We start from the raw sequence: 72,089 nt of genomic DNA on the forward strand, positions 1-72,089 counted from the left end.
CAAGACGCAGGGACTCACTCAGCAAAGAGGCTGGACATGGTGGGAAAACAAACTGCAGCGGAGGATCACTTGGTCGGATTTCTGGAAGGCAGGCTTCTACCGCATCAGATTCCTGGTCCAAGCAGTTTACGATACCCTGCCAAGCCCAACAAACTTCCACACATGGGGCAAGGCTGGCACCACAACCGGGTGCTCAAGGCAGTTGCAAATGTGCTCACCACGGCATTGCAATCCAACAAAGGAGGCCCATGAGAGGAAGCTTGCCAAATACCAGGAGCTTGAGGAGCTGTGCAGAAGCCAAGGCTGGCGGGCCAGCTGCGACCCAATTCAAGTGGGCTGCCGGGGTTTTACAAGACACTGACTCTGTTAAGCTCTGACTGGGCTCGGAATCACTAGTGTTGCAAAGAGGGGGTGAAGATGTTTCTTTATTTCATTATTTAATTATTTCAGTGTTTCACTGTTTCACTATTTCATTGTTTCATGATTACATGATTTCATTATTTAATGGGTTCATTATTCAGTTGTTTCATTATTTCATTTTATTATTATTTCATGATTTCCTTGTTCCATTATTTTATTATTTCACTGTTTTGTTGTTTCATGTCAACAACATTCATAAAAAGCCCTCTGTTGTCTGTCAGTGTTTGTATGTGTTTAGTACCAAAGTGCGACGCATCTCTAACCGAGTTTATTTGTGGAGCAGAAAACAGGATACATAACATCTTTTTATAAATCGGACATTTCTTTTGAAATAAAAGAGCTTTGAAGTAAAGTATTAAGAATTAGTCATTTCAAAATGATTTTGAGATGCTGGAAAAATATTTCTGAAATATTATTATTCATTATATATATTATACAAATAGTATAGGTCTAAATTGTTGAGAAAGCAGCCACTAATGTCAGGATATCGTTTATCTTTTACTATTGTCATATTCTCAATATGAATTAAGCTTATGTTCCTTGGAGCATAAGCTTATTCACAGATATGTTGCTGTTGATCAAGGCTCTTATGTCATAAATTCACCTTCATGGAAACTAATTTTCTCTACAATGCCACTGTCTGCAGAATATCCTTCATGGGAATATGCTCAAATTCGTGGGTCCAGATAAAAAATGAATAGACTATTTACTGACCTGGACACACTAATCTCTCTGAATATGTTACCAGTCTTTTGTATTAATTGAGAAAACTGGAAATTACTACTTCTACTATAAATTGAAAATTCTTTCTATGTCTCTTGACTATGATGCTTCCAATTAGCTTTTCATAACTAATTTTAATAAAGGAACATGTCACCCAGTGCAACAGTGTGGCTCATCGACGTGTTTTTAATAGTTTTTGGACAACAATGGAGCTCTGTGGCACAGAGGAATTAGAGGATATCAGGCCCTGATACACACACAATGCGTGTTGGTACAGTCACTGTTGGTTTGGCTCTACACATGTCACCGGACTGATCCTTTAAAGAATGAACTTGTGAAGGTCCTGGGTATCATTTGTCTGGTACGTAATTTGTTGTGTTTCATATTGTACCTGTGTCGGTGTATGTATGTTTGTTGTTATTTGTCACTGTGTAACGGAGAGGGTGATTTCAGTCACAGAGGAGGGCAGGGGTAGGTCTATAGTTACAGACATTACCATCATTTTTGTAACAAACCATCATTTTCACCTTGCCATAAACATTGCCACTATGTTTCCAGCCCATTTCCGTCACCACCACCATGTGACAGTTTCTGCTTTTCCACTGAAGGATGTGTATTTCTGATTTTCTAAGATGTCATTTATTCGTTCATTTATTCGTTCCTGCAGTAGTTAATTACTTCATTCATTAGTGGGTGTCAAACCAACTGTCAAGCATGTACAGTACACACAGGTAGGTGTGCATGCATGCAGACACATACTGCACGGTGAATCATAGATGCTTCAGTGCTAAAGGACCTTAACAAACTGAGATGCAGCCAATTGAGAGCAGTAATTGGAGAAGCTTTCTGACACCTACATTAATGATGTAGATGGTCGCCTCTTGACCTTGTTGGAATGAAATGTAGACATTACTTTAGACACACCACCTATCAGTATGCAACACGTTGGTTTTGGTCTTTATTCCCATGACCCTTTGCCCCCTCCCGCCCCCACCGCCCACACTCCCAATCAAACTGAGATATAACTATTACAAAAGTAATTGGATGAGCCATTTGACAGCTATATTAATGTTGAAGCTGATCACCTGATGACCATACACCTATTAGATATAGATATCTCTCTTTAGGCATGGATCTGACATGAGGTAACACATTGATTAAGGAGCGTTTACCCATGTGGTGTTTTCTTTCACAGGTATGAGAGTTGTATCTTCATAAGTGGATTTGACTTGACTTTTCCAATCTAATCACCTTATTTCTGCTCGCCTTATGAATGAGCTGTTGTGTTTTTTAGAAGAAAAAAAATCAGTGTGTATATCATAAGAACACACAGTGCACATATAAGAATAATGGCAGCATGCTCAAGTGTTGAATGGTGTAGTCACATTTGATGATTCTAAATGAAAGTTGATGTACATGAAGGAATGTATCAAGTTGATAAAAGACAATAAATATTAAGAGTCTAAATCAAATTCGGTGTTTTACTTGTTACACTGTGATGAAAAGTATGAAGGAGGGTAAACTGAATTTATAACTGTCTCCAGAAATTATTCCCAATCTGTACAAAAGGTAGAAAACATTATTAGATGTCAATTGATTAGAAAAAAGAACTGGTTATCAGCACCCCAACATGTACTGCAATTCCCTGATCCCAGTTTAATTAAGTTGAAGTTTAATGGGTGCGATATCTTCATACAAATAACTTGGAATTCTCAGGTCCTACTTTATTGTACTGTATGTGAAGGTTGTGAATAAAATGTATGATTCCTATGTGACTGTGTGTTAACTATATAGCTTTACCGAGTCTTTCTTGTAAAAGAGGTACTGTATTTTAAGTGATATCCTGGTTAAAGGATCTGTCTGGTTAGTCGATCATTCTATTCTTTACTTATCATCAACAAATCCCATGAAAGGGATTTGTTTATGTTGAAGTTTTCATGTGCTTTTTATTCGTTTTTGGCAAACAGTGGAGCTCTATGGCTCAGAGGATTAAGATATATCAGGCTCTGACACACACGCAATACTTGTTAGTAGGAGACAGTCACTGTTGGTTTAGCTTTGCACATGGACATGATTTGTTGACAATGAAGAAAATATTGAATATTTCCTCCTTTGCATGGTGAGGGACCATGCAGCTGCACCAGCAACACCCACTGGTTGGATAGTCTGCCTGTGGAGAGATTATATAGAGTACATAGTAACAACAGAAATGCATTATGACAGTACTACATGCAACAGCTATATTTTTACATTAATTCAGATAATAAAATGACATACATACAGTAAAACATTACATACAACATTAGATTCCACACACACACACACACACACACACACACACACACACACACACACACTCACACAAGCTCTGAGAAGGTAAATGGTAAGTATATTAGTAGTATAATGACTAAAAGAATAAAAGGCAAAAATTTTCATCTGAACTCCATCCATGCATCCATTAGTTATACTGCTTATCCTTTCAGGATCATGGGGGGCTGGAGCCAATCCCAGCTGACATTGGGTGAGAGGCGGGGTACACCTTGGACAGGTCGCCAGTCTCTCACAGGGTCGACACATAGAGACAAACAACCATTCACGCTCACATTCACACCTAGGGGCAATTTAGAGTCGCCATTTGACCCACATCTTTGGACTGTGGGAGGAAGCAGGAGTACCTGGAGGAAACCCTGGGTGCAAACCCAGAACCCAGAGCCTTTCTGTGAGGCAACAGCACTAAACACTGCAACACAATGGCAACCGTCTGAAGTCTCTCTGAAAATGCTTGTTCTGTAACATTTTAAAACTAAAGAGTATTTAATTCAGTAATCTGTTGGCAGAGTGAATTATATTCATACTTTGCTCAATACGTCCTTTGTTCTAGTTTCAGTCAATATGAAATCATCTACCATATGACTGGTAAAATAGGTATGAGTATCAATACTAAAAGTAACATTTTTGCAGAAATATATGCTGTCTTAATTATTATATTTACTATGCTATTATATTTCTGATAAAAAATAGGAATTAATACATGTTTATAACATCAAGCCAGGAGAAATGTTCATGCATGACAGCAAAATTTGATCTTTATCCACAGCAATGATGCATGTGTGCGGACTCAGATGATTAATAAGTGATTCAGATTACCTGCAGAAGTACTCGACCATAGCGACAGTCATCAAGATGGGATAAGACCCATCTTTTAGTTTAATTCATTTGGAACAGCATTTAGACATCCATGTTGGGAAATCAAATAGACTGCACTTGGTAAATGGACTGCAATTATATAGTGCTTTTCTAGTCTTATTGACCACTCAAAGCACTTTACACTACTGCCACATTCACCCATTCACACACACATTCATACAGTGCTCTTTTCTATACATACTGTGGTTTCTACACACACACTCACACACCAATGATACATCGGGGGCAATTTGGGGTTCAGTATCTTGCCCGAGGACACTTCGACATGTGGACTGGAGGAGACAGGGATAGAAACACCGACCTTGCGGATAGTGGAAGACCTGCTCTACCTCCTGAGCCACAGACGCCACGTACAGATCATAGACTTGAATGAGGACAACATGAAAATAATCCAAATAATTCAAAACATTTTCAATACTTAAATTTTTGTGTTTGTTGTTTTTGATTAATTGGAGGGAACAAGTTAATTACTTAAGGAAACTAAACTGAGGGAACAAAACTTATACTGAGCATTTGATTTACTAGAGGAATTTAAGGAAACGATTTTTAATCAAATTACAAATATGACAGTAAGCTCTGCAGAATTCATGTCCGTGTGGTGAAGAATATATAAAGGAAGAAAATCAAATGTGATCAACAGAAAATCCCAGGGAGACAAAAGCACAATACCGCCTACACTGTTTGACTAACAGAGGATCTGTGTGAAGTTCTGTGCAAAAACACCACAGCAGGGAGAGCTTAACACCAAACACACAGAGAAACATAGAAAGGCCTCACTACTATAAGAGCAAAGTCTTCTTTAAAGGAAAGGATGTGTGTGAAGAAAATGAAAAGCTGCCACTGTAGAAGAGACTCTTCAGACAGTACACGCACCTCCTCCATACACTGCCAGTGTATTCTCTGTAGATTAAATATTGTCATCAGACCATTATGGAGCAACAGTACATTTTAAGACCAGGGTGTTAATTGAAAATGAGAGAATGACCTCCAAGAGGCAGAGTGGAGGGAAAGAAACCAGAGATTCTCTAATAGAAAACTTCCCTAGGGTTTACAGACAGTGGTACTTACTGCCACCCAGATTCAATCAGCACCACCAGATTAAAAAGACCAAGCAGCAGAGTTTTAATTAGGGCATTTTGAAATATGATATTTAGCTGGAATAATAATGGCCTTTGCCTGATGGTTGGTAGAGAGATGACAAGATGTGGTGGGAGAGAAGATAATGGAAAGTAAAAGGAGATGGTCGTTGTGCATCAGGTCAAGGTCAAATTACTGGTTAAACTCCAAAGTACAATTATTTTCTTTTTGTTCTTTCACTGTCTAGTAAATGTCATACATCCAAGCCTTGTCCTTCATTGTCATTAAAAAAAGCTACTATACCAATCTTTTCAGACAATGAATTCAACATATGACTGATTAAACAAATGTCTTAGTTAATGGTGCAGTTTTTAATTAAACACATCGTACACTTTGATTTGATCCTGCCTTCACCTTTTCACCTTTCAAATGAATAGGATAGAATTTGTACTGTATACTTTAAAGTCCTTGTGGGAAAATTGTGTTGGGCACTAAAGCATGTTTGAACTTATCACATTCGGAAACCCATTTCACATCCAGGCACATGTGTTTTTCAAACATTTCACATTTGATAAATTCACATGATTTCATTTTCAGATGTGTAGGAACTCATGAGTGAAAAATAGCTTCTGTTTCACACGTGATTCACAGGGGAATTGCAGGTGAATCCCATTTAACATGCACACTTCTCCTGATTTAGTTACTGGTCTTCCCGGGGTCCATTAATAGACATAATGGATATGGGATAAAAATCTGAACATTAAAGTCCCACTCCACTCCAAAATTGCTCCTGGACTGAGTCCTGCATGTACAGAGTTTGTTTTCAATTTCACCAGCTGAAGGGGAAAGTTTCTCTGAGCTCACCTTAAATCTCACTTTACGGACTTTTCCATAAAGCTTTATCAGAGCAGAAGTAGCTTTCAATCCAAGAATTTTTAATGAGGTAACAGTTATAAACAAAAAAACAACAACAAACAAACCCAAAAACAAAAAACAAAAACCTAACATTAGGATTATAAAGTGCAACAAACGCAAAGTAAAAGAAAACTGATAACACAAATAATAAACTAATTTGTGTTACAGAAACAGCAACACTGAATTAATAAATAAACCATAAGGAAGATGAGACATAACCTCATATTACAGTCAGCTTCACTGAGCTTCAGTACTATTCAGTGCCATTTTAGTCAGCTGCTAATAGTATTTTCTGAGATACAGTATGACTAATGAATGAATAATTTAAAAGTCAAAGATGAAGTAAAACAGGAATATGGATTCCAGTTATATCGGATAGCACATACATCACTCTGGACCTAGAAGACCTCACATCAGCATATATTACCAGGAATCCTTTATCTTTATCTTTAATATCATTTTATTAAAGAGCCCTGCATCCAAGAGCATGTGGATGCTGAGAAACCATAACATTCAAACTTAGCACTACAAAGGGTTCTGCTGGTCCTAAAAAAACAGTTTGTGTTCCTTTAGGAGACATTAAAGCCAAACAGCAATTTTGCAGCTCAGTTTTGGCCTTTCTAACTAGCATGTCCTAAACTTCCAAAACAAGAGCCTGCTGTGTCGCACGCCATAGAGCCCTGTGTGTGCTGCATCCTTTTCTTCTAAAGAGGAAAAAGTCAGGGAGGCCCTTTAAAATTAAAAAAGCAACGGAGCAAAACCTTCTTTGTTAGCCAGCACTGCTGTGAATTCATGCAGGACCAAGCGACAGTCCGGGATGCCAAGCTCCACTGGAGCCAGGGAAGCCAGTCAGTCCTGCCTGCAAGCTGCTTTCACATCAGGTTTATCCACGGCACGACGATCAGGAGGATTAGAGCAGTAAGTGATAGCAACAAGCCTACTCCCGGCCTTTTCAACATGCTATCAGAGGCCCAGAGGGAAAGACACACAGCCGAGTGTTGCTAGATGAGCTGAAAAGGAGGAGAAGGACTATGTCCAGGTAGGACTCTGACTCAGACTGTTTGGGGACTGAGAAGTTTCATGCCGTTGTCTTCCATCTCTTTTATCTTGTAACTCTGACAGGTAAATAACTAAGGAAGATGAATATTAAGGCATCCATATGGACGCACTGACTGAAAAACATTTGCTCTGGCACTTTTCCACATACATTTGGGGTATTAATGTCGAAAGAAGCACTGAGCTTTAACTAAAACTCTAAAGGTCACAGTGACTATAGATGAGAGATAAACACACTCATTGTACAAAGGTGGAAGTTCATACCCTTGTTTTTGAGTTCCAAAAGATAGATAGATAGATAGATAGATAGATAGATAGATAGATAGATAGATGGATAGATAGATAGATAGATAGATAGATAGATAATATATCTCATAAATAACAACATTGTATGTGTTTTGTTTGTATGTATTTGTGTATGTTTTTTTTATATGAATCTATTTTATCTTTTTGTTGAAAGATGATATATTGTGGCGGCTGTAACACTTGGTCTTTCTGTAATACCCTTCTGACCCAGTACCCATTACAATGGACATCAAATGTTTGTTTGTGAAAATCCACAATTCTAAATGTTGATTTCGACCTATAATTAAATTCAATTTAACCAGTAACTTTTCAAATTTTGATATAAGGTTCCAGGTTTAAAACTGAATGTCCAACCCAGTGGAACTCAGGTCTACAATGACACAAAAAGGCATCTGATGACAATGTTAATCTGATGGTTTATGAAGGTAGCACAATCATTTCAGCCATAACGCATGTTTTTACAACATTAGTAATTTTAGATTATATCAAGCCAATTTTCTAGTTATGAAATGAATTCCATTATATTTCACTTTTAGTACAGCTACAGAGGTTGTAAAAGGCAACAGAACATTTCAACTAATGTTTGCTACAGGAGGAGGCTCCTCATGAAGTGACTGAACCTTTATGAGAATTATTTCATGAGTCAGCTGAGATGTTTGAGCTGCTCTGTGGGTTTGAAGAAAGTCTGCTTGGAAGAACTCAGAACACTGACTGTCCTTAAAGCTGATGTAAACTGAATTACAAATACAGACAAAACACTGCTGAAAGGACTTCTCCAATATTTTGTCATTCAGAAACACTGTAGGTCTACTAATGTTTATCATTAAAACATACATAGTTTACATACACATTTTGACTTGGCTGCATTTCTGCATGGGAGAAGGACTCAGAAAAAAAGTGCCAAATGTGTGGACTGCAGGGTTCAGCAGCTTAAAACACTGTACAGGGGACAACATTCAAATTGGAGCTTAGTTCAAATAGTCCTCCTGGTCTTTTTCTCCAAAACCTTCTCTACCGTGACTTGTTATAAGGCCAGCCTTTTTAATAAACCTATGAATCATATTCTGATCATTGGCAGTGATGTTGTTCCAACAACAGATAACAGCTTCAAACATTTAAAAGTGCCTGTTGACCTGGAAGGACTTTAGTTTCCTGAGGAAAAACAAGGTGGACTGTGCCTTTTTGAACACACTTGCCAGTTCAGTGTCTTATCAACATGAACATCCAGATATTTGCGAACCAAAACAGTAGCTTTCCTCTTTCAAAGGATGCCCTTACTTTACTAATATTAATGTTCAAACCTCTCTTTACCATTTAGTACCCTATGAGGCTTACAGGGGAAGAACCATTCCAGAATTTTTGCAGATGACCTGTTGTCTGGCGGTGCCTACAGCCATATTTCATTTTAAATGTTTGTATTCAAATGTTTTTCTCTTGCAGTGATGTGCTTCACTGACCTTTGGCTAATTTTTTGTCCTGTTTTCATAAAAGTAAAACTTAAAAGCTGAACATATAACCAAGACTATGTGGAACAGCTGTTTTTGCAGTTAGATGGTCTCTTAAAGATTTAAGAGAAGGAAACATGCATACAAATCATAAACTACTCTAATCACTGGAATGAAACTGAGGGTTTCAGTTTCTCATGGTGATCATCACCAAGTGGAAGTCATAGTTCAGCCAGCTTTTTCATTTCCCACTGCCCATCGGTTTGAGCCAAAGAGTGTATGATTATTGTGTGTCCCTGCACTAATTCCCCCGTCCCTGCATAAACAGAGCAGACAGAGCCGAATAGGAAGTGTCCCCTAACCCTGAAGCTCCCTTTTGTAAAGCGGACAGGAAGATGACAGTCCCGGCTGACCTCTGCTTTGTCTCCCGGCTCATCCCACATCTCAGCACCACTACAATGTAGAAGACAGCAACATTCAGAGTGTCACAGAACCTGCCTCTCAACTTCAGAGTACACATTCACCACAGGCTGAGATATGGAAATGATCAAAATTATACAATATATAATCCTTCAACTGATCTGACATTTTGATTCCCGGACACCTAGGGAGGTTCTTCAAGTGTTCTCTATATATTAAAAGTTATATGTGGACTCCTGATGAGTCAAAGAATCTGTGTATTTTTCAAATAATAATCTGTATATCAGATTAAAAAGCCTAGAGTGGTTCTTAAACGGTTCTGGCTGCACTCTTGTGATCTGAAGGGATTCATATCTGAACGGTTCTAGGGAAAATGCTCCTTTACAACCGCATAACCTTTCAACGGGATCCAACAAGGGGATCTACCACATTTTGTATGATGATCAAAATGACCAGATCATTTACAGACGAAGACCACACCCATGCTCATTACTCGACATTTAGAATGCAAATCCATGTAGAGAAAATCATTTCACGAGACTGACAGACCCTTTGAAAAAGTGAAAAAGTGGCTTTTTGATCAATGATAATAAGAATATTTGTATTGATTTTAATGAGGAGGGTGAGAGAGACAGGCGTTACATTCGGTGTGTGCAAAATTTCGTGTTTTAATGCGCGTTCCGTGTCCGTCAGAAACAAAGGAGAGGATTATGAAGGATAAACGTCAAACGGGAAAAAGGTCTGGGTCCCAGTAACCCAGCCTTCCTTCAAATGGCAGGATTCCCATGTCTCCTTGTTATTTTTGAGATTAGGTGATAAATTGTCTCCGCTGCTCCATCAGCTGCTTTGCACAATTGCGCTACAGCCTGCCTCTTCCACTAGATGATGCAGTAAAATGTTAAACTAAGGTGCTGACCCCAGAGGAACACATGTCCTCAGATCTGAGGACATCTGCTCAGATTTAATCTAAAATCGGGGATGTCCAGGACATTTCTTTAGTTTTCTGTTCAGATTCAAGCGAAGTGTGCATAAAATAAATAAATAAATAAATACATTTGATCCTTAATATACTTAGGACCAAATTTCTTACGCTGCCGGTCCACATAAGTTAAACGGCAGTACATTCCTCCTGACACTACATGACCAGCTAACTAATAATTAATGCGCGCATACATCAATGATGTTGCCAAATATTTCTATAAAAAGAAGAGGATAAGCCGGCTAGATTCTATGAATGCGCTGATCATGATATCAGGCCATTCGTCCGACACAGAACCGCAGCAGCAGCAGCAGCAGCCTGTCTTTCGGTGCTACACCGTGGTGCTGTCACATATACAACGCACTGGCCTACACCACATACCATCTCTCTAGCTAGATTCATAACTCAGGACTCCTCGGGTCCATTCAGCTTTTATTTGGGTTAACTTAAATTTCAGCTTGTGTTCACTCTCGGGTTAATAATGTTTGAAGCTCCATGGCACGACTGTTGTCTCCCTCTCCTGAAGAAAAAAATACAACAGTGTTTTGACCCAGGTTTAGGCACCTGTGTCTTCAGCTAACTTCACTTGCATTCCTACATATTTCCAAAGCCTCTAAATGCTTAAAGCCCAGGTGGATCACAGAGCTCCCTACTGGCTAGTGCTGGCTGACAGAAGAAAAGCGTATGAGAAACATGACAGGCAATATGAAAGCTCAATTTCTTTCAGAAACGGAGGCGGGCAGGCTCAGGAGGAGAGGAACTGTGTGAGTGCTTGCTTTGACGTAGCTTGTAGCCTCTGTGATCAGGACTCCTATCTTCACTGTCTAATGAAAACCTTCTTTCTCTAGTTTGACTCTATTCGTGATTTAGATCATCGAGATGCTTAATAAAGTCTGACCATTCTCGAACCCTCTCGGGTTCATAAAAACCTGAAGAATGGATCAAGTGAAAAATGCATTGTCACTTTTGAGTATTTTCTTTTGGAGACGTTTACAACTATTAAAGAAAAGATTGTACGGTACTTTTTTGTGTTTGATGGTTACTTTGCAGATTGAAATGCTGTAATGACCTCATAAAATAGGCTACCACTGTTGTCGGGTAAAAAAATCCCCAAAATATCAACTTTTCAACAGTCTTGTTTGAGCTTGATGACCGTATTGTTTGGCGGTGTGTAGAGAGCAGCCCGTTAGAAAGAGAGAGAGGCTGGGAAATGGAACCAACCTGCAGAAGCGTGTAGATTAATCCGTCACCTGATAAGAGGGCACGGTCGTCCCAAAGACTGAAGACCGAGTGACCATTTTTCCCAATTAGTTCGTTTGACAGGCTACTTTGGTACATTTACCGCTGATGTTTATTGTTGCAGCGCAGAACTTTTATTGAGTCCTTTTCATCGTGTCATTTCTACTGTAATTTAAAGTATCTCCGGCTTATTCACCACTGCAATGTGCGTGCCCTGGCTTCAGAGGAAACCCCTGAGCAGCCCCTCTCTGAGGTCCGCATGGTCAGACTGCAGGCAGCGTGCCGCTCCGGCTCCGGCTCCTACTTTGTGCTCAGTGAAAGCCCCGCAGGCTGCTCCACTGTCCATGCGGCCGATAGTGTACTGTGCCCGGCTCTTTTCTGATGGAGCCTGTTCTCTACTGAACACACTGCAAGGACCAAGTGTTACAGCCGCCACAATATATCTTCTTCCAACAAAAAGATAAAATCGACACGGGATAAAAATACACAAGTAGATAACACGCGCAATGTTCTTTTTTTTAAATAAATAACTTTTTAATGCGGAGTTTCTCAGATTAACGTTGTCATCAGATGCCTTTTGTGTCATAGTAGACCTGAGTTCCACTGGGTTGGACATTCAGTTTTAAACCTGGAAACGCATATGTCAAAACTGGAAAAGTTACTGGTTAAATTGAATCTATTTATAGGCCAAAATCAACATTCAGAATTGTGGATTTTCACAAACAAACATTTGATGTCCATTGTAATGGGCAGATAAAATAGATGAAATATAATAAAACATACACAAATACATACAAAGAAAAATCATACAGGGTTGTTATTTATGAGATATATTATCTATCTATCTATCTACCTAAGTTAGGACTAAATAAATAACAAATTCATGCTGCAAGTAAAATGTAAACTGATAGTAATCTCTGAGAGCTGGATTTACCGTTTCTTTCTTTCTTTCTTTCACAGTCAGCTTTCTGCAAGGCACTGCAGAAAGGCCTGTGCATGGATCAAAATGTAGGCCTGTGCATGGATCAAATCAGGACCATGGTCTACAGCTCACCAGGCAATATCACCACAAAATGTCTGTCTGATTAATGAAGAGATTAAGTGTGGTACTTGGAAACATTTTTATTTCTCTCCCCCCTCAGTTACAGAACTCTTTGAGATGAGCCAAAGCTTTTGTAGACTATTTTTTAAACATTTCATTTCTTTCTGATCTCCACGTGACCCTGCTTTCCTGCCTTAATTATAACATTCATTTGGAGGGTCAGTGTGCATACAAACATGTTATTAATCTTAAATCCCTGACACCAAATCTTCAGTCAACATTTCAGCCATACTAACTTTTAGAGGACATCCTAGTCTTTACTAATCAGTGCAGAATTGTATTTTCATTTAAATAACCTGGTTTACAGGCCATTTAGGCTAACCATTTCACGTTTTGCCTACTTCTTCAGTCTTATTTACGTATTTTTTCCTATGCACGTGAAAAAGAAACAAATGTGTCTTTTAAGAGATGTACAAGTTCGTTACAGGTCAGAGGCTACGAGGAGGTTCTGTTTTCACCCGTCTCTGTTGGTTTGTTTGTTTCTCAGCAGGATTACACGAAAATTACTGAACCGATTTGCACCCAACTTGGTGAAGGGATCGCGCATGGGCCAGGGAAGAACCCAGTACATTTAGGTGCGGATCCGGTTAAAGGGGCGGTTCCAGGGTTTTGTTTTTTTTTTGTTTTTTTTTTAGGAATGCGCTCTTACTGCCAGTCTAGTTAAAATATGAAAACTTTCGTTTCAGCACATATGCTCTCTTACATCATCGCTTATAGTCAACGTGAACATAAACACAGCAGCCTCTTACACGCTTACAGCGTGTGCGTGTGTGTGCTGAGGGGTGTCAACAACAGGTTACATGTGGATGTGACTGTCACCAGTTCAGCAGTCTTCATCCAGCCACATGTTCTTAGCTGCCTTCAGGTACAAAGCCAACGTATGTTCGGTTAACCAACCAGCAGTGATGACCCTGGTTTGCAAATGCTCGCGGCGTTGAAAGTTCACCATGTGCGTCTGCGCATGTGAATGCACCTTCTCTATTTTAAAATGAATATTTACCTCGACTTGGGTAAAGATGGAGCTAAGAAGTATGATGCTGCATCTGTTGAGCTGAAATTGTCCCAAAATGCAACGCAAAGAGTGTAGTGAATAAGCAATGGTCTCTAAGCAGCAAAAAACTCGGCTACTATTTTATCGCTTTTTGAACACCTGACAAATCTATATTTTCCACATGGAATTCCGTACATAGCCCAGTAAACAGTGTTGAGCTACTTTTATAAAGAAACTTGAGTTTAAAAAACCCAAAGTGAATCGAGGCTGGAACTAAGCGTTTTTGCTCTTTTAAACAACATTCGAATTTATTTTCAAACTCCCCGAAAGATAAAAAATATGATGAGTCTGATTATCCAAACAAGAGGAAAATCCCCCCCAAATGACTGAATGAACTTTTATAAGAAAGACCACAGAGACACTGAGACACCACCAATATGCAGAGGACACACTGAGCATCCAGTGGGTTATCGTCCAGCATAGCTTGGTCCATTATTGTCCCTGATCTGTATAAGGGACTAGAACAGTTCTTTCAGGGAAATGAGACCGTGATTGAAACAACAAAGCTGGACCAAGCTGGAGGAGTTGTCCCACGAGCAGCCTATATTCACATTCTCAAACTTTCTTCATTGCATTAAGTTGTGAAATGGTTGTTCCTACTTACTCTGATTATACTTTATATGTAGGCTACATAAACTTCAGTATAGTGCCTTTGTCCTGAAGCTTTTTAGCATGCGCCTGTCAAATAATGAAAGTGCCGGGACTAGGCTATGGTTTTCCATGTGTCTGTTCGGGGTAACCTGTGTATAAATCAGCCAGGGCCTACATGGACTCAAATCGTAGCTGCTGATTAGTTAATCCAACAGCTCGCGGCAGTTCACATGTGTCTCCTTCTTGTCCAAACCTTCAATATCCGAGCCTATAGAATTTGTTGCACTGCGACTTTGTTGACATGTCTTATAATGACATCATTCCCATTACATGATTCATGTAGCTACAAGTTTATTTTCCACCAGTAGAAAATAATGCTTAGGTAACTAGACGTTTTCGCTGTACCTTGAATGCATCATACACTGATTGAATGGATTGGGTTAATCTGCGCCTCCAGGGAATTCCGGGAACCTCACATGACACCAGCTCTCCAGCTCTATTGGTCCGAGGCACGTGTCTGAGAGCCCCGTAATATAACGTCATCGCAGCGTCTCACAGCCAATCAGAAATGGGAACCAAAATCCGTAGTGAAAGTATTTGAGCGGCGTCTTCATCAGGGCACTTTAGTGCTGCTGGAAGCATCAATAATTTTGTGCAAGGAGCCACAAAAATTAAATACATCTGAGTTTTTTCAACTGGGTTAACGGGTTTGAAATCAAAAGTCTGAGCAAAGGGTCCAGCCATGAGGAAAAGGCCTTCATCACAAACTGAAGTATGATTTTTCTTTGTCAAAATCATAAGAGGCGCCTTCTCACAGCAAAAACAATACAAACTCTTCTGCCAAACGGAATTTCAGTTCCCTCGTCGCCGTTTTTGATTTTGACTCATAAATATTTTAATTAACTGATAAGAAGGTGAACAGGAAAATTGGGATTGCTACTCGTAGAAGGACGCACAGAAAAAGGTGCTGAGGGTGATCAGGCTTCATCATTATGGAAGAAAATGCTCGTCGAGACCCAGAGCGCCAAGAGGATTCCAGTCGAGGCGAGGAGTCCAACCGGGCCATCATGCCTCTCCTCCAGCCACCTGGCAACCAGCAGTCCCACAGGAACACCAACTTTTACATCGACGATATTTTAAGACCGGACTTCGGCCGAAAGAGGAAGGACAGGACTTTGGTCCGGGAGGGAGACAGTCTGGGAGTGATCATACGAAGAGAGGAGCTGACGGGGAGAAAGGCTTCGAAAACTGGCAACCCGCAGCAGGGTGGAGCAGGAGAGGAAGAGGACACGGGAGCATCCGACGACCAGCATCCGGACCCTGAGGCCAGGAGGCCTGACCTGATAGTCGGTGATGCCCCTATGAAGGGCCGGGGGGGCGGCGGGGACCGCTGCCGCAGCCCCCAGGCCAGCTCGGCTCCTGCAGCCAAGCCGATGCTGTGGCCAGCCTGGGTTTATTGTACCCGCTACTCAGACCGGCCGTCATCAGGTTGGTGGAAAATCACTGTATTAAATAGGCCTCTATTAAAAAAATGAAATGGAAATAAAATAATATAAAATAAAACGAAGATCAGTGAGCCTACTTCGTTTCTGTGTCAGTTAAAAAAAACAAACAAACAAACAAACAAAAAAAAAAACACCCAGCCTCTTATTTCAGAGAGAGACAGAAACATTTTCAAGTTGAAAACCTCTTTAGGCGAATTCTTCAGAACACAAGAGTCAAATAACCGTTTTTTCTCTCAGCTCTGTGACCCCAATTCTACTTAATGAACATATCCCTTGTAACAATTGACAAACCAATTATTGCATCATCAGGAAGAATATTAGTCCATTTGTATTATTTCATACTTTCAATATTTAAAAAAATGATAACCATTCTTCGAACAGACCCCAACCTATTTTACACAAAAAAGCTACTCTAAACGCAATCTGGAAACTAATTCATGCTGTTTTGGAAGGAAATCGATCTGGATTTGGGGTTTAGAATAAGGATAGGGTCGAACAGATTCCACGGTGTCGTCTAAAAGTGTTATAAAAAGGAAGCTGAAATTAAATAAGAATCGAAGGTAAAGTCAAAATTTGGAGAAGTTAAGTAAATCCAAGTTTAACGCCATTGTTCCTCAGTCTTCTTTGTTAATAATCCATTAGCATATTTTTGACAAGGGGGGGGGGGGGGGTTCTAAAAAGTGAGGGCCGTGTGGCCAAAAAGAGATGAATTCGATGTGAACTGCTGAACAACGCTGCTTTTAAGCCCTTTCATCTGCCAACCAAACAAATAAATAAAAAATTCATTTGGACAACATCTCCATGTTAGGCTCTGAGATCATTTCCAGCATTTTGCAATCCAGACCACCTGAGTCTTCTGCTGCTGCCGCCTCGCTCTGTTTTAAACTATGGTGCTTTATCTCAGCACTGAAATAAACGTTACTCATTTCAATTAGCAAAGTGAAAGTTTGTTCTGGGCTAGGCTTATTTTACAGGTGGACTCATGGTGCACCTGTACTTTTCCTTTCGATTGATTTAGAAAGATATAATGTTGCTAAAAACATCTTTTAACAGCTGAGCGGAAGGTTTTGCTCCTTATCGAAAGAGCGTTTGGAAAAACTCAGAACGAAGCGAAATCAGTCATAAATGTTCTTTTTATTGTTGTTTGGAGACACAAAAAAGTCGAGGTACAGGCCCGAGATTATGGAAATGACCACAAAGGGCCTTCAGAGAGGTCAGGAAGGCTGCAGCTCTGCCCGAATTATCAGGCCTATTGAACAAATCGTAACTTTATAGAAATAGAGAATATTTCCATTATGTAAAACTCTGTACAATATCACAGGTGTAACTAGAATTGCGCTCAACGGAGCACAGTCAAGACGAAAAATGTCCCATCTTGCAATGATAAGGAAAGTTATAAAAAAAAAAAAAATCCTGATCCGCCCCTTTAACCGGATCCATAAATGTAATAGGTTCCCTGACCCACGCCCCATCCCTCCACCAAATTTGGTGCAAATCGGTTCAGTAGTTTTAGTGTAATCCTGTTGACAAACAGACTAACCAACAAACAAACCAACAGACACGGCTGGAAACAGAACCTCTTTGGCGGAGGCCAAGATAACTCTTTGTTGTCAAGGCCAGAGCAGCCCCTCACTTCAGTGGGCTTGTGAACACTTCTTCTACTATAGAGTAAGTGTTGGTTGATACAATTGGATGAGACCTGTTATATTTTGACGCTTTACAGAGCTAATTTCAGATTGATTTTTCAGTCGTGAGAGAAACATCGAAATATAAATAAAAGGGGTTATTGCTCTTTTTAGGAAACTACTTTTTTAAAGTGGAGTTCCTATGGTAACAGGAAGGGAAAGAGGCGCCTAAACCCCCCATCCTCCATCATATCCTAACCCCACCCCCATCTGCAACCTCCTCCTCCTCCCGTTGTCACTAAAAGTCTGCTGCAGCAGAGCTGGGTCTGGAGGACATGTAGCCACCATGCAGCCTGACGGGCTGTTGCTCTAAAGTACTGCGGATTATCCTGCATTTCATTTGTCGTTACAGTTAAAAGTTCTGTCCAGGAAGAATATCTCTCACTTCAGACTGAAACTAGAAAAGCGCATACCTCTGCCAAGGCCAATGTCAAACAACATACACCAGACTTCAGAGAAAAGAAAAAAAAAATTCATATCAACTGATCCGGATCTGCCCCAAAATGTAATGGGTTCTTGCTTGGCCCATGCCCCATCCCTCCACCAGGTTCGGTGCAAATCGGTTCAGTAATTTTTTGTAATCCTGCTGAGAATCCTGCGTACTCTTGTTGACACACAAACAAACAAACCAACAAACAGAAACGAGTCAAAACCTCCTTGGTGGAGGAAATAAAGTCTGGCCAAACCTCTGCTTTCAAAGATTTAACCCTACCAGGTGCGTACGAGACAAATGATAGAGTTTCATTAAAGATATCAGGACTAAGTAGACGACTCAGTTTTGATTAAGAAAAGTCAGATAAAACCCAAGTAGCTCCCGAGATTGGTGGATGATTTTACTGTAGAATAATCACACTGAGAGGGAGGCTCTTGTGTACAATTTTTGAAAATTCTTATACAACTCTTCTACATTCAATAACGGGATTGTTTTCATTAGGTTAAATTTAACCAAAAAAATGTCATTGACATAAGGACACTCATGGGAGCATCTGAAGGGTCCCTGCAACGTACCAACCTACAAAATCTCCCCCGGAACGTCCATTGGTCCCTCAGCCATTATGACCCAAACTCAAACACCCCCTGTTAAGTTTCAGCAAAAAAAAAAGAAAACAAAAAATATATAAATATATATTCTTCTTTTTTTTTCTATATATGTATGTATACCGTTTTAATTATTAGCAGCAATGTCCATTCTTATAGCTTGCCTGTGATTTAAAAAGTACCGACCCTAACCACTGGGTGTCCTTTTTGTCTTCACCCCCGCCCCTACCCACAAGGGCCCAGATCCCGCAAACCAAAGAAGGCGCCGACCCCGACTAAAGAGGACAAGCGGCCCCGGACGGCCTTCACCGCGGAGCAGCTCCACCGGTTGAAAACTGAGTTCCAGAACAACCGGTACTTGACTGAGCAGCGGAGGCAGAGCCTGGCCCGGGACCTTGGCCTCAACGAGTCTCAGATCAAAATATGGTTTCAGAACAAACGGGCCAAAATCAAGAAAGCCTCCGGGAATAAAAACTCTCTGGCGCTGCATCTCATGGCGCAGGGACTGTACAACCACTCCACGGCCAAGGACGCCAAGTCGGACAGCGACTAGAGGAGACGCGGATGGGAGCGGATAGGAGCGGAGGGCGGGGGGGGGGGGGGTAACCATGCAATAAAACCATTTCAGTACCAGCACCACCCAACCAGAAACCAGAGACGATTTTGGTTTGTCTTCAGTGCGTGTGCGTGTGTGAGAGTGTGTGTAGGCTACGTGTCCTCAGGGCTGTAGTTGCAAAGACGTCCAATCCTAGTCGAAAATGATGCTGCATTCATGTCACAGTCAGAAGTCGGAAATGTGAATGGTGTACAACCAACCTGCGTGCATTCAGTGGTCCATTTAGGAATAGCCACGGAAGCTTGTGAAGCGTTGTCCAGGATACGTCTAATGTTGGCCTTCTTTAGACTACGTCAGTGATTCGGGTCTGACAGGGACATTTGGTGTTGGGAGCAGCCTGTGGTGCTGAAAAAACACTTACTGCTGTTGGTTAGTTGTGAGTTACCAACCGCTGCTCTGGGTCCAGACAGCCAACCGTTTGTCGGGTTTTTAATCTGATTAAGATTAGCCTATGCATTGCTAAACATTTCCGATTAAAGGAAACATTAAAATGAACAGTCCCGCCATCACCACAAATCTGAAGAATGATGGACTCTGGACGGATGTTAACAGACACACACACACACACACACACACACACACACACACACACACACACACACACACACACACACACACACCTCCTTCAGTCTCAGTAGACTAGTGGCTGTGTATGGAAACTACAGTAGAGAAGACAGAAGGGACATCACAAAAAAGATGAGCTAACTTTGATGTTTTTAAAGGCGGGAAAAGACAGTCAACAACATCCGTTAGGAGGTGAGACCATGACTAGCTCGAGGGGTGAGAGAGCAGGAACGCACCGGCGTCAGGCGCACTACAGCCCTGTGTGTCCCGTTAGGCTGAGCTGTGTAACTGTGTTGATTATGAAAAGAATATGCTGAAATCCAAAGAGTTTGATGTGAGAGAGCAGCCAACTCCGTGCTACTCTCTGCCTGTACTGGCTCTTTTCTTCTGGCCTCTGACTGTTGTGTCTGCGCACTGTCGTGAATGTTTACCTGTAGTCTGCTTGGTTCGCTCTCAGCGTTGCCTTTTGCAGCCTGTAAAGGCGCGAGATGCGCCGCAAATCTGGGAATGTAACGCCGCAGTTTATATCTGGAACTAAATGTCGACTTTATGGAATCTGTCCAGTAAACAGTGTTGAAAAAAATTGGCAATGAACACATACGCAACACAATAGCCTATTCCAGCCTGGGTTGGAATTTAGGACCTGATTTTAAGTGGAGGGGAAAGAAAGCGAGGTAGCTATACATTTTCTCAACATAAAATCCACAATCCATTTTTTTTCCGTTAAGTCATAGAACAACACGTATCCGAACAGTTGCCAGTTTAAATTATCAGCATTTAGGCTCAAATTTGAGCCTAAACCCCTTCAAACAATTCCCAGGCCATCATTCTCCAGGTGCATGTTTCATTCATCTGACTCCGGCCAGATCATGGACCTTCAGTATAGGCTACATATTCATCCACCAGTGCTCAAGAAAATAGACAAGGTTTGATTTGTTGTTAACAAAGACCATTATATTCTTATTTATAATAGGATGAACATATATAGCCATGCGGAGACGGGGCTCTGCAAGTGTTTACATAACTTATTTTTCCTGCAATAACTTTTCTGTTTGAATGCAACATCTTCGCTGGGTCTAATTGATGTGGATCCAAACCAAATCGTGATCTTAAGATACTGTGAATGTGTGCTTTGTTTTCTTTTCTTTACTGTGTTATAGAAAGTCCGTTTTTCTTGCATTCAGTTACAACCCTGGACAAGCTTCTGCCTTAAAAGCGATGTAAATACAAGCTAAAAATATTTACAGTCTTATAAAGAAAGAGCAGCTTCTTTTCTATATCGCAAATCGAATTTTGATATCAGGATTTTTCAAGATTAAATAATGAGCACAATTAGGTGTTTTTTTCCTCTCTTCTGAAGTTCTCTTTTATATCCTACATGTAAATAATTTATATCATTATGGTGTGATGGTAAATAAACGACAAGAATGAAAATTTGACTTTTCAAAATATTGTTTTATTGCATGACCTGAAAACAAACCTCAGAAAAATGTTCTACAAACAAGAAAAAAAAATCACATGACAGAAACATTTGGTATTTTGCTGTTGATTTGAGGAGTCGGCAAGTGTTTTTAGTGAAAATATCTTGATAATGATTAGCATAACAATGGGAGAGCTGAGGACAGCAGACACAACATGGAGGACACTCGTAGTCCGCACACCCAGGTACATTCAATCATCCTCAACACGTTCTGTTGCACTCCCTCAGCAGCGGCGTATTTCAGCCCCAGATTTAACCTTCAAACTTTTTGTAAAAATGACATTAAGGCAGGCGTTCAACAGAGAGTTGACAGCAGGTACTCTGCTACATTAACCGCATTCCAGCTGCACTTCAAATTATGTACAGTTATTTTAATAAGTTTTTTTTAATAATAGTTTTTGAAGTGAATTTTTACTTTAACTTTGGTGCTTCTTTAAAATACATAGGAGAATATTACAGTCACACAGGTAATAAACTTTTTTTTTTTTTTACAAAATGTACATTAAATATAACACATTGTAAAGTTATGCCATTTACTGTAAAGCTGCACCATATGATCAATTTATCGTTTTTCTTTAAACATACAGTGGGGTCCAAAATGTGAAACCACTTTTTCAGACCTTTGGACCCCACTGTACATCTCCGTGTTTGGTCCTTTTCCTGTTTTCAGACAAGTTAAATAACTACATGAAAAGTTTCATAAAATTTTTTAAAACCTACTACACTATGTCAAATGTGTATTTTTTTAAACAAGTTGCTTTTGTAAGCTCTTCAAACCTTGGTATTTTGGCAATACAGTGACATGCACAGTATGATGGTGACATGACATTTAGGCCTCACATGATTTATGTTTGTAAAAAGAGATGGATTACATATTTGACAAGATCCATTTGGAGCTCCCTCCATGCTCTTGAAAACAGACAGTATTGCCATACTAAAGCATTCATACACTGTGGAAACCAGTGGATTCTTTGACACTGCCAGTCATTTTCCTTATTCTGATTGTGACTAGAGGTCCCAGATCCGACATAAATATAGATATTACATAGATACACACAGGTCTGAGCAGCTCAGCTTTGCGGGACCACAGACTCACTCCACTTAAAGGGTGGAAGGATCAGTAAGAGCTGAGAGCTGCGACTCAAAACACTTAAACACATGTAACCACCAGGATTTAGTGGTACAGACCATTTCCCCATAAATATTAATATACGTGACCACTAATGCGTTTTCAGCAGTGGCTCTGGAGTCAACTTCCATGGCTTTACAAAACCACCTGAGAGTACAGAAAATCCTCCTGCCTTTCTGCTCTTTTTGGTCCCAACACCATTCTGATGCCATGAAAACACCATACAAGTATGAAGCTGCATTGTGCTTTATTACTGTAAAGTAGTAGATTTAGTAGTGATCAAATTCCTGGGAATTTTTTTAGTCCAGAACTCAGTGCTCTTGATTGCAGAATATCCCTACTGGGAATTGCATTGCCACCCCAAACGCTCTATATCAACATGATCTCTCTTTTATAGCCTATTAATTTGTAATTAGGGATTGTTTTCTACCCATAAACACACTATCATTATATGTTACAAACTACATCTTCAGCATGTCAAGTTAAAACAGCCTTGTCAATCTAAAGCACATGTAATCCTTCGGCTGCTATGAAAACATAAAACTGACCCAACAAGTACAGTTTTCACTGGACATCAACAATATGTGAGTTCTGTTTCATCACACCAACACCATATGCAGCCCATTTTGGAATTAGAAAAGGTCTGGTTATTGAGGAATGAGCCATGAATCTAAAGGCATCAGTAAGGCCAGTTAATAATAATTACCAGGAGTCCGGATCGTCATCAACAGGCCCAGATTGCATTGGAAAAAGCACAAATGAAATACTACTGATAAACAAAACAAAGGAGATCAGCACACTTTAACCTTCCTGCACCTTACACATTAACCCCCTAGATGAATTGATTTAAAGTCACTGTGACTGTCAAACAGTGAACCTAGGTGATTTTTTCAAGTTAGCTACCAAAACACAAGCCAGTACTAAACAAACAATGTAATGTTTGATAATAAATTTACATTTTTTGATCATTAAGAGTGGTTATTGAGGTTATTCAGTTCATTCTTGAATGTGTACAATCCATACAAACTGAGGGACACTGTCTTGTAAAAAAGACAAAGAATTGGCAAAATACTGGTAGTTCTCAGCATTTCATCAGCACTTGCTTGACTGGACTGAAGTGGTAAAAAAAAAATACAGATGAAATTTGGGAACAACAAGCCACTCAGTCATTACTCTGATTAGTCACGTCACTTCACAGTCCTGATCAGTCTCTGTAAGTCAAAGTAGAAAAGTCTGCAACACAAGGGACAGAACCTCAGGGTGAAACACACAGAACTGAGGACTGAGGACCGACTAATGAAAGATAAAAAAGTCCACCAACAGCATTGCTGAAATCAGAACTTCACACACGCGTGTTCATTTCTGTGTGCTGTTTACCTGAACATCTGAGCAAGGTAGAGAAACAGTGAAGAAACAAAACAGACAGGAAGAAAGAAATATGGAGAGCAGAGGAAGATCCATCAACAAAAAACCATAGAGTTATCTGGGACTCATCCATTGGCAGCGGCAGCAGCAGTGACCTGGACGCTGTGAATGGCTGTAGAAGCCTCATCTGCATTTTCTTTCTTAGCTGGCTTGTATGTGGAAGTAACGCCCAACGGTCCCTGACTTGATGAGCTGAGCTACTCTTGACTTGGATGAGGAAAAGCAGTGTTTTTATGCACATTCTGGGGCAGTCATTGGAGGGTGGGGGGTAGGCGGTGTGTGTGTGTGTGTGTGTGTGTGTGTTTGTGTGTGTGTGTGTGTGTGTGTGTTGGTTGGGGGGGGGGCACAGAACCTGGATGAAGGTCAAAATGCTTTGGGTGTCCATGCAAAAAGCAGCATGTGACAACTCTACAGCCAAGAAATGGTGAGAAATGGACATCTTTTCCCTCTCTGTTTCCCACTGTGGAGATCACCACCACTAAATGAGATGACCTTCACTTGTTGTCACTGTGGTGCTGATTTTATATCACTCACATTAAGTTCAAATTTAAACACTTTTTAAATCAAATAATCTATTTCTCTAATATGTTCTTATGGTTGTTCTGGTTCAAAAGCTTTTAGTGACTTTTATAATATCCAGAATTTCCCTTTCAACCTCTTGTAAAAATATGATCAAAACACTGGACTAAATCCCTTCCCTTGTTCTCTGGTTCCAAGTGTGCCAACTACTACTGTTAAGGTAAGTGAAAGACTGTGGTTACAGTTAAAAAGGCTAAAACTGATTGCAGGTCAGACATACGTGCTCTGATCTTCAGCATAAAGTTTGGATGTGCTACATCTTCATCCAACGACCCAACCTCTACACTTTTAAGGGTTTGATATACTCAAAAACATATGTGGACAGAAGATGTGCATGCAGTTTTGTCTGCACTACATTAGTATCAAATGTGAATGCATTTATGTTTATTGCCACATATGGTCTGTGATTACATGGGGCAGATGACAAAATCTATGTCACACAGACCCTAACTGGTATGCACACACGAAATGTATGAAGGGTTCAGTGTATGTGCGGTAGTTTTTCTAGCTGTTTCTGAATGGCCACACAAGAAAAACCTGCCTACTTTCACACTTGTGCACATGTCACCAAAAAAATGTTGCATGCAGCTCCCCCATTTTCACTGTCAAAAAGATGTGTGTGTGTGTGTGTGAGAGAGAGAGAGAGAGAGAGAGAGAGAGAGAGAGAGAAACACGTGCTGTGTTTGAAGCATACTAACCCCTTAATTTTTGCTTTATTTTTTGCCTTATTACATACGAGGTACACTACTGGCTTTCCACTGAACATTGGCACTGGACGTAAATAACTGCCAGCATGGTGCACAATACAACCTTAAATCCTAGGATTCTGAGATGTGGTTTTGAATTTGGTTTCTACTCCACTGGGCTGAAAATGATCTGATTCAAAGACATATTTTTTCATTTTGCATATTCTTGTTTTCTGAAACTTAATGCACATTTGAAAGGATGTTCACTTATTACCTCCCATACTTTCAGAATGAATACACTGCAGTCGGTGTTTCCTTGCTGTTTTTGATGTTCTCTCCAAAATACCTCCGTCTGAAGGCAGAATGCACCTTTCTTTTGCTGTAGACTACATAAGATGTGTCAAGTAATGTCCTGGCTTTTCTTTCAGATTCTTTGCGGGATGTATTAGAATATAATAATAAAATTGTGGAGAATGGGAGATGAGATTAGTATCTCAAGTTCTAGCATGAAATTCCATGCTCACAGCTGTGGAATATCATTGGAAGAATGCAGCAACAACATTCAGCAGAAGTACAAGTTTGTACTGCAGGTCAAAACCAAGCACCAACATCAGACAAACATCATCACTGCCCGTCTACCCCACCAGCACTGGTTCACAACAAGTCTAAAACCCATTAGGCTAAAAATCTTAGCTACAGCTAATGTCACAATCAACTTGCATGCACTTGTCATGTTGTATTTATTCTGGATTTCTAAAGATTCATTAGTCAAAGGAGAGAAGCAAAAGTAAAACCCAGCACAATTGTCTTGTTTGCTTGTTGAGACACACACATGTTGAGAGACATGTTGGTAAATCTTTCTATGATAACATTTCAGCAAAATGTCCTGCTCTTCATGGGGGAAAACATAAAAAATAGCTTATTTACCCAAAGTTCACCTATCCCCTTGTCATAAACTTAACCTCTCCAACAGGCGGAGGCAAAGGGCAGACAAGCAGAGAAAAGAAAAGTACATATCACAAAGTATTGATGTCCCATGTGTCTGTCAGACAAAAGACGGCCCATCCAGTCCCCCTTCCCCCCACTGAGTAATTTAGCCATAGTTCTCTAAACGCTTCCTAGTCAAACTTGGAATATGGAATGAAGGGGACGAGGGCTTTTGTGCCGGAAATATAATTACGGTGGCTAAAAGCTGGTGAAGGTGGAGAATGGGGGATGACATCAGACCAATTTCACACTCAGGCCTCAGATGGCCAGGCCAAGCCTGGGCCTTGCCGCACTACACTGATCAAAGCCCGCTGCTGCCACCCTAAAAGCCAAAAAAAAAAAAAAAAAAAAAAAAAAAAAAGAGGGAGATTTCATGATGCTAATCTCCAGGACAAATATATTTTAATCTTGTTAGAATACAAGTTAATACCACAGCTCAGGGACCAAACTTTATGCTATGAAAGTATAAGGATACAAGAATACAAAATCACACTTTGGGTCTCAAAGGGTTTTTCCTATTTAACAAGTGAATACTGAGTCTCAGAAAAACAACAGTAGAGGAATTAAAGCAGTTATACCTCTGTCATAATCCTCTCCAGACACTGAGCTCAATAAGTATATGCCCTAAAGTGACTGATAGACCAGGCTGTGGCATATATTTTGCTACTGGCTATAATGATAAACCTGTCAGCCATTACAGCACATGCTTGAAAAACCAACAAGTAGTCACCTCTTATCACCCTAGAGCGGAAATATGCCACACATAAACCGCTGGGAATCACTGTTGAAAAAGAAATAACTTTTATCATGTGACGATGCTATGGTAAAGGTTTACTTAGGTTTAGGCAAAAAAACAACTTGGTTAGGTTTAGACAAAGATTGGGTTAAAATAAGTACTATTAAGGTTAGACGACCATTGTCATCATGGTAATGACAATACACAATAATGAAAACGGTTATTGATCAACCGTGTTTGTGGTTAAAAGAAAAAATGTTGATTGTAGGTTTGAAACAAGAAACAAACAGTCTCCCGTGTTAAAGGCCAGTGTTTTTTGGACCCATCCATCCACCTCAACCTTATTCCTATGTGGACTCTCTCCTTTGCTCCTTGCATAATTACTATGTCCACTAGAGGGCAATGTCACTTGAATGTAAACATGTTTTGGGGCATTTTCTAAAATGACTGATGCTGTCTCTGATGCTGATGTCTCTTAGCAATAAAATGTAACTATGGCTCATAACAAACTGCTGCACAAACGACCTATGGGCTCGTTTTTATGGGAGGAGGTCTCTGAAAAACAGTTCTGTGCTCTATACCCAAAATTCAGATTAGGATTAGTTCATTCTTTGAGTATTTCTCGGAAACAGAACTGCTTCTGGAGGCAGAAAAGATCTCATTAGCTGATAGCCCACTATCCTAGGACATACATGTATATTGAACAATTGTGCACTTCATTATTCACATATTACAACAAAACTGAGTACACCCCTGGTCAGTATCACTAAAATGTCAAGTAATTACAAATCCTGCACATTTAAGAAGGTTTTATTTGTATTTGGCTAAAGCTCAAGAAGAATGAAGCCAATTAATTTAAAAAAAAAGGAAATGTTTTACAAATTACACTATAACGAAAGGTCCGTATTAAAGAATCTACTGTAACAAAAGTCAGTCAACTCGTCATCAGTGAGAGTTCATTATTTTATTTATTTATTTTTATATTTTGTATGCCTTTATTTTTGATTTTTGGTTACATCTGACCAAAGAATGAGCTTCCAGCATTCATCAGGCTTCTTTTCATCTTCTTTGGCAAAGTTTAATCAGCAGTTTTGTGTAATTTTGTGACCAATGGTTTTCTTCTTGGATGCCATTTGTAGAGGTTGACTTCGTGTCCTTCTCACTGTCTGATTGGTCACTGAAACAGCAGTTTCCACAGATAATCCTTGTGCCAAGTTGGAGGCACTTACCCATCTGTTTTTCAATGCAATGTTCTGTAAACAGTGAACTGTGCGTGGCGTCATTTTTCGAGGACAGCCACTGTGCCTTCTGTTACTGGTAGTGTGGCTCTTCCTGTGCCTTCTAATTACTGCTGCAGCTGTGTTTCAGCTTATGTTCAGTAGCCTATTGATGGTCTTGTACCCTCTCCCATATTTATTAACTCACACAGTCTGGTTTCTTAATTCTTAGGCAGTTCCGTACCATGTTGAGCCATCTTGCGGTATTCACAACCTAGACCAAAACTGAAGAAGCTATGGTGTTCACTGGTTCTTTTATAACCATGTTCATGCAGTTAGCCTTATTTGGAAATCACAGGTGGACTCACTTTTTTTGCAGTGAGGTTGTACTTTGGGGCCTGCATTTTCAGTGTAGTCTATCTAACCTGTTTGTTTTTAATTATACAAATGATCAAATACCCTACACTTCAACTTAAAAATAATACAATAATTGTTGGGTGATAGTTTTGAATCATTTAAGATTTTAGTGTTATTGCATAGGGGTGTACTCAGTTTTGTTGTTTACTGTATGTCAGGCCCATGTTCAGTGTGAGTGCGGGACATAGTGTGTCCTTTATGTGTGTCCTTTATGTAGTGAGGCAGAAAACAAAGGTGTGGAGTTGAGGGTGGTGTATGGGTGTGTTGACTTTCATACAGGAGAGAGGAGTTCATGTCACATCACACAGACTGTAAGCATAATCTTTCCCTAAACTTATCCCTACTATAGTTTCCATTCACATATACTGAGGGAAGCAAGACTCTTACAAACGTTGTCAGTGAATGTAATCTTAGATTTTGCAGAACCATCCAATATCACCGTTTTACTTTGGTGATAGGGTTGCTGAATCTCAGACTGCTTGGGTACTATGAGGTCTTTAAGATATGATGGTCCCTGACCATTAAGGGCTTTGTAGGTGAGGAGGAGGATTTTAAATTCTATGCTGGATTTTACAGGGAGCCAGTGCAGAGATGCTAACACAGGGGAAGTTTGATCTCTTTTCCTAATTCCTGTCAGTACTTGTGCAGCAGCTTTTGGATCAACTGGAGGCTTTTCATAGAGTTATTTGGACATCCTGATAATAAGGAATTACAGGAGCCCAGTATAGAATTAAAAAATGCATGGACTAGTTTTTTGACATCCTTTTGAGACAGGATGTTTCTAATTTTCACAATATTGCACATGTAAAAGAAGGCTCACCAGGATGTGTTTCTGAGGTGTTTAGGGCCAAGTACAATAAATTGAGTTTTGTCTGAATTTATTAGTAAGAAATTACAGATCATCCAGCTCTTTATTTCTTGAAGACATGCCTGAAGTTTGACTACCTGATTAGCTTCATCTGGCTTCATACATAAATACTGTTGGGTGTCATCTGTGTAGCAATTGAAATTGTGGTCCTTCCTGATAATACTGCTTAAAGGATGCATATATAGGTTGAAAAGTACCGTTTGCAAAGAACCCTGTAGAACTCCATGACTAACTTTTGTGTGCAAGGAAGAGTCATTGTTAACATTGACAAACTGGAATCTATCATATAAATATGGATTAAACCAGCCTAGTGCAGTTCCAAACACATGTTCCAGTCTCTGTAATAGGATGTGATAGTCAGTGGTGTGAAATGCAGCACTAAGATATAACAGGACAAGTACAGATCGAAGTCCACTGTCTGGAGCCATGAGAAGATCGCTGGTAACTTTCACTGGTGCAGTTTCTGTGCTATGATGTACTCTAAATCCTGATTAAAAATCTTCAAACATATCATTCTTAAGCAAATAATTACATAACTGGTTTGCAACAGCTTTTTCAAGGATTTTAGAAATAAGGGGAGGTTAGATATAGGTATATAGTTGGGTAAAACATTTGGATAAAGAGTAGGCTTTTTTAAGTAAATTCCTGCAACTTTAAAGGCCTGTGGTACATAAAGATAAATTGATCAGATCTAATATGGAAGTTTTAATTAAAGGTAAAGTATCTTTGAACAGTCTAGTTCGAATAGGGTCTAAAAGAAAAAAACAAGTTGATGGTTTAGATGAAGAAACAGCTGAAGTTAGGTCAGAGAGATCATTATGAGAGAAGCAGTCTAAATATAAATCAGGCATTACAGTTGATTCTAAGGCCACTTAGGAAGGAGGTGATGCCTTTTTCTCTAATAGTTAGAATTTAACAATTAAAGAAGCTCAAAATGTCATCACTACTGAGAGCTATAGGAACACATGGATCCATAGAGCTATTACTCTATCAGCCTGGCTACAGTGCTGAAAGGAAACCTGGGGTTATTCTTATTTTCTTCTATTTATGATGAATAATAGGAGGTTCGTGCATCACAGAGGGCTTTTTCAAAAATATGTTATTAGGCTATCTTTCAAGGCTAGGCTAAATTCTTCTACATCGTTTGAATGCCACTTCCTTTCCAGCTTTCACGATATCTGCTTTCAAACACACATTTGTGAATTGTACCACGGAGCTAGTCTCCTCTGATTCACCACCTTCTTTTTCATAGGAGCAACAGTGTCAAGTGTCGTATGCAGTGAGGCTGCAGCACTATCAACAAGATCGCAACTCAAACATTACTGAAAAAAACAGTCAGACAAAAGAGGTTTTTCTGTAATATTATTAAATGTTCAACTTCTATGCCATATGTCAAAACAAGATTAAGGGCATGATTAAAATAGTGAGTGGCTTCATTTACATTTTGAGAACAGTCAACAGTGAATTAGATGCAGAACTAAGGCTGTCGCTGTCAACATCTACATGAATGTCGAAATCAGCCAATATAATTATTTGATATGTACTACGCAGTAACTCAGACAAAAAGTCTGAGAATTCAGATAAAAACAGTAAGGGGCAGGTAGACATACAGTATATAGGAACTAATAGAACTGGTTTTCAGCTTGGGTGTGAAAGACTAAGAACAAGGCTTTCAAATGAGTTATAACTAAATTTAAGTTTAGGGTTGATTAATAAGCAGGAGTGGAAAATCGCTGCGACCCGTCCTCCTCAGCCTGTGCTTTGAGGACTTAATGAGTAGTGGGTGTTGATTCATTCAGACTAACATATTCTTCTTGCTGCAACCAGGTTTCAGTAATACAGAAAATAAATCAATGTCATGATCATTTATTGAATCATTGACTAATAAGGATTTAGATGAAAGTGATTCAATCATCCTGTTTTTCGGTTCTTTTATAGTAGTTGTATTAAGTTTTGTTAGGTTTTTATGAATTACTTTTGTTGATTTCTGATTTATTACATTTAGGTGGTTGGGGTGAAGACACAGTCTCTATGGGGTTTGGGGAGTTTTGGGAGGATGACAGCTCAAAGGGAACTGCAGAGAAGTCTGGACTCCAACTCTGCCTCCTGGTCTCAACTCTCACAAAGTAGAATAGCAAACACAGGTCTCAAGTCAAAATCTGAATATAAAGGAGTATCTAAATATTAATACAAAAGACTTTTCAGTCATTCATGACAATAGCATTCATAATATCAGCATAATAGTCACTAATCATTTCCCAAATTAAAGATAATTCCAGTTTATTACAAATTGGGTTGTATTTCATAGTTTTTACCATCATTCCCATCTGTTATGATAACACTGTACTCACCAAAGTGATTGCAGGGACCTGGGAACACGATGATGTCAGAAGTCAAAATAGGCAAGAAACATGAGAAGTCAGATGATCAGACAGGTTGGAAACAACCTGGCACTTTAGCCTGATCATTTAATCCACTTTATTTGGAAGTAAAAAGTGTTGCTAATAATCTCTCATTATAGAGGAAAAGTTTTAACAGTGAGTACAGCTGATCAAAGCTGAAGCAGGAAGTGGCTCTATAAACTGTGATGGCTGTTTGGGTAACAATCTTACTGCTATCCTTTGTTTTCTCTTCTAAATAAGTTTGATAAAACGTAAGCTTGTGTCCAACCTGATCATGTGACAGCTTGATTTTCTCAACCAGTCAGACTTCTTTTTAGTGTTGTGTGTTCCCAGATCACAGCTAGGAATAGGAGCGATGGATGAAAGAACAAACATAAGACCCAGGTTTTTTTAACTATGGCAAGACTTTGTTAGATTTGTTTCAGTTAATAGCAGGATTTATAACATTTATTTCCCTCCATTTTACCAATAGGAATATGTATGCCCCCCTCAGAGTAGCTCTGCTTGGTACAAGTAAAAGTTCCGTTGTCAATCAGTGAGCTGTGGGAAATGAGCATTTAACGGGTGTGAGGGTTGTCTGTCACCCTGGAGCACCTTGGTAACCCTTGATCTGTCAGGGATAGAAGGTGGGCTCCTTGACATTTGCAGACAGGCAGCTACACAATGAGCTTGTATGGCTCCTACTGTGACTTCAGTCTCTGAGCAGAGAGGAAACCAAACTGGCAGGGAGAGAGGGGGGTATAGAATTACTGCTGCTGGTGTAGGAACAACAAGCAGACAGAAGGGACAGCTAGGAGGAAACATTGTGAAGGTAGATAAACGCTGATCTGCATTCATTCATGCTGGATTTCTTTGGTCCCAAGTTGTTCATCAGCTGATCACAGGTTGATGCTGTGTTAACCAATGAAATTACCCTTATTGGTAGCGTTTTATAGCACTGACTGGATCAAATAACCCTCTACTAGCTGCCCTCCTACTGCAGACAACACAGCAATTGCAAATATCCAGATGTAGACGCCACACCGTATGAAAGTATGAACAGTCAGCAGAATTCAAATAATGAACAAACAAAATACTGACTGCTACTCTCTTATTTCTATTAACAAAAGAAAATTGACTAATCTGAATAGATTTTTTTCTATTAGCAAAAGAAAAATGACTCCTTTAACTAGATTATTTCTTTTACCAAAAAATAACCTCTTGACTAGATTATTTCTATTCAACAAAGAAAAAAAAGAACTGCTTTGAAGAGATTATTTCTGTTCACAAAAAATAACTCCTGACAAGATTATTTCTATTAACAAAAGAAAAATAACTCTTTTAACTAGATCATTTCTATACAATAATAAAAATCAATCCTCTGACTAGATTGTTTCAATTCAAAAAAAGAAAAAAAAAATCACTCCTGTGACTAGATCATTTCTATAAACAAAAGATAATCCAGTCCATTGACTAGATTATTTCTATTAACAAGACAAAAATGACTCCTTTGACTAGATCATTTCTACTAACAAAAGATAATTCACTCCATTGACTAGATTATTTCTATTAACAAAGCAAAAATCACTCCTGTGACTACATTATTTCTACTCAAGAAAGAAAAATAACTCCTTTGACTAGATTATTTGTATTCACAAAAAATAACTGTGTTCTGTTAAAAAAAACAAAAAATAACTACTGTGAGAAGATTATTTCCATTAACAAAAGAAAGATCAATGATGTTACTAGATTATTTCTATTCAACAAATATGTATAAATCACTCCTTTGATTATCTCTATTAACAAAATAAAAATCACTCCTTTGATTAGATTATTTCTATTAAAAAAATAAAATATAACTCATTCGACTGGATTATTACCATTCAACAAAGGAAAATCTCTCCTGTGACTAGATAATTTCTATTAAAAAAATAATCCACTCCATTTACTGGATTATTTCTATTAACAAAAAAAATAACTCCTTTGGCTAGATTATTTCTATTCGACAAAGAAAAATAACTCTTTTGACTAGATTATCTCTATTAACAAAAGAGAAAATAACTCCTGAGAATAGATTCTTATTATTCAACGAAGGAATATCATTCCTGTGACAAGATTATTTCCATTAACAAAAGAAAAATCACTGGTGTTACTAGATTATTTCAATTCCACAAAGGAAAATCACTTTTGTGAGTAGATAATTTCTATTGACAAGAAAAATCACTCCTTTGACTAGATTTGTTTTATTCAACAAAGGAAAATAACTCATTTGCATAGATTTATTCTATTGACAAACAAAAAATAACTCCTTTGACTAGATTATTTCTATTAACAAATGAAAATATATAAAAATATAGGCAAACGGCTTTTTTAATATGTAGCTACTATGTGCTGTTTCAATCATAGCACTGGAGTGCAGCAGCTGTGAGGCATTAAAGGTCAGGAGAAATGAGCATGGGCCACTGTTGGAAACAGAAAGGTAAAGTTGTGTAAAAAGGTTGTTGTTATATTGCTACTGTTTAGTTTTGTGTCGTGGTGTTGGTAGGAGAGCTCTGGTAAAGTAACTTTATAATGCGTCTTTTAATTTGAACTGAAGCCAATGCTGAGTTCAGTGCATGCCTGCTAACAAGAGTAGAGGAACAGAGCGGGCCTGAGTGCCAGACACTGTGGAAAGATGTGCGGAACGACTGCATCCTTTTCTTATTGTTGGCAAACAACCAACAGTGCTAATGTTACTGTAAGGCTGCCAGCAAACAGCTTTTTCTGTCTTTGGGGTCAAATCCAGAATTCATCATCACATTTCTCCTCAGATGGTCTGTTGCTATGATTTTCTTTTCAGTCAGATTTTCTATTGTTTACTGCATTTTGCTTTAGCAAAGAGAACAATAATAGCCTAGCTTACTGATGGGAAAGATCAATGAATTTTACATAAAGGCCCCCTGCTGGAGTACAATACACAGCTTGTTTGCTTTTAGACTCCCTTTTTTAAAAGTGTCAATAATTTCCTGAAACAGCTGGACAAAAAAACAGACATAGTGCAATTGTTGAGGACTTTTTTCAGAGGTTGATTAATGCATGTTTGGTGCTCTAGTGAGTATTTGGGGCAGCAGAACGGCGTGTGCCAGACTGAGTCAAAATAAACTACCGTGTGTGTGTGTTCATGGTAATGAAGGCACTTCACCCAGTTCAACAGGAAAGAATTGAGCTCTACAGCTCAGAAGAATAAGAGATATCAGGCTGTAGATACACACATAATACTTGATAGCAGAAGACATTGATTGTTAGTTTGGCTCTGCTCTCTGCTTGGCTCATAGAACAATAAGAAAACTACAGCATATCACCAAACTGATCCTTTTAGTGCTTCTTATGACTTAAACATGCAGTTACCCACAACTCATCACCTGTGGTTGATGCATCCTCTGTCAGATTTAGAGGGTAACTGGAATATATGAGAAGCTACAGTATGGGATGCTGAATAGTATCTCTACATTGTCTGTTTTAATGTGTTGGTCTTATTGCATTGGGCCGTGGCTTTGGGTAAATTCATATTCTGCTGTTAGTGACTTATTTCATGCAGGTGACAGACTGAGGACTGGTAGCTAAATTATGTATCCATCGACTGAGCATCATAAAGATCCCAAAACTCTAATCTAACATCTAACTAACCATGTGCTTTATGGCAGCTAAATGACATGTTAGGAATCACTTTGGTTGTCTCATAGTTTTACTCTTTATTATATCTTTACTGTTTATTACATATGACTATCAGTGGGTTTTCTTTTAAAAAATAACTATTGTGACAATCTTTCAGAGAAGCTTCTGCAAATGCAGTCATTCTTGGCCTGCATCATTGTGTAAAGACATACACTCTGTCCATTGACTTCTCCTCACATGAAAGTTGCCTTGGTTATGCCTACTGGTATTCACATAGGAAAACAAACATGGAGGACAGTGCTGTGTGATTGACTGCTACAACTGATTACAGATTTTACAGACGGCTGAAGACTAAAGACAAGAGAACGGATGAATGGATCAGTTGCCATTTGGTGTCAGATCGTAGCTTACAGTCTTGGCGGATTACTCCATCTCAGAGACTGTCCTCCTGTAAAAAATGAGCCAATAGTTCATCCATGCAGCAGCTTATCACGACCCATAGTTATGTTTTAAGGAGGATGATGGTTTGACAAAACATAGGATTTTCATACAGGAGACCACTGTTTGTTTTATCACTGAAATCGATTTTTCTTTTATCCATGATCGTTCACAAACTTAACCGCATGTTTATTATTGTAGCCATGAGAATGAAGGTCCTCTTACCTCAAGGATGTACTGATTTTAATTCAAAACATGATCTCTTCCAAAACCTAAACAAGCAGTTTTTGTGCCTAAACCTATCAGTGACCGTTCCATAAGCTTAACCATGTGTTTATTACTGTTAACAAGACGACGAACGTCTAGGACGCCTGCTGCTGGTATGCTCCTATGGTTCGTATCAGAGGATAAGGACCATGTGTTTTTCATTCTGGTGTCAAATGTAGCTCTAAAATCAGAACAGTCATCTAATCTCCTGTAAACTTTAAGGCTTTGTAAAGTGGGCTTCACCAATGTCAGAATGGACATGAAAGGAAGAAATATTTCTGCCCACATCTGAACATCTACAGACCCCGCCTGTCGGTACATTGTTCAGAGCATTGCTGTTTCTGATGGCCTTTATTTTTTCAAGATTTTTTTTTTCTTCTTGATTTTGCAGGTTTACCCATTTATAAACAGCCACAGAATTTTAGCTGGACCGCTCAGTATTGATGTACCTCATGAAGAAGTGACCGCATTGCATAACCCAAACATGTTTCCATCAACCTTGACCTGATCTTCTTTTTTCTGCTAAAACAGCCTATTAACCTCGGCAAAGCACAGAGACCTTTCAGTGATATCTGAATATGTTGAGAGGAGCCTCAGTATGAGGCAGTCTGTGCCTCTAACATGCTTCCCCTGTGGGCATGCAGCCTTTAGCATATCAATACGCAATGTTCTGTCCAATCAGCAACTAGCTGCTGCTCTATCTGCTCCAATCACACAATGGATTCTTCAACGTTTGCTCCAGTCTGTACACCTGCTTGTTTGCATGAGAGGACACTTCTCCTTTTGAAACCTGCATGTTCACATCCAGCTGCAGCTTATTGTGCAAAGACTAAAGCACAGCACGCCATTTTTCCTGCACTTTTGTCATGGTATGTACCTTTTTTGAACCATTTAGAGACTAGTAAAGTTCTTACAATTTTGAATCCAAAACTGATGCTCTGATTCTGTATGACCAAGGCCTATTTCACTATTTTTATAAAAACTTATAACAGAAACAGATGTGAACTGAACAAACTGGTATAATTATGGTGTAGAATCAGGGCAGCAAGTAATGATCAGTTCAATCATCAATTCATTTGCTGATCATTTTTCAATTAACTGATTCATCATTTGGTCTATAAAATATCAGAAATTAGTGAAACATGCCCGTCACTATTTCAAATATCTTGTTTCGTCCGACCTACAGTGCAAAACCCAAAGCCATTCAGTTTATTTTGTTATAAAACAGAGGAAAACATTTGGAGAATGAAAAATCATACACTTTGTGTGATAAATGGATTAGTTGATGTAAAATCCTAATTCTAGTTTTCGTGCATTTCAAAGCTATAAATTCACACTGACTGAAAGCAAGCAAACATCGTCGAATCACAGTCATTGCTTCATTCATGCGCGCGGTTTGTAGGTCTGATTATGGTTAGTCTGACCGCGAAGCAGTCACTGTTCAGAAAACAGAGAAGAGCGAGCAGCTGACAACAAAATACTCCGATCTGACATCAGTGAGGGGCATGCAGGATCATCCAAACCTCTGACAAAAACTAATGTGCACAATATGGTTTGTCAAGATTTATTCTTTTATTTATTCAAAAACTTTGTCAATCATTTGTCAAAAACCGATTTGGATTACAGTCTCTTTTTTGGAATCTCTGTGACAAAACTGGTCCCACTGAATTTAGAAAATAACTCTATAACTCCTTGTTTGTGAGACTGCTTTCTCTACAGTAGTCTGAAATCAAAAACAGAAAGACAAACATGTATGAGTGTTGAGGTTAATTACTGGTCTACATTAATAAAAGGATGATACATGAAAATGTTGCAATGGTGTGATGCGATAAGAGAGGTCTAATTTGCTGTTAAAGGAGTTCATCTGGATCATTTCAGAAACTGGGCCTTTTTAATGCTCTGATTGTGTTAAACACTATTCACACATTCTGAAGGTCTTACCCTTAGGGTAGTTTAGATGCTGTAGAGTTGTCTCACTATAATGATGTTTTCTTTTGAAATAAACCCTGATAAAGACAGTGGTCCATCTGCACTGGCAGCGGCTTTCAGCTGATTCACAGATTCTAACAAATGGCCTCTACTGTTACATAAGGAAGCCAAGCCCAACAGGGAAAAATAAAAAATAGCAGGTGATTAAATTAACCACGGATGAGTATGTAGTACAAAATCATCTTTGTATGTCAGAATAAAGGGAAATGCATTAAACTTCATGAAAATATTGAAATGCAGAAATAAGCAGAATTTTTCTACAACAAAGCATGTGAGGTCATTTATCAATGTTATGAACATTACCAAACAAAATCTTTGACTATTTTACCCAGATTGATCTGAAGTTTTACTTGGCTTGGAATCTTTGGTAGAGAATGTGTGAAGAAGCTGTGGTACCTGAGACTCTGTTGCATAACTCCTCGTGCACATGCTCTACGTTCTGGCTGAACAGAGAGATGATATCATCCTCTAGCTCCTCCACGACTGTTTCACACTGAGACAAAAACACAAGCACAGAAGAAGACTTAGCCTGGGGGAGACAGATACAGATCTTAAGTGGCTCGGCCATGCATACACAACACACACACACACACACACACACACACACACACACACACACACACACACACACACACACACACACACACACACAGTGTTTGTCACTGCTTTTCGCACAATGGTGGGCATGCCGTTTGCAGAGTGCTGGCCATGTTTTCCCTCTGTTTTCCAAAATGTTCAGACATCTTGACACCTCGGTGGTCAGACCGCTAAGCCACAACTCCTCACCTTCATTGGAGCTTGATATCAACTTCAGCCTATGATATTAGCTCTGATTTGACGTTTATTTCTTGGATTTGCTTGTAGTCCTGGAGAGAGTGTTGATGGCTTTAAGCAGGACATAGTAAAAAAAGCAGCAACCAGACATGCAACGTGTAAAAGCAAAAATAACCTGTGATGTGAATTTTAGCTCCAACATTTTAAATGAACTGAGCAGCAGGATCTTAAACAAAGCAGAGGGAACTCCTATTTTGAATCTAGCTCATGAGTGCTCGTAATGATTTAAATATGCTTTAACGTCGCGCGCTGCAACTTTCAGGTCTGACTGCGATAATAATGTATAACAATAAAGAATCAATAACCAGATCTACAAGGTGTACAGCATGGTAAACAATATGTTGGCATGAATCTTAAGCATCCCAGTCACCCTAATTAAGATGATAAAAGGAGTGATTTTAAAACACAAACACAAATTGAATCCTCAGAGGTAAAACAACAAACTGCTTCTCTGCTCTTTTCTACTCTAGACCCTTTATCAAATTCACTGCACTGTCCCAGTACAAACATGATTTTATTGATTTATTACTTATTGTTTTGATTTTTCAGAGAAATAAAAAATACCCTGTGGTATTAACTTAATATGATCAACAAGATCTGTATGGAAGTTCACACAAATTCAAGTCATGCTGAATTTGATATTTTTTTGGAATAGTTGTTATAATATGCAAACACAGTAAAGACCCTCTGCAGTTACACTGCAACTGAAAACATTATCCAAATTTTTGCCCCATTCATAAACTTCACTGTTAATGTTTTGGTCACATGACACAACATGGCATAATGTGGCAAAGCTAGCACCTGCACCAGCTCATCGGAAGTCCAAATGTAGCCTACAACCTCAGTGTTACTAGATGCACCTCACTAAAGTCAAACAGGTTACACACACAAAATAACATGTCTGCAGAGATGAGTTTGTACTGAATATTTAAACTTACTAACTGAAGGAAAAACTGCTGCCTGAAGCGACAGACAAGACTAGCTTTTTAATATATTCCACACTGAGCTTAAAGAGTAGAAGAAAGTACATAGTAAAACATCTGACCTGAAACATTATGGAAAGAACCAGGAGTGTGATGTGATGCAATGTGTGACTATCACCAGCAATGAATGTCAAGAAAATGCCTGGACATAAAATATATCAGATAAATAACAAAGATAAACAACAAAGGGGACATTAAAGACACACAGTGTATGTATATAAGAATTTCACAGTCAAAAACAGCAAGCCATGCCCAATCAGCCACTTTCAGGCTTGGGTCTTAAAGGGTTAATAATGACATAAACTCGGAAGATTTTAAATTACATTTCTCAAAGACGAGACAATATATCTCAAATTAAAAAGCATTATGCCAATAACAAATAAATAAGACTGGTTAGGTTAGCACGATCAGATAGTTCTTTTTTACTCCTAACTGCATGAATACGATTTCTTAAAAAAAAAAAAAAAAAAAAAAAAAAAATTCATCACATTTTTCTATGTATGTGTATATGGAATGTGCATATTACATTAAATCATACCTACTTTGACAAAGGATTGACAGTTGAGTTTATTCAATTGTTAGGCCTACTAAAACTGTTACTTTTGGACGTTATGATACAGTAGCATTATGATTAACTTGTAATACTTCCTGGTTATACAGTCGATTGCTTTTGATTGGACAGTGCTACAAATGTTTCCTAGCAACCAATACAGGGTCATTTTAATGGGGCAACCCAGTTTAGTAAGTGATTCGGCTGAAAGCAGTGAGGGCACCCAAGAAAGGAAGGACTTTCCACACAAACTGACTGAAGGATGACGCTGGTATAACCTGGTCCTGGTCTGTAAATAAACCTCCCTAAATGAGTCCACAGTTATGATCATGGATTACACTTCTATCAAAAATTCAGTTTATTTTACAGTTTAATTATGCACTTTTGCACTCACTGCGAATTTCAGGGTGTTGGATGCTTCGTGTCCATCAAACTGGAAGTTTTTGAAGTCGGGGAGGTCCCCGGTGCCCCCACTGCTCCTGGGAGCAAACCTCATGTACTGTTTGTGCTGAGTGTCGGGGTCCACGTGGAGGGCGTAGTCGCTCATGCTGCTGCACACCCCTTCCAGGAGCTCACTCAGGTGAGTCTCTGAGCGAGCGAGTGGTACCTGGCCACACAACCCAGACAGAGAACAGATGATGAGCTACTTGGTGGCATGAGCGTACCAGCATCTTGGGCTCCGGTCATTCCTCTTATTCTCCCAGTGTTTCCTATACTAACTCAGAAAGATAGGTAAACACATGTAGACCAAACTGGAAATATGGTAAAATAATAATAATAATAATAATAATAATAATAATAATAATAATAATAATAATAATAATAATAAACCTAACCTAAAAATAAAAAAAAAAACACTTCCAGATTTGAGATGGCACCTGTGTCACTGCCCTGGCAACCACAGAGCACCAAGGGTCTGCTTATGGTTAGGAAAAAGTCAACCTCTGAGTGAGGGTCGGCTCTGTTTGGGTCAGCATGGTGACCTCTTGCTTACGCTGGATTTTCTCCATCCTCACTAAGAAACCTCACCCTCTGACTCTGATTTTTAGGCTGTGTGAATACCCTCCCCACCTCTCCATCCAAACTCCACCGTCATCTGTCTCTCACCCCTTTGAGGACAAAACAGCGAGGTGGTGGTGTCTAGACGGGTCAAGACAGGTGTTGTGCCGTGCTCCCACCATCCCCGGAAGGATATTGGATGACAGGGGTGATGCCCAGGGGTGAGGGGGCGAGGACGAAGACCAGGCGGTGAAAAGGGCGAAAAGGGGCTGCTCCTTCCACCTCTGACCAGGCTGGAAAAAGCCATGGGAGGGGATGGTTTCTTGAGAAGGGTGGGGTCGGTGGAGGCGATTGGAGAAACAGGAGGCCTCAACAGAAGCCAAGTGCAGGATGATAAACAGCTCATCTTTTCAGCCCCCACACTGCCTCTGCTGCTCCTTTTAGCCAATTCATCCCCCCGCTACTCTCCAGTGATCAAAGGAGGAAATCTTCCTTGTCTTCTGTGGTCAAAAGGTGGCAGGGTGGGGGTGAGATGAGGATTTTTATTCTGGAGGGGGGTACAGCACTGAGAGGGAGACGAGAGGGTTGGAGAGTATGTTGCAGATGAACTGGATTTTGTAACAATGTAAATATATTATTCCCTGACCCCTCTTGTCTCTTTGGCTGTGTTCCCTTCCGGGCCAAGCCTACCGATCACATTATACTCTCACACACACACACACACACACACACACACACACACACACACACACACACACACACACACACACACACACACACACACACACACACACACACACACACACACACACACACACACACACACACACACACACACACACACACACACACACACTTTGAGATGTCACAAAGTGACAAGGGGTCTCTCCTCCATCTGTTTATAGCAAATCCCTCCTTTGCATTCTTTGTGTTCTGCCTCCACCAATGCTCAACAAATAGCTTCTGCATTAAAAATAAATCAAACCACTAATCACTAATCCCTCAGTCTTTAAGGACAACCCCATCTCTTTAGCTTCTGATTCATTCAGCAGCAGATCCCTTGAGCTTGACAACACTGTTGTGCTGAGGAGGAAGGAAGGAAGTTGGTCGGTCAACAGAATGTGTAACAGCATGGAGCCAAAGGTTGGAGGGCGAGCACCAGGGGATGTAGGTCACGCTGGCCAATGACGATGAGGTTCACCTATCAATCAAAATCTGCTTGTGATGACTTTGACACCAGTGGTAACATCTCATCACCTGAGTGAGTGAAATTGGTGATTATGCCTAGTCCAGGATATTGGTGGAACTGATTATTTTCATTATCTACTTTTGCACATTACTTTTTCAATCAAATAATTCATTGTTTGGTCAAAATTGTGCAAAATTCCCATAACAATTTCTTAAAGCCCAGGCGGACATATATAAATGTCTTGTATTGTCCAACCAACAGTCCAAAACCAAAAGATATTCAGTTTCCTATCATTAACAAATAAGAGAATCAATGAATCATCATCTTTGAGAAACTGGAGAGTGAATAGGACAGTTTTGCACAAAAAGTTACTTGTACAGTTAAGCAGATATCAAAATCGTTGGTGATTAATTTTCTGTTGATGGACCTATCTTGTCAGCTCTACAAACACTGTACACACTGAGTTTGACGAAAGCACTTCTACTCAGGGTCTGCTCACTAGCTTTAACTGAAGCTTTCAAATGCATCTTATGGTCTTCATCAGCAGATGGAGTTTGGTCATTTGTCGTGAAAATGGCTGAGTGGCCAATATTAAATGTTTATTTTTTCTTATTCATATTGTTGTCATTAATGAAGTTCATTTTGTCAAACTACTATTTCCAAGGACAAGAATTAACTTTGAAATTCGGGGAGCTTGCACTTCACATCATGTTGTTGTATCTAAAATATATAATAGTTTTCTTCTATTTCTCTCTTTCATTTGTTTGATTCTGTTCTTTCATGCTTGGGAAGTCCTGGGCAGATGGTTTGGTGCAGTATTCCCTTTGATTCCTGATTTATATTCATTAGGGGACAGATTGCAAATATAGAAAGATATGCTTCGTCTGTTATTATGGTTGCTATGATTACAGTCTGCAGTTATTTTAAGGATTTGGAAAACTGTTAAAGTGAAAGATTTGAAATACTGAACAAATACAATGGAAGAGGAAGCATCTTTAAACTAGTTTGGTTTGGTAAGTTAGTTTTTAATTTGTAACCTTTTAGGACTACAATAATGGACAAAGTATTTGTTTAGATAATTTCAGTCACAGCTAAGAATCACTTGTTAATGTGACAGCTTTTCTTTTCATTTCACTTCATTGTTGACTGGGGAAAAGTTCACGGCTGTTATCACCAATTTAACATACCTATTATTTATTGCAAGTGAAAAATACTCAGATGGAAAAGAACCCCTTTCTATGATTTATATTATATTATTATTATTATTATTGATGCTTTGTCATGTATAAAGTAGCATTTACATGTTGCAGCTGGTTGAGCTGAAGCTAATTTAAACTACTTTATATGGTGCTGGCCATTTTTTTTTTTTTAATGTCTAACAGTACATCCTTTTATAAGAAGCCAGACAGTACTATAGCTGTTTTTTAAATTTAGTGGGGCAGGAAGAACAAGTGTCTTCCTTTTTTTTAATATACAGATCAAATCTTGGCTTCTTGTCTAAAATCATATGATCATCAAACAATCTTCAGAACAGTGGCACATAACATATCTTCCCAGAGGTGTCTTTTCTAATCACATTTGAGAAAACTGTGTTTGAAATTTAAACTCAAACTAAGTCCTGAATCTCATCCAACCCCCATTTAAAAAAAAGAAAAGAAAAAAAAAAAACCCTCCTCTTCCCCCCGCCTGACTATAAATCCACGTAAGTCCATCTCAGCCCGTGGGCTTGGGTCTGAGTCATTATCATACCATGCTACAAAATGGTTTGGAATTAAACCCCTTCCTTGCCAGTCGGACCCTCGTGAAAGGGAGCTGTCAGTCACAGTGTTGTTTGAAGAATGGGGGTAGGAGTGGGGGATGTGGGTGGTGGGGGGGTGGGAGGGTGCGACCAGTTTGGCCAGAGAATAGGCTTCTCAGGGATGCTATCCTCCATTTAATTCCCATTGGACAGGAAGCCATTATTGCACCACTGAGGACAGGGGCTTTTCAATTTCATTGTCCTGATAATATGGACCAATGACAACACATAAATTTACAACATCAACAACATCAACATCAACATCAACATCAACAACAACAATAATAACAATAATAATAATAATAATGTCATCAAAGTACAGAGTGGAAGGAGAAGCTAAAATGCCATTTTGACCATTATGCCATATAAAACATGGATTAGTGAAGAAGAATGTCCCTGATAAAGGATTTTACTTCATTATGACTAGAGAGAAATATTGATTCAGTTTTTAATTAGCAGGCAATTCTGACTTTATATGATATGCAAATGCACAATAGCATTAAATAATAGCTTACAACTGGATAATTTTTGCAGTGCGGAAGAAGATAGAGAACAGGTGGGGCCTGACAGTGCTGAAAAGCAACAGTGCAACATTTTGGGAAAATAGCATGCTTATTTCCTTGCCTAAGTGGCTTTTTTTTATTTGAGTCTGATGAAAAGACTGATATCAATTCAGAGTCAGGGTATGGTTAGCTTAGCTTTGCATTGAGACTTGAAGCATGGGGAAACTGCTAGCCTGCCTCTGTCAAATGGTAATAACATAATTGCAGTTTGTCTAACAATTGAGTTATTTGCTACATCCATTTCTTCATGGGAAGCCAGTGAGGGATTGCAGGGCCTTGGGATCTTGAGGAAGTGTGCACTCACCAAAGCTAAAAAATCCACCTACCAACACCTCTAAAACTCACTAATTAACATATTGTATGTTGTTTAACAAATCTTTTCACAAACAGAAATATGATACAGTTTGTGGTTTTAGAGGCAGTGCTAGAACTCTTTTTTGATGAACATGTATAACCTTGTGCAGCTTCCTGAAGTCTTGTAACCACAGTGAGTCTGAATGGTTTGATAGCACTGTACCTGTAAAGAGACTAAAACCAAAGCCTGTAATCACTGACTGTATCTGGCAAACCGCACTATAACTGGAGACCCTGCACAGAAAAACTGGACGGATGAATACACTGTTGTTCATCAAGAAATAGTAGCAGTATGTAGGTCCCTCTAAAACCACAAATTTCTGTCTGTGTGCAGATTAATCAAACAATATACGTGCTAACTACTGATCTTTAGAGGGTTGGTAGGTGTATTTTTAAATTTTGGAGGGTGTACAGAGATTCAAATTGGGCCTCATGCAAGAACCAGTCACTTTAACTGTTAAGTGGCACATGCGAACAATTTAAGAGAATTTGGGGCATTCACCAATTTTCTTGTAGTTAGAGTCTGTGCGGTCCAGACGTGTCGTATGAGCCCTGAACAGATAGACCACCTTTCTTCACAGAGGGAAAGACAGTCGTTTGACTTCAGAATTATAGTGGGCTAATCTGAATAAATTTGGAGTTGAAATATGACACTGGTATTGATTGAATTAAGAAAAATACATAGTATATGAAAAACAATGAAAAAATAATGTTTTTTTCACCATATCATCATCATGGCTGCCACTTTACCGAGATCTTTTTTTAGATTTCAGTATTTTTATTGTCAGATTGGTCACAGCAGCTTCTACATTTCAGTAGTTGTTTGAAAATTCTTTCTGCAGGTCTCTTTCCAGTATCATCCTCCTCTGTTATAAAACCTGTCAGTGTAACATCACCTGCTGCAGGCTGGAATATTCTCTAATCTGATATCTCAGTGACTGTTGGCCCCTTGACCTCTTCGTCATGGACTATTTTTATCTAGAAAGATGTTTCTTACTGTCTAACTTCATGTAGCCTGAAGCATTCCCTCTTTGTTTCTGTCCCAGTACAGTGCTGTTCTGATGACATGCCACTGGCAGATGAACTTTTAACATTTTCTGATTATTCTGGGTCCTATAATACAACTACTGACTCTGCTAAATTTGTTCTGTTTTTGTTTGCTGATTTCCAACAGCAGACTTGAAGCTCTGCAGTTTGAAACTCTTTTTAACTTTCCCACAAAAGAAGTGGAACAGGTAGTGTAAACAAGTGATTTACGACAAGTTTGAACAGTGAAGAAAATTTGGTGAATCTGACTTTGAGCACTAGTACGAACAAGACGCACAGAAAAAAGTGAGAAAAGTTTAGGGCAGGAATATGAAAATTTTCTAGCATGAGGCTCAATTTCCCTTTGATCCCAAATCCCAGTAACAAGGACATGATCCTTTACAGGCCTCACAGTTAAAGAACATAACTTCCCTTATAACCACAAACTGCATTTTCTTCCATTTCTGTTCCATGTCATTCCATGTCTACAGATTAAACTAACGAGACATTGGGCATGTTGGTATCTGAATAGTTTAAATGTTTCATACAAGGCCTGTTGCATGTCATCTCTCTCCCTCCCCTTGTTTCTTGACTTTCTCTATTATCAACTGACCAAAAAAAGCCAGAAATACCAAAAATAATTTTAATAAAGCCAGGCTAACTGTGTCCCTCTGCTTTCATCTTATGCTAAGGCAGGCACAACCCACATTCTGTTTGAACTCTGTACTTAACACACAGACATGATATTGATATCTGCCTTCTCATCTCACATTAATAAACAAAGTAAATAAGTGTATTTCTCAGAATGTTGAACTGTCCCTTTAAGAACCCAGCACAGGGAAAACAAAACCTCTTTGATTTAAAAACAAAACCAAACAAAAAAAGAAAAAAACTGCACGTCACCTCACTCAGTCACATTTCAGGGCCATGTGTCACTGTGTCAGCATGTCATTGTGCATCCTCTCATTCTCAATGCATGACTTCCCACTGGTCACTATGAGATCAGCTCACTGCTCCAACTAAGTTCAATGTCTTTGGAGGCCTTAAATGTGTCATTGTTGCAGCAGGCAGGTCTACCTTTTGTGCCAGAGAGCAGCCCCATGCCTCCAGGAAGTCCTACTGTGAGGAGGCCAAAGAGCAGAGACTTAAAACCTGCAAATCCTCCTCACTGATGGCATCTAAGCTGTGACATCCCTCCCTCTCCGATTCACACTAGGTCAAAAGCTGCTGAAAAGGGAGGGAGCCGGGAGGGCATGGGATCAAGGTTTGGCTTTTTCTATGCTCAGTAACATTTGATTGACCAAACAATGCAACAGGTGGAAGTTAGTGTCAGCTAAAAGCAGAGGAGGAGCGCATCTGTGGAGGAGCCACACTATCCTGGCCTGGTGACAAACATGATAATAACCCCGAACCCTTTTCATCAGAAGAACTCATCTGGGTTGTAGTGATGCATTCAAAAGGAAAATTCTCCAATCTTCCAATCTTGTGGAAGTTTGAGTCACCAAGTTTCACAACCCCGGGCAATTCTAGTATTAAAGACAGCATCAAAATGGTGGCTTTAGAGAGGCTGTAATTATGGGCTGGTTCACATGAATGAATATTTGTTCTTGTAAGTTTGGTTCCACGGGTGATACATTAGCTTCCTTTAGAACAAACAGCATGGTCTTTGTACAGCAGAGGGTAGTACAGTGAAAACTGAAATCCACAGGTATAAATGTAAACTACATCTGAGTACAGCACAGCCATAAATATTAGGTCTTCTGTTAACACTTATGGTTCTGTGCCTTAAAAGGGGCAGTCCACTAATCTACACACTGTTCAGCTGAGTCATCATGAGGAGCAGACTCAGCCTATAAAAACAGTTGTATAGTGTTCTCTTAGGCTCTGGATGAGCTCTGAGAAAATATAACCCTAATGATGCCACAGTGAAGGAGTAAGTCTCAGTTGGGTTACACAGAAGGTACTAGTCAATGCACTGCACTATTAAAATGATTGCAGAACTGGGAAGCCAACCTAATGAATTCATCCATCACTAAGAAGCCTGTGCTTTCCCTCCTCATTTACAACAGAAATGTGTTAAAAACTGAATGTGAGGAGTTTGAAAGACGTGGAAGATATACTGAGTTGCATTATGGGAAGTGTAGGTGCCAGCATCTTTGGAGCTTGAATCCAAAAGCTTTGCTGCATTAATTTTGACCATTCTTTTTAAAAGGTGTTTCTTGAGAGAGTCCCCAGACTTTATGGAAGTGCCATGTTACATCACTAGAGTACTTTTATAGAACATAACTCTAATAAAATTAAATTTATGTTGGAATTCTTCTTTCTGAAGATCAGTGTAAAAATCACAGCTTCGGTATGGGAAGATATGTTGTTGCTTATGATTCATGTTTTACATGCTTCAAACATTTTCTGCTTTCAGTATATTATAGCTGCTGCAAGATTGTGGATGTGATGCCATGATGTCTTTTTGTGTTGTTTGGTGTGCTACACATACACACCAAACAACATAAAGGACTGTGTTCTGACATGTGGATTTGCTCTATAGAGCAGCTTCAAAATGTCATTTTAATCACATAAGCATCAATGTAGCATTGACAGTTCAAGGGTAAGCTAGCATGTTTCTCTAAAATGACACACACACACACACACACACACACACACACACACACACACACACACACACACACACACACACACACACACACACACACACACACACACACACAGCTGGGGGGTTGAATTAAATGGAATTGAAGCAGGACCCCAGGGGGCACAAGATGAGTATTTAGCATTCATATCTAAATTAACCCACCTTTAGACAACTGCTTAATGAAAAACTAAGAAACACATGACCAGCATTAACAGTACCATGAACCATGAAGGACACTTGGATTTTCTATCTGGACTACATCAATGCAACATTTGTCATGGGGACTAACAATAGGGTTGATGTTCAAATGTGTCCGATACTTTATCATAGACAAACAGACAAATGGACCATCTTTATACAGTGTGGAGTCTTAGCTCTTTGGTGTTGTAATTTGCAGTTCAACCTACTCACCACAAGGTATTATAACCGAGGGATTTGTACTTGGTCCCATAACGTAAAAGGAGACTCAACTCATTGATTCGTTAAAATATGTCTCTTTGCAGTCCATAAATGCTAATTTTTTCAGTCAGAACCAAATTTAAGCAAAGCCGCAAGACTAGGTCCACACCAACATGCCTAAATTTGTTTTTGTTTTTTTTTGCTTGCTACAGCGAGGTAGGTGAAGAGGGCTGGTCAGGGATAGAGAATGGTGTCTTCTGTCAGATGTCCCAGCAGATGTATGACAGCACAGCCTGATCAAAACATCATTTAACATTTACACTGGACTTCAAGAGGAATGCTCACCCAATTTTCGGCAGTTACTGTGTTTTGATAACTTTTGGAAACATAATTTTGTAAATCCATTCATTTCACAGATAAAATATAAATAGGGGCATACTTGTATATCAACAAAGGAATATTTTAGCGGTTTCGTCCAGCCCTCTTGTCTTACTGACAGATAATCAGTGCAGCTATCAGTGATAGTCGACAGAGGGATTGAAGCCCAGGAAATCAATAGCAGAGCTGGGCATCCCTGTCAGAGCTGTGTCCTTGGGCAAAAGATGATGTCCAGGTTCCAGTGGGACAAGACCTCATTAGACCAGGAACAATAACCTGGATCAACAGTCTCATAGTGTTCACACGCAGCCCCGGCGACATAACAGATCAATCTACTCTGAGGAGAAAACGACTGCAGTGGTACATCCACATCACTGATCACAGCCTCTCTGTGAATCACGGCATCTAAGTTTAAAAAATCTTTTACAGTGTTGAATGAGGAAAGACTAGTTTGTGCAAGAAAAATGAAACAAAAACTATGACAGGGAGGATTCAAATTACCATCCAAGAATGCAAGAATGACATGCAATAACGACGAAAAGTTTTCATGAACAGTGCTGAAAAATACGACTTCACAGAGTGTCTCACTACACCACAGAAATCAATGCTTCTTCTTTACAACAGTCCTCCAGTGATTCATTATACCAATAAAAACCCTACAATGTTCAAAATGTGTGCAGCAGTGGCTGAGGACTTTTTGCTATAATCATTGCTGTTTGCTAATCTTTTCCACCAAATATATGAATATTCCTAAAAGGCTAGAAAGCAAACTAAAGTTCTTCTGTATGCTAACACTGTACAAACCACACCAGGTATCATTTTCACCACTCTTTCTTTCTCTTGCTGCATGTTCCTGTTGATTGTGTATTAGTATTTTGTCCTTAGGGGCTCCTGTATTGGGAGCATTTTGGACATGGGAGTTCATGTGGATTGACAGGGTTGCAGTTCTTTATGGTTCAACATACTTACTACTTTAACCCCTACATATAACTAAGAGCTGCAGCAGTGAGGTGAGTGAGTGGTAAAGGTGAGAGCATCTTTAACAACACATCAATATTCTCTACCTTTTTGTCTTTCATGGTTCCATCAGGGTTGAGTCTAAAGCTGCCAACGTGGATGGTTTTCTTTGGGTCCACCTGACTGATTGAGTAGTTCAGTTCATCCACAATCGCTTTGCATGCTGAAAAACACAGATCAGGTCAGTAGATTCATTAAATGAAAAGTTATTCACAGGGTCACTGTTGGTAAGTAAAGCGTACTACACATCCAGCTGTGAGAAATCACTGTTCATAAGCTGTACTGATGAATACGGAAGTCTGAAGATGATGAGACTGAGCTTCTGACAATACTGATGGGACAGGTGCCAATGATTAATAAAATTCTCGCTGAAAATAATCAAAGCATGATCAGTAATAAAGAAAAAAAAATCTGTTTTATTACAATTTTGACTGTATTTTTGTGTCTTTAGCAATCATTCTTATTGGGAACAAAAGTTCAGACAGTCACACTGGTTCTAAACTACTCTAGAGCTTTATAATGCTTCCTTGGATATAAACGTTTGGTGAACACAAGCGCCTGACAGATTTTAGATTATTAAAGGCCCAGAGCAATATCAATAATTGAGTTAAAAATGTCCGATAATGATATATAGGCCAATATTCGGTTTACAACATGAACAAGTAACATAAGCATTTTGATAAGACTGTGGCAAAGATATGTGGTGAGCAGAACACTTTACAGGGTATGAATCAATTTGTCAGTGATGACACTTTTTTTGGCATTTTACACTACAATTTATTGTTATGTATTGGCCGACATACAAACTGATACAGTATGTCTGTGATGAGATCATATTGGCTGATGTATTGGTCAGGTTGTATTGAACACCTAAGGTTACACAAGCAACTGTATACATCCATTAGCTCTTCCAGAGCTACTTCCTGGTTTAACCTTGTCCTACTGTGCACATAACAGACATTTAAACACAGCTGCTTACATTCTGACCTCCAGCTAGTGGAGGGAAAAATGATCTTTAAACTGGATTATGATTTAGAACCTGTGTGATCACTTTTACCACTGAAATGCACTCAATCACAAGAGCGTAACAGTGATTTTGGTGAATAATACAACAGAATTTTCCTTTAACATCAGAGCCAGTGGTGTGATTTTTTTCAATAAAATGCACATGTTCTAAATGCACAGGGAGAAAACACTATAGGTTTAATGGTCCTTAAAGAATATTTTTCAGAAAACTGGAAGGATTCGCAAAGAACTAAAAACATGTCTCCCAGTTTTGACTTTCCAACTGTTCCTTTTGGCAGGTTTTTGTCTCCTTTATCTCTGTTAAGATACACGGTCGCATATGATACTTTTGTTACCCTCCAAAAAGATGCGAATGCAATTGAAGTGGTGCGTTTCTTTGAACAACAGCAACACTTGCAATATTTCCTGGAATAAAATCCTTCAGTCAGAGCTAACTTACCGGAACAGTAGATCACCTTGTCCCTCTTCCCCTGGCTGCTGCTGCTGATGAAGACTGATAGCACTATCACAGTCATCTGAATAATCCATGAGGCCATACTGATAATCTAAGAGGACAGAAAGACAGTTGGACTGACAGTCTGATTAAACAGTAGCAAAAACTAAAGTCTAATAAATCACATTAGGCTGTATTTAAGTGCTAAGCAATGGCAAAACCGCCATTTTCCATTCAATTGAATTCTCAATCAGCACATGTAAACCTGGGCAAAAATTCAGTATAACTTATCAATTTCCAGGGGATTTGTATGGGGATGATATAAACACAATATTCTTATCCATAGTGATTCCACCCATGTCTAACCCTGTGCACACATTTGAAGCAAATCTCCAAATAGTCAGCAAAGTAACCTGTGAATCAGTTTAGTATTATGAAATATAGTAAAGAGAACTTAAAAGAGTGCCAGTACCTTTTCTCTAACTGTGTTACTTGTCTTTTTTCCATTGTTGCTTCTCACCTTGTCACATTAATTCATTAACAGCGGTGCAAAGTGGGAGCATGTATTTCAGATTCCCCTGGTTACTGTTCATTTTTCGCATAGACAATGATCGATCCACCCCCGTGCTTAACGGTTGGAGAAAAAAGGTGCAGAATTTAATTTTTTTTTTTAAAAACACCTCTTCAAGCATACCTTGGCTCATTGTAGCCAAAAGGTTCTATTTTCATACTTCATCAGTCCACAGGAATTGTTTCCAAAATACTTCAGGCTTGTTGACATGTTCCTTTGCAACCTTCTGATGCTGAATTTGTGGTGAGGATGCAGGAAAGGTTTTTGCCCGAGGACTCTTCCATGAAGGTCATATTTGTGCAGGTTGCACCACCAATCCAGAGTCTGCAAAATCTACCTGAAGATGTTTTGCAGTCAAACGGGGGTTCTGATTTACCTTTCTATCAATCCTATCAGCAGTTCTCTCTGAAAATTTTCTTGGTCTTCCAGACCTCAACTTGACCTCCTGTTAACTGCCATTTCTTGATTAGGAACCAAGGCAACAACTAGCTAAAAAAAAAAAAAAAAAAAACTGCTATCTTCTTATAGCCTTCTCCTGCTTTGTGGGCATTAGTTATTTGAATTTTCAGAGTTCTACGCAGCTGCTTAGAGGAGCCCATGGCTGCTGATTGTTCGGACAAGGTTTGAAGAGTCAGAATAATTATAAAGCTTTGAAATCTGCATCACCTGGCCTTTCCTAACAACGACTGTGAGCAAGTCATAGCCTCCTTTCTTTTTTTTTCACTCTAAACTTTTCACTACACTACAGCCAAGCGGCTCACACGTGCCCTTCCATTTGTACCAAAACTGAGACTTCAACTTTGGATTATTTTAAATAACTGTGAAATTAAGATCTGATATGAAATGCTGACAAATGTTGTTTATACTAAATTTCCACACCAGTAAAGAGAGTCACTATTTCATAATGGCACTGCCACAGACAGGCGGACAGGTGTCACAGTCACACGCATCCCCAGACTCTCCGTTTCTCTCACTTGAACGTTAAGCCAAGGTTAGGCCTACTTTATCCACTGCAGAGCAGCTGTAGATAGTACACTGTACCCCAATCGGAAGAGCAGCGGTAAACTCTACCCTCGGGGACACCGTTAGTGAAAAGTTCTGGTAAACAGCAGAGCATAGCACCTGGACCCTGGTCGCGCCGTGCCGCTGATCCAGTGGCTAGACGTGTTCTCTGAGAAGGCACTTGAGACACTTCCAGAATCGACAGAGTAGTGGGAAATAAAATTTGAATTTTTACATTTTACAATTATTTAACATTGAGTTGCAAACCCCCAATGAATGATTAAAGTTTATTTGAATCCGTACGGTTTGAATGATTGGGTGCACGCCGAATTGTAGGCGGTCTGCAGTCAAATCATAAAATGTATTGCATCCCGTTCTTACTGATACGATCGTTGGTCAGAAAGCAAGACCAACTTAAATTGCGACATTTTGCTGCGTGGTTGGGTGGTCCGTACTGTACACATCATGGCTAAGGGATAACTGATGTCTTACCTGGCGAGGAGAGCAAGCTGCACTCGGCTAACCTTAGCAGCAGACAGCGGTGTTATGACAACGATGAGCTGTCACTACCTGGGCTCCACATGCACAGTATCTCTGCTCAACTTAATGATCTGTCACCTACGCTGACAGCCCTCATTCATAATACACTACAAGTTTTCACTTTCCGCTCGTAACTTTCAAAGTAAAATCTTTATTGACAAACAATTAATACTTGAGTCATCCAGCAGGACTGAAATAACAGTGTATGTGTAGCGAGCAACCCCCATAAGTTTTTCTAAAATGGTCCTCCTCCACTACATCGCCATAGTCTCCATTCGAGACGACTTGTACTTTAATCTTGAAGGCATAGCAGCTGCTTCCTTCTGACTTGACGCGGCTCAGCTGACGGGGGAACCGAGTGTCTGTTGGTATCTGTACGTACCCGGCTGTGGTGTAGCCACGTTCAGTCAGCCATCGACTTGATCAGCCAATCATATCACAGACTAAAAGAGCAAGGACCAATCAGAAAGCTGCGGAGTCTCCGGCGGTGTGTCCCAGGACGCTTTTGTTGAGTAGTGAAATTAGACTTTGGTGTGCCGTTAATGGCCCGCGGAAATAATTTGTTGTAATTTAATAACTATTCAAAAATACAAGAAATAGATCATTAGGCGTGTACAGTGCAATAAATTACCAAGCCCAAAACACCAGGCCTCTTCCTGATGTGGTCAGTTAGATACAATATGCACATGTAGGCTCTAAATCACTCACTCTCACTCTAATCGAAAATGTTTGCTTGATATCTATTAATATGATTATAATAGTATTATACTCCTCCAAACCTAACAGCTCTTCCCCACCTCTGTGTGTGTGTGTGTGTGTGTGTGTGTGTGTGTGTGTGTGTGTGTGTGTGTGTGTGTGTGTGTGTGTGAGAGAGAGAGAGAGAGAGTGGTTGTGTGTTTGTGTGTGTGTGTTTGTCAGTGACTGTGAGACAGGGAGCCAGGTGGTGTCACAGGGAGATCTGATCTGGTTTCCCTGCTACTAATTGAATATCATCTATAACATCAGGGTCTTGGTTGCACAGATAGATTACCATGTCCTCAGTTCAGTAGAGTCTGGTACGACCAAAAGCCAGACAAATCCAAGCGGGAGAAAAAGCAGTAAGGTTACATTGTGCACTAAATAATATTTAGCAATGGTCCTGCAAAGGACCAGCTGTTTTTTCATGTGTGCTTTGTGCTTTAGGTGGTGTATTGTCAATATTTCTCTCTCAAAATTAAAGTTGCACATAGCCAGCTCAAGGTTTTCAGGGGTCTTAAGCAGACCCCCACGCCCCTACACCACCAGATTTCTCTGAGCTTTTTCTCCAGTTAAACACAGAAAGGCGGTCGGTAAAGAATGATAGAATGCAGCACCTTTTTGGGGGCTCAAAAGTAAAGCCTATCTTGCAATTCCAGTCTGTGCTAAAAGCCACTCTCGAAAACAACATTGACACAGACATATTACGGAAATACATAACAGAGACAGAAAATCTAAGAAAGCAGGTGGCTGAACTGCAAGTACAACTAACAGAAAAGAGAGCTCAGAGGAGAAATGAACAAGAACAAAAGAGAGCTGTGGCTTCAAAACCACCAGCAGCAGCTGGAGCAGCTGAAATCCAAGTACATCAGGACCAAGGCTAGCACCAAAACCCTTGTTTGCTTTAAATGTGGAGAAAATGGCCACATTGCAAGACAATGCAAAAATGCTCCAAAGAAAGATCTTGTTGACAAGAAATACAAAGAACTAAAAGCAAAACAACAGGAGTGAGAAACAAAAAATGGTCAAACTTTAAACTGAACCAGGTTTCAGTAAGGGTTCGCACTGGGGCCCAACCAGAACAAAGACCCCAACCCACACAAAGCATGAAACAGAGCCAAAGACACGAGAAGACCAATAACATGAGTCAGCCTTCTTCACCAGATGAGGCTCTTTTCAATGCACCAGTAGGATCAAAGCTCATTGCCACGCTGACTGTTGATGGGGTTCAAAGTACCTGCCTCCTTGACTCAGGCTCCCAGGGGACAACTGTTTCAGAGTCATTTCACAAGTTCGATCTACCTTTATGGCCAATCCAGTTATTTCAAAATCTTTTGGTTATAGAGGGTGCAGGTGGTCAAATGATGCCTTACCTGGGGTACACTGAGCATCTTCTTTCACAAAGAAATTGCTGGGAGACCTGAGGAGGTGTGTACCCTAGTGCTTATGTGCAAGACCACAGAGCAAAAGGAGAAGTTCTGGTGATGGTTGGAACAAATGTTTTGGATGTGGTCTATGAGATTTCTACAGCCTGTGAAGACATGATTGTTAGCGACAAATAAGCGCACTGTGATAATGTTCCATTGATCAAGAAAATGCACAGCAGGGTAAGTGGGAAAGTTGGAGAAGTGACGTTGCTGATAACAAATGGTCTAATTATACCCGCAGTTGAGAAAGCTGCTTTGACAGGATACGCCAGAAGCGTCAACAATTTCCAAGGTAAGTCTTACTAGTTGAGCCTTTAGCTTCAAGCTTACCTGGTGGGTTAGTGTTCCACAATTATGTCATGATGGCGCCATCTAGGACATCTGGAAATTCCCCATTCTAGTGAAAAATGTAAGTGCTCGTGTCATCAGAGTGCCCGCTAGTCACACTATGGGTGAACTCTACATACCCCTTGGTCTCACCCTTGCCATCTGTTGTGAGCCAAGGCAGTGACGCAGGAAGTCTTTCTCAACCTGCTAAAAAGACTGTTGTGTGCAATAACATCAGCTCACCCACTTCAACCAACTCTCTGAGGTTTACTTCAAAAATAGTTCTCTCTCTGAAGAGTGGAAAGAGAGAGTCATGAAGCTAAACTCATGTTTTTGCCACACATGATTTGGACTATGGGCATACAACAGCTGTAAAACATTGGATACAGCTTTAAAACCCAACCCCTTACAAACAACAACCAAGGCCTGTACACCCCTCACAAGACTCTCCGGCTACACCTGAAAGAACTGTATGATCCCAACATAATATGTGAATCTGAGAGCCCAATTTCATCTCCCATTGTGGTTGTAAAGAAGAAAAATGGCGCATTCTGTTTATGCATCAATTATCACAAGTTGAACAATCAGACAATTAAAGATGCATGTGCCTTACAAAACATCAAAGAAACCTTTTAAGCACTGACACACTTAAAAAGGTTCTCAGTTATAGATTTAAAGTCAGAATACTATCAGGCTGAATATGAGGAAAAGGGTAAGCATAAGACAGCATTCATAACCCCTATGGGGATCATCGAATTTAATCGTATGCCCCGGGGGGTGACCAATGCCCCCAATAAGTTTCAATGATGGAAAAATGCATGGGCAACCTGAACCTTGAAGAGGTTCTAATGTTCTTAGATGATCTAATGAGATTCTCCAGCACACTAGAAGAACACAAAGAATGCTTTGTGTGTGTCCTGAGCAAACTCAGAGAATTTGGGCTCAGTCTCTCCTGAAATGCCACTTTTTCAGAATGCCTGTTAAGTACCTTGGAGTGGAGACTGATCCAGAAAAAAATAGCTGCTCTCACAACCTGGCTGAAACCTAATAACATAAAAGAGCTAGGTCATTTCTGGGGTTTGCAGTATACTATAGGAGGTTCATCTGAGATTACGCTACGATAGCAATGCCCCTTGAATGACATAACAACAGGCTGTCTTCCGCCAAGAATTTCTGGTAAGGGATTTCCATGGGATGCTTCTGCTGTTGACCCAAAGACACCATTTGCTAATATATGGATATCAAAATGTGATCAGGCTTTTACCGATCCATAACCTCACAACCGATCCATTTCTGGGCTTTGCAGATGCAAAGAAGCCTTATAATCTCCATACTGATGCAAGCCTACGTGGGTTGGGGGCAGCCCTTTATCAGGAGCAAGATAGCCAGTTGAGAGTGATAGCTTTTGCTAGCAGAAAAACGCTATCCAACCCATAAACTTGAGTTCCTTGCCCTTAAGTGGAGAGTCCCTGACACCTTTTATACACCTTTACCTACTTTTATGGAGCCAAGTTTAGGGTTGTGGAGAAACAGGATGACAATGACCTCGTCCATAGGGCATGAGGGGTCACTGAATGGTTTGAGTATGAAAATTATGTGAATCATATGCTATGGCCTATGCAGTCACCGAATCTCAACACAATTGAACACCTGTTGGAGATTTTGGACAGCCACTGAACCACCATCATCAAAACACCAAATGAGGAAATATTGTTTGGAAGAAAGGTGCTCCTTATCTCCAGTAGAGTTCCAGAGACTTGTAAAATCAATGCCAAGGTGCACTGAAGCTGTGCTGGTGGCTTGTGGTGGCTCAACACCTTAGTGAGACTTTATGTTAGTTAATCTTTTAATTTGTCACCCTTCTGTATGTTTTGACAACTACTAAACTGGATGCAGCGGGGCATCAGTGGTTGGCAGGCCTATCAACTTTTGATTTACATATACACTACAGGCATGGGAGGAAAAATAAAGAGGCTGATAGTCTCTCCAGGCAGCCGCATTTCCAGAATGGAGCAGATAACTCAGCTGAGGATGACTACTGCATAGAACAATTTATAGCTTGTGTTGTTCAAGAAAAGGATGATGCAAAAGTCTCAGCAGATGTTGTAAAAGCTGTCTGTCAAAGGCATCGTGCTCACCAGGCTTCCACTACACAACCTGAACATCCCCCTATGCCAGGCTCAGTTGACTCTGTTGGGATTGATGTCAATGTCATTACACCAGAGTACAGCCATGTGAACCTCTTACAAGGGTCATGCACATTGCCTCGCATGTTTCAGCAATATCGGACCCTTAAACAAAAGAAAGACCATGCCATAAGTAGTGATTTTCATACTGAAAGGAGGAAGACGCCTGTCTCACTGAGACAGCATGAAGATATAGAGGTTCAGCTCATGTTATGTCTCTGGAACCAGTTGACCTAAAGGATGAAGAGCTCTACAGGAAGTGTATAGTGAATGGGGGACCAACTTTTCAGCTGGCCCCGGGAAGTGGCACTAAAGGGTCTTCGTGATACCATCAGGCACACGGGGGTTGATCGCACCACAGATTTGATACGCACTCGTTACTAGTGGCCACGCATGTTGACAGATATTAACAACAAAGTCCATAAATGTGAGAGGAGCATTTGACAAAAGGCCAGGGCTCCGCTAGTTACTAGCCAGAGAAGCAGACCACTGGAATTAGTTTGTATGGATTATTTATCTTTGGAACCTGATGGAAGAGGAACTAAAATTATACTTGATGTTACCAATCACTTTACCAAGTATGCTGTGGTGGTCCCAACACCTGACTAGAAGGCAAAAAGCCACTGGTGCACACTAATTGCACCCAAATGACACAGCCAGGTACTCTCCATACCGACTGACATTCAGGAGACAACCCAATTTACCCACTGACATTGCGTTTGGACTCCCCTGTGAAAGTGGGAGGAAGGAGTCCTATTGCCCAGTCTGTTAAAAGCCTCAGAGAAAGTCTAACAGAGAGCTACAAGATAGCTAATGATGATAGTGCAAAAAGTGCTCTCCACAACAATCAGCATTTTGACGGAAGTGTCAGAGTCTAAGTTAGAGGCTGGAGACTGGGCATTGGTAAAAAATGTTGGACTCCCTGGAAGGCATAAAATTGCCGACAGGTGGAGCCGGACTGTTTACAAGGTAGTCAAGCAAGTGAAAGACCTGCCTGTGTATGTTGTAGCTCCCTTTGACACTGATGGGCCACAGAGGGTATTACATCGAGATTTATTGCTACTCTTCTACCTAACCCAAACCCAGCAAACACAAACCGACAAGAAAGTCAAAAAAAATTCAGTTGACTGTGGATGATGGTAACTCTGGAGACAGGAGTAAAGAGGCTTTGCTGTCAGAGAGCAATGATGAGGAAACGTTTGTTGACTATTACTATCCTCAGCTTACACCAGTTGATGATGAAGGCACCACCTTTCCAGCCACAAGAACTCCAGGAGAGAAATGAGAACATAACAGTTAAGGATGGGTCGGCAGTTGAGTTCTTGAAAACCATGGATATATCAGGAGGTGACAGGAGCAGGAGAAACAGTGAGATTTCAGACACTGGGTATGGATGTAGATTGTAAGGAGAAAGTGGATCATGCTAAGAATGTGGAGTAGAGTGGATCAACAAAAGAGAGAACTCAACCTAAAAGACTGAAATATCCATTATCAGCTAAACTTTTGGAATAGCTATGAAGTCCGTACTGTGTGGGCTAGATAGGGCATTTACCACAGCACTTGATTTTATGCCCCCCATTTGCCAGTTGCAGACTGAGATCTTAGGGTCAGTGTAAGAAATTGAACATGCAGGGATGCATGCAAAGTTAGGCAGGGAAGATGTAATCCTCATAAATTTGACTGGTCAATAAATTAAATTCGAATAGCAAGATTAATACTGCAGTTCTTATACATGTCCAAAATAGGGCACTGAGCATCTGCCGAAAAAAAAAATTATTAGTCTCAGGAAAAGAGGAAAGAAAAAATAGGGAAGGAAGATGGGTGAGTGAAGAATGGTGCTGTTGCAACTTAGCCTGAAAAAAAAGTAATCTTTATTTCTTAAAAGTTGATGCAAGCATTATGCAGCAGAGTTAATATGTTACAGGATGTGTTGTTTATCAGAAGAGTATAAGTGGCCCAGTCATATCCCAGACCCTTACCTAATAGAGATGCTGTGGAATGAGCTCACAGACCTGCTCACACCAGACATCCGTAGAATAAGGCTGAGCTGAAGCAGCTCTGTTGAATGAATGATTACACTTGTTTGATTGTTTTTTGCTTCAGCACATTGTGTTTGTCTATACTTTTGACTCAGATGAAGATCAGATCACATTTCATGAACAATTAAAACACAAAACTAGCTAATTCCAAAGGGTTCACATACTTTTTCTTCCCGCTGTACACATAAGAAGCATGCAAGTACAGACCCCTCAGTCTGGATCAAATGAACTAAACTAGGTAAAAGTTTCTCACTTTCCCTGTTTTACAGCAAGATTACAGTACTACTACTACTTCTACTCGTCCTCAGTGAAAAGATTTAAAAAACAGTGAAAGTAACTTATCCAGTTCTATACATTTGTCAAGAAATGTATAAACCTCACCCCTGCTGTACTTACTCTCTTCATTCTTCATTTAATTTCTGGCAGGCTTATGGATAGAGTGAGGTCTTCAGTTGGATAGACAATGTATGCCAAAATGTTAGAAAGGAACAGAGCCCCCAATTCAGGGAGAACACATTGAGGATGCATTGATAATTAGTGTCTAATATCTTAACTGAGCAATCTACCTGAGAGCAATAAATAATTGAAACCCACCGATCAGCAGGCATGTAAGATGAAAAGCTGCATGCTGACCTTTACTTAGACATCCAGACCAAACTAAGCAGTTACTTGAACTTTCCCACATCATCATGAGCTGTCAGCACAGCTGAATATATGAGCAATATACAGTATGTTGCATACTGTGTACATATACGTGCATGTGTGTATATATAAATATACATATGTTTGTGTGTGTCTGTGTGTGCGTGTGCAGTAAAGGTTGATGTTGCTCTGAACGACAACAAGGTCAATGTGAACAACAAATGTGATGTGTTCTATCTACTGACAAATGGGCAAACAAGGATTATGTGATTGTTTTGAACAAAGACAGGCAACATCGAGCTGACACTGTTCTCACATACACTCACCAAGCTCTTTATCAGGAACACCGGTGCACCCGCTTATTCATGTAATTATTCAATTCAATTCAATTCAATTTCATTTATATAGCGCCAAATCATAACAGAGGTTATCTCAGGCCACTTTTGTTGTAGAGCAGGTCTAGTTTGTACTCTTTATAGTTATATTTACAGAGACCCAGCATTCTCCCATGAGCAAGCACTTGGCACCAGCCGCAAGGCAAAACTCCCTTTTAAAACTCCCTTGAACAGAACTCGGCTCATGGTGGGTGGCTGTCTGTCCCGACCGGCTAGGTTGAGAGAGAGAGACAGATAGAGAGAGACAGAGAGAGAGAGAGGGAGAGAGGGAGAGAAAGAGAGGGGGGCGCATTGCACAGTAGATGTATAACATAAAGATGGGTAACAATAATGAGTCTAATAATAAAACTAATAATTATAATAACAGGGTGAATAATAATACTAATAAAACTAAATATAATAATAGATGATAATCATAATAATTGAAGCAGTGGGTGTTGAGCAGGATCATGGGGGCAGTAGGTGGTTTACAGTCACCGATCCAGACTCTCTAGCACCAGGGGCAGAAATACCTGCAGAAAGCAACAGGATGAGAGAGGAGAGAGCACCCCGCTATGCCCCTTGGTTGGCCTCTACAACTTTTCTTCAGCCTCCATATAGAAGAGTGGATTATCTTTCAAGATGAGATTTAAAAGAAAAGGGCTCAACCTCACTTTTAGACCAAAAGACCCGAGGATGGAACTAGCACACCACAGTGTGGGTCTGAACACAGAACATTACAGCCACTCAACAGACACTTCCCCCAGACATTTCAAAGGCCCCCAGATTTTGATTCATTCTAATTATTTACTAAAAAATGCTGTTATTTAGGAACTTGTCTTAAATGTAAGATTATTAAGCATGTGACATCTGGCCTCTACTGTACACCGTGACCAGAGGGGTAGTAAGTGTGAAACTGCCCCTGGGAAGGCACAGATTGGCAAGGCGTCTCTCTGAACCTCTTGCCCAAAACTTTCCCCATAAAAGAATGCAACTGAGGGTTTCCTTTGCTATCGGTGCTATTCTGTTTCTTCAAGAGAATCTTCACCTCCACACTTCCACTGCTGCTGACCGGGTGAATTCTGAAATTACAAATGGCTTCTCTATCCAAATGTGACTCTAAATTTACCACTGTTTTACCAGCTGCTTCCATTGGTTTGCTCACCTGTTGCATGCTTTCCCTGCCAAACTTTGTTTCTACAGTGATATAGTCATTCACAGTAATGTAATTGTGAGTGTAGTTAGCGTGTTAGTGTGTATTATTGTTGTGTTGTTCTGTATTAGTGTGTGTGTAATAAATGATTTACTATATAAAGTCGTTGCCTTCGTTTTCTATGTCCAAACTTGGCGAGCACTTTATGACGAACATTGTACTAATACGGGGCAGGGCCTCCCTTTGCTCTCAAACAGCCTCAGTTCTTCGTGGCTTGGATTCTTAATATCATGTAAACTTTGCTTTGAGATTGTCGTCCATGCTGATATGATTGCATTATACAATTTCTGCAGATTTGTCAGCTGTGCATTCATGCTGGCAATCTCCGTTCTACCACATCCCAAAGGTGTTCTATTGGATTCAGATCTTGTGAATGGGGAAGCCATTGAAGTAGACTGAACTCACTGTCATGTTCATGAAATCAGTTTCAGACGACTTTTGCTTTGTGACATGGAGCATTATCATGCTAGGAGTAGCCATTATAGGATGGTAAATTGCAGCCTTAAAGGGATGCACATATTCAGCAACAATACTCAGATAAGTTGTGGCAAACCATGACTGATTGGTATTAAGGGTTGTGCCAAGAAACCTCCACACCTTTACAATGCCACCACCAGCCGGGACTGTTGAAACAAGACAGGTTGGGTCGTTGGATTAATGCTGTTGATGCCAAGCCTCAGTATAAATCCAGATTCATTAGACCAGGCTACGTTTTTCCAGTCTTCAACTGTCCAGTTTTGGTGAGCCTGTGCCCACTGCAGCCACAGATTTCTGTTTGTGGTTGGCAGGACTGGAACCCAACATGGTCTTCTGCTATTATAGCCCATCCACCTCAAGGTTGGACGTGTTGTTCATTTTGAGATGCTTTTCTGCTCACCACAGATGTAAAGAGTTGTTATCTGATTTACTGTAGCTTTTCTGTCAGCTCAAACCAGTCTGGCCAATCTCGTCTGACCTCTCTCATCAACAAGGTCGACAGAACTGCTGCTCTCTGGATGATTTTTGTTTTTGGCACCATTCTGAGTAAAGCCTAGATACTGTTGTGTGTTAAAATCCCAGGAAATCAGCAGTTTCAGAAATACTCAAACCAGCCCGTCTAGCCCCAACAACCATGCCACGGTCAAAGTCACTGAGATCCCATTTTTTTCCCCTTTTTGATGTTTGATGTGAACATTAACTAAAGCTCCTGACCTGTATCTACAGGATTTTATGCATTGCACTGCTGCCACATGATTGGCTGACTGGATAACTGTATGAATAAGCATAGGTGTGATAAATTGCTTGGTAAGTAAATATTGTATGTGATAGACTTCACCCAGTCAAGGATTTGATGATGAAGGGTTCACTTACTTTTTCCACAAGCACTGTAAATATAGTAAAGACACAAAAAATTATAACTGTTTGTGTCTTCTTAGCTTAAGAACTTGTTTTGTATATACTTGTGAATTAGGTTAAGATCAGATCACAAAGGGTTCACATACTTTTTCTTGCACATTTTTATTATTAATTAGATAGATGGACATATATAGATGAGATTAGATGAGATTAGATTAGATCACTTTATTCATTCTAGAGAGTAAACTAGTTAGTCACACTTGCATAGGGAAAAACAATGAACAATGACCTCCAGGTTAGTCTCTGGTTCAACTCGTGGCTGGTCGGACCGTTTGCTGCATGTAATTCCCCTAATCTCATTCCCCACATTTCAGACAAAAAAAGAGAAACAATGAAAGACATGCAGGTTAGACAACAGCTCACAGCCGACAACATATGAAAAACAAACACAGCAACAGTAGTAACACTAACACACAGAAACAGTATCATCTGAAGGCCATGGCCTGCTCAGTTGTCCAACCACCATCACTGTATACGTATGTACTTCCACTAGTTACCAACCCCTCTGGTGTGAGGAACCCTTCCTGAATGATGTCCCTAAACCTGTCTTACCAAAGTGAAGAACATGGTTTCAGTATGAGCTTGTGTCAAATTGATTGCCACACAATGTGGACACTGGATATTTTTTGTGCTTGCTAAATAGTTCTATCATTAGAAAACTTTTACATGTATACAACGTCTGTTCATCAAAGACCTCATATTCTACAGTCATGATCAAAATAATTGAACTTTGAATTTACTTTCAATCAAAGTATTGTAAAACAAATGAAAATAAAGTTTTATTAAAATCTAAACTAAACAAAAACAACTAAACTACTATTGCTAAACTCCAACCAAAACTAAAGTGTTATTTCTAAATAAATAATAAATAAATGTGAACTTATGTAAATTAAAGGCAAAATAAATACATAAATGTGAATAGAAACATTCTGTACTGCTCACAGGGGTCACTGAGTGGTTTGATGACTATGAAAATGATGTGACCATATACTAAGGCCTTTGCAGTCACCAGTTCTCAACCCAATTGAACACCTATGGGAAATTGTGGACCAATATGCGCTCTCTACCACCATCATCAAAACACCTAATGAGGGAATATCTTTTAGAAGAATATTTTTCATCCCTCCGGTAGAGTTCCAAAAGGTATCTTTATATATTACCTCCCTACAACTTCTGTGTAGTACGAGAACATAGCACTTCCTAACCTGTAAAAAAATGTTGCCAGTGAATATAACCCAGGAAGCAATTACGTTTCCTCAGAATGTATCGGACAAAACCATTTATAAGCATAATTTTTTTTTAAAGTGTTCATATAGGTAATCCCCTGTCTTTCCATTGGCAAGTAAGACTGTTTCAATATCAGCATCTTAAATATTCCAACTTTCCCACTTATCTGCACATGGCAGCTACATTGGACACTGATCTCCTCTATGAAAGTCTCATGAGCTACATGTGTGTCAAACATTTATCCACGTCTGTGTCAATGTTTTCTAATGCTCTGTTTTCCATATTTCCTATTTTTCTCCACACTGCTTCAGTGAGACTGGTGTTTTCAAATAGCATCCAGAGGTCAAAAGCAGCAGCAGACCAAAATAGAGAGAAAAGAGAGATGTTTGTAAATTGATGTGATCTCACTCTAATCACATTCAGGTACAGGGCCAATGTGGCTGGCTGCCTGTGACATTCTCTGCTTCATGGCAGTGAACAAAAAAGACACATTGTGATGGAAGGAAGGGGAGGGCTTGCCAGGAGGAGGGAAGTGTATTAGCATGGTTGTGAGGAATAGAGATGGGGGGGGGTTGGTTGCCAAATAAACACGACAGCTGGCTAATGTCTCAGTGTCCAAATATTACAGTTTGTTGTGCATACCATATGCCCCTTTACAATTCTTTGATAAATATGTAATGTAAAATAGACTGTTCACTACATATAAAGGGAAGCTTTTTATTTTTGCCTCTGCCAAAGAGGTTATGTTTTTCCCTGTGTCTGCTGTTTTTTTTTTTGTCAGTAGGATTACACAAAAACTACAGAACCGATTTGCACCGAACTTGGTGGAGGGATGGATCATGGGCCAGGGAATAACCCATTACAATTTGGGGCATATCTGGATCATTTACTATGAATTTGAATTTTTTTTTCTCTGAAGTCTGATGAATGTTTTTTGACATTGGCCTTGAAGGAGGTCCGCACTCTACTGAGTGCCATTCTGGTTTACTTCTGTTTTTATCAATCATGAATTTTTCAATCAACACCACATATTTATAAATAATAACACAAGAACTCAGAGCTGCAGGGATTTTTACCAAAAAAAAGTCTTTTAATTCTCCTTGTGAATGTCGCCTTGCCAATTTAATTTCCATTTCATGTCTATTTTAAAGCCAGTGTGACAGAGAGCTCCTCTGGTGGGCAGGGCTCCAAAGGCACCAATTGGAAGTGTCATGTGGAATTTTTTCATTACACTGGGTGAGGGAATTAACCTTGACGTTCAGTTGCAGGGCTGTAATTTAGGATTCACAGTGTTAAAGAAGATTGCCTGTCAGGTTTGATCCAGTGCCAGCTGCTTAAATGTTTGAGAGTTCTTTTAGGTGACATTTGGTACCCCAGCAAACACAAGACTCTTGATGTCAGGTGGGGCCGACTACTGCTACATCTCACTACTATTGGCCACAACTACTGTTGTGGCCATTTGGTTGTACTTTAGTTAACAGAAGTTAGTATTTGTTTTAAAGAAGAGTAGCTGTTATCATTACGAACAAAGTAGATTACCTTCTACAGCACAAGTGTGAAAGTCTCACTTTAGAGAAAAAAAAAAAAAACTCCTCCGTGCCACCAGCAACTCTGGTAAAAATAAACAGATTTAATGTGGAGTGGTTCTATGTGAAAAACATGGCAAGCTTGTTAAAAAAAGGAGCTTTTTAACTTACTATGTTTTATTGGGAGGGGGTATTACCTGGTCAGGAACAAGCTCTCAGGATCTAAGGCATCTTTCTGAGAGGATTACCAAACGTTAAAACAGCAGGAGTCTCTGGATAATGCGGTAAAACTGGACTCTGCAGAGCAAACACAACTGACAGTACATACAAACTGAACTGGTGGGCAGATTCTCAACTGGATTAAACTGTGTGGAAAATGTGAAATAGGGCACTTTGTCAATTGTAAAGTTGTGTAATTTTCTGGTTTTACATTGGTCAAAAAGAATTTTTTCCACCCAAAAACACCAATGGTTGGGAACAATGTTGTTAGAGGAAGGTAGCACACAGGAAAAATATCTTGCCAATTAAGAACAAGAATCTCAGAGGAAGAAACACGAATCAGCCATCAGACATGTTGATATTATCTCTCCTGTTGCTCATCACTTTAGAGAAAGCAATCATCACTCACTCAAAGGGAAAATAGAGAGGGGACACTACACTGCTGTGATCGTTAGAATTTTAAAATTAGCCAAATAACATAAAAAGAACTTGAAAAGAAGAATAAAAAATTCTAAACTGCAGACGTCCACTCTTCTGCACTAAGTTCATAAACTGAAGACCTTGGGCAATACATTGACGACTGTTACAACCAACTGATCGTCATGAACTGTGAAAAACACACTTCCACCCCCAGATGCAACCAGTTTCAGACTTGTTCCATGGGCACAGATGGTCTTGATCCCCATTCCTTCCAGGTCAGTGACTTCCTTTTTTCTACCTTGGCTTATGTAGCACTACAGCACCATCACGTCACTACACCAGTTCTCATTCACAGTGAACTTCAGCCTATTGCTGTCCCAGTTTTGGAGTATGTATGTGTGAATAGCCCATAACACTCATTCTCAGCTGCTGGCATTAGGGATGGGAATTAATAAGATTTTATTGATAGCAATGCCATTATCAATTCTGTTTACCGGTCTGATCTTTTTCGATTCCCTTAACGATTCATAATCAGTTTTCTGGGTGGAGAAAAAGTAGGCCTACACAGATTTTCATTGTCAACATAACTCAGACTATTTCTAAGTCTGAGAAAATAGTTGAAAGCTTTTGTTTTCATTTATGTTTTCTTAAGATTGGCTCACACAACAGGAGTTTTGTGCAAATTTAACCCCTATTCACCCCTCCCGACAATCGGATCAGGAAATATGGTCTGGGATCTTGGTCGGTACCAATGTTTGGCCCAGATTATATGGTAATGTGAGGGGTTTACAAATCCAGTTTTAAACCTCTCAAACTGCTCACAGACTCATCGGGACTGCCCCAATCAAACATATTTGATACTTAGGAGTTAAACTGAGATGTTTACGATTATGATTACATCAGTCTCTGAGCAGCTGATTGTGTTGCCAAGCAATGGTAAACATTCTAGCCCTTGAGGCTAACGTTAGCTAGTATACTACTGTTGACAGATATTAAAAACTGCAGTGTAGGGTGTGCATGTTTGAGATTAGAGAGAAGACCATCTGCAAAGTTTCTCCTTATGTGAGTGATGCAACCCGATTTCAAAATCGGTTAGGATTTTAAAACTCCTGAAGTCTGATCCCAGTTTTAGTCAAAAAAAAATTTGCTAATGTTTGTGTGGCAATAACATTACTTGGTTCAGAAGCAGTGGCACTTGTGTTTAGATAGGGCATTCATGGAATTTAAGTCCATGTTGCATCGAAAGATGTTTTAGCATATTGCTGGTGTTTCCACCCCTACTTGAAATTACCATTTTACAGACTTACAGTGTTTCCCACATGTTGAGAATTTACTTGTGGGGGTAGGTTGTGGGGCGTGTGACCGATAAGCATGCAGAGACTCATGCAGTGTAGAGGGGGAGAGTGTAAAACAGGTTATTTTCTCTAGCTACAATCTACAGACCCCCTAAAAGCCCCACATGCAGACAATAGGTAGACACTACAATTTACCGATGTCCCATAAACACCTCACATGGAGACTATAGGTAGAAGCTACAATTTACATGTTCCCTAAACGGCTCACATGCAGGCTATCCATAGACGCTAATTAGACAGCTGAGCACGGAGAAGCCTCTGGTCCCCACTCAGGTACTGCAGCGCATGCAACTCAGACAGGTGTGTGGCCAAAAATTAGTTAGTTTGAAAAGAGTGCAATTAGGCAAAGTTTCAAACAGTGATTTTATCTACCTGGGTTGGCCCCGCAAGTAGAGCGTATCTATAGGAAACGCTGCCATGCTTTGGACCGCTTCTTCCTCTCCACCATGACTCCTTCTTGTAGCAAGTTTCCAGGAGTGTAGACATGACTTTGGCGTCATTGTGTTGCAATGCGTAACTCCGGAATCAATAAAAAGAATTGATAAGCTCGAAGGCATATGATTGCGATAGTTCGGACAATTTGAGAACCAGTTTTCATGTGGAAACGGTTCTCAGTTCCCATCCCTATTTAACATCCATTTTGTGCACCTGTTGATAATAAGTTGATTTACACCCATTGTTGGTGAAAAGTTAAAAGGACTCAACAAGGAAACTGAAAGACTATTGCACACTGAAGAAGACAGAGCCCCAACGTTGGTGCCTCCTCCCCTATGCTAAATTCTCCTATAATCAAAGGATAAGTTTGTCTTACAACACAACCGTTTCTCATAGAAATTACATTCATATAGTACTAAATTGTTTCCCCAATTATTTTGTGGTAACAAATCCTCAATGTCTACTTAGTGTGACCACTATGTAGTTTCTCGGCCATTGTCTCTCTAATCCATACCATGAATCTGGATGGTACAACAGTTTCACCCAATTACATTAATTATGATTATAGTATGTCCTCAGTGATGCTGCAAGAGTTTGTTTTCCACAAAATACCAATTAACCCAGTCCTCAGCTTGCCTCCTCCTGTTGGTACATGGGATTACAAACTAGATGACTTGGCACTGTTCCTGTTGTCAAAGTCTACAACATGACATTTCAAATCCCTCCCAGTTATATTTAGTTGGTTTGGTTTCCCCTGACTGGAATGTAATATAACAGATTACAGCACAGAGCACTGCTGAATGCAAGATGCTACGAAGCTCTGATCAATATGTGTTTCTCCTGAATGCTGTCATGGTCTCACTGGACGGTTGTAGTGCTCTTTGTTCTTAGATTAGATTTAATGTTTAAACACTATTCAAAGACTAAAAGCCTAATTGAAGTCAATGACATTTCATGCTATATTTTGGAAAGGAAATTGTAAGATAAAATGATATGAATAATTGCCACGCAATATCATGTGTCATCTGCTTCACTGCAAGTGGTGTTACTATTGGGCCCTATGAACAGTACTTCTCATGCCGAGATCAGGCTACACATTATCAGTCTGACACACACACACACACACACACACACACACACACACACACACACACATAGACTCACAAGGTGAAAACAATACCAGCCACACTGTTGTGTCTGGTAATGACTCGATGACTAACAGATGTGACATAGTGACCATTTCAAACAACAAAAGACTGCTGCCATGAGTATGATCTAAAGAATAGTACCATCAACCTAGAGTTAAGTTAAATAAAATAGATCTGTTATTTAATTTAGAGAAAATATTACCACAGACCTTTACCCTTCTAGATCAGTTTGTGCTACTTCGTAGTGCATCAGAGGAGCTGACTGCAAGCACTTTTTACAAAATATGAGTAGTTCACATTTTCTGTGTTTCTCTACGAACTGCTCTGGCGAAGAAATGGTTTAATCATCTATGATGCAACTTTATATTAACAATTTAATGAACAGCTTATCCTGCACTTAGTGAGTGGATAATGGTTTTCTTTAGAGGGGCACTTCACCAATTTTACAGAAGGTCATGTCACTTTTAATGAGTAGTCTTACTCAGACAATACTATTATATAAAACAAAACAGTTGTATAATATCCTGTTTGTCTCTGGATGAGCTTCGTCAAGTCCGAGAAAATAACCCTGATGATGTCATAGTAATGTAATTCGGGTTATCTCAGCTTGGGTTTAGCGAACACAAACATATAAAGAAAGTCTGCATTACAAACTGGAAGTAAGAAATTTAAATGATGTTGGGATTTACTGGGCAGGGAGGATCTAACAAACAGATGCTATGGAGTTGCGTTATGGGAATTGTAGGATTCATTGTTTTTGGAGCTCGATCCACGCAATATTTTCATGAACCTAGCAGCGTGGCGTGCTTGCAGTCAAATGTGCCCTGCCCAGTGTGTCAGGGGCATGCCAAGGTCACTTTGGTACTTTTGTACCAGGAATCCTGTGGAGACTGTTTCTCAGAGGAAACTTATTGTTG

The 72,089-nt window shown here is 39.7% G+C and overlaps 2 protein-coding genes and 1 pseudogene across 4 annotated transcripts; 2 read left to right on the plus strand and 1 right to left on the minus strand.

Moving 5' to 3' along the window:
* LOC120798897 overlaps positions 1-397 on the plus strand; it is a 2,155-nt pseudogene extending 1,758 nt beyond the window's left edge.
* A 15,126-nt stretch (positions 398-15,523) lies between these two features.
* LOC120798566 (homeobox protein engrailed-2b-like) lies at positions 15,524-19,312 on the plus strand. The gene is made up of 2 exons (XM_040142930.1): positions 15,524-16,019; positions 18,996-19,312. The coding sequence occupies exons 1-2, from the start codon at positions 15,524-15,526 to the stop codon at positions 19,310-19,312; spliced, it is 813 nt and encodes a 270-aa protein (XP_039998864.1).
* An 18,441-nt stretch (positions 19,313-37,753) lies between these two features.
* cnpy1 (canopy FGF signaling regulator 1) lies at positions 37,754-54,813 on the minus strand. 3 transcript variants are annotated; one of them, XR_005708720.1, is made up of 7 exons: positions 54,457-54,813; positions 52,398-52,503; positions 50,980-51,095; positions 40,954-41,166; positions 38,589-38,685; positions 38,145-38,280; positions 37,754-37,926 (listed from the first exon to the last, which is right to left on the minus strand). XR_005708720.1 is itself a non-coding variant. In XM_040142933.1 (6 exons), exons 2-6 carry the CDS (start codon positions 52,492-52,494, stop codon positions 37,886-37,888), a joined length of 564 nt encoding a protein of 187 aa, XP_039998867.1. In that variant the 5' UTR covers positions 52,495-52,503; positions 54,457-54,811; the 3' UTR covers positions 37,754-37,885. The 3 variants fall into 3 exon arrangements, 1 of the variants encoding a protein (XP_039998867.1); XR_005708719.1 differs by having other exon boundaries at positions 38,145-38,283; XM_040142933.1 differs by lacking the exon at positions 38,145-38,280 and having other exon boundaries at positions 54,457-54,811.
* Positions 54,814-72,089: the final 17,276 nt, after the last annotated feature.

This window comes from Xiphias gladius, chromosome 14, assembly GCF_016859285.1.
Source record: "Xiphias gladius isolate SHS-SW01 ecotype Sanya breed wild chromosome 14, ASM1685928v1, whole genome shotgun sequence".
NCBI lineage: Eukaryota > Metazoa > Chordata > Actinopteri > Istiophoriformes > Xiphiidae > Xiphias > Xiphias gladius.

Excerpts from the sequence above, each read along its gene's own strand:
- LOC120798566 (XM_040142930.1), top strand. The coding sequence starts at position 15,524 with ATGGAAGAAAATGCTCGTCGAGACCCAGAGCGCCAAGAGGATTCCAGT. Across the intron at positions 16,020-18,995 it reads CTCAGACCGGCCGTCATCAG|GGCCCAGATCCCGCAAACCA; the intron begins GTTGGTGGAAAA and ends CCTACCCACAAG.
- cnpy1 (XM_040142933.1), bottom strand. The coding sequence starts at position 52,494 with ATGGCCTCATGGATTATTCAGATGACTGTGATAGTGCTATCAGTCTTC. Across the intron at positions 51,096-52,397 it reads CAAGGTGATCTACTGTTCCG|CATGCAAAGCGATTGTGGAT; the intron begins GTAAGTTAGCTC and ends TGTGTTTTTCAG. Across the intron at positions 37,927-38,588 it reads GTTATGCAACAGAGTCTCAG|ACTACTGTAGAGAAAGCAGT; the intron begins GTACCACAGCTT and ends TTTTGATTTCAG.